This window comes from Eucalyptus grandis, chromosome 8 (genome assembly GCF_016545825.1).
Source record: "Eucalyptus grandis isolate ANBG69807.140 chromosome 8, ASM1654582v1, whole genome shotgun sequence".
NCBI lineage: Eukaryota > Viridiplantae > Streptophyta > Magnoliopsida > Myrtales > Myrtaceae > Eucalyptus > Eucalyptus grandis.
The window spans coordinates 34,444,027-34,516,115 of record NC_052619.1 but is presented as its reverse complement, the minus strand read 5'-3'; the positions used below and the strand labels follow the sequence as shown (position 1 = coordinate 34,516,115).

The following is a 72,089-nucleotide window of genomic DNA, read 5'->3' as shown; positions in this document are numbered from 1 at the left end:
TTTTAAGAATGTTAACTCACCTTTTGAGGAATTTTTGGCAAGTTCGGGATTTTTACGGAAAATTGAATCAGATGATTCGGAAAACGAACGGAAATTCGAATTGGCTAATTTGAAGGGATTTTTGGTGTTTGGTGTGAGTGAGTTGGTGACAGGGAATTTTGTGGGCTTTTTCTGCAACAAATCATACCTCAATCGGAGAAGTTTGTTCAGAAAATCGGATTCCAAGAAAAATGAAATAGAAATTCGGATTTTAAGGAAATTCATAGGATAAAGGGACCGTCTTATCTTGATCTTCTTTTGGACTTCAAATTGTGCAAGATGGTAAAGAAATTGGCCCTAGGATGACCAATTGACAAAATTGTTTGAAGTTGAGCCAAAATTAAGAATTAATTAACTTTGTCCACTTTTGGCCTCCCCCCCTTTCTCCACTTTTGGCCTCTCATTCCCGTACATGATTTCCCTTGTTGCGTGCGTTCTTCCCCCTTTCCCCCCGTCGGTCTCTCTCTCTCTCTCTCTCTCTCTCTCTCTCTCTCTCTCTCTCTCTCTCTCATGTTATTTTCTTTTTCCCCCTAGCCGACATTTCCTCACAGCTGGCCTCCTCCTTGTCTTTCTCTCTTGACTTTTATCTCTTCTTATCCTCTCTTATAATTCTTTTTCTTTAGCCAATGACGACCCCTCTGACCGCTTCTGTTTTGCTTTCAATTTTCCTTGTTCCTTCGGTTTTCTTTCATTTCACTCACTTGCATGTGTGTTCTGCCCCCACCAACACCGATTCCCCTTCTTCTTTCACACCATTTGCTCGCATCCCCACCTCTTTCGATCAGCACTTCAGTGAATTCCTCTCCCGCGTTGATGTCGTGGTCCCCAGCAGCTTCAACAACGGCCCTCATATTTTCAATTGATCGACCTAGTCCATGGCTTCACCGATTCAGCATCAACAAAGCCCCCTTGGATTGACGAAGGCATCCCATCGTTTTCTCGTCCTCTTGCCCATTAGCTCTAGCTTGTTAAGCCGAGGCTGCACCACCACCACGGCCACCGAAACCAGTCCAAACCACTCCCGATCGGCTGCTATTTTTCACTGCACCAAAGTGGAGCAGCCCTTTCAGATCAATTGTGGGCATTGTGAGGCCATTTTTGGGCCCATCCCGGCCCCGATTGGCGATCCCACTTTGAAGTTTATCGAGCTCCTCCACGTGCTTGTCATTTTGATCCGAGCGAATCGTTAAACAGGTGAGTTTAACTCACTAATCCTCACTTAGTAGGCTAATCACGCTTAGTGGTGATTAGTTTAGGCTAAGATGGATTAGGTAGTTAGATTAGATTAGATTAGTAAATTAAATTAATTGTCAATGCATATTAGGTGGTTAATTAGTGCAATTAGCGAGTAAATCGATTCTAGTATTTATTTAACGAGTCTCAAAAATTTTCCGAGCTCGTTCCGGCATATAATTAGGCATTACGGGCCTAAGTATGCATTTATTGCATTTATTAATTAATTTTCGTAATTATTTATTTATTTATTTATTTTCTAAAAGTTAGACTAGAATAGTCGGTGACTGGAATTTTATGCTAATTGTTATGGTGTAATTTGTTTATTTATTTGAGCTTTAATTTGTGCTAATTTTGCCTGATTGTGATTTTAGGATTTTATTCCTAAATTAAATAATTTTGGTAATTGTTTGGAAAATAACTGAGTGTCAGTTTACAACGCCAAAAATATTTTGGTAGACTATATAAAATGGTGGGAATTGTGAAAGTGAAATTATGGTATTTTGGTTAAGGCTGACTGTATACCCACACACGGCTATTTTTCTCGAGCGCGATAAAAATGATGAATTGGATGTATGGTGAAAGTGGTATAGTATATTGGCCAAGGGGCCTTAATCTATCAGCTTTGGGCGAGCATATATAGCATACTAAATTAGCCTGGGGGCCATAATCTATCAGCTTTAGGCGAGCATACATACATTATACTATATTATCAACTTTGGGCAAGCTATATTATATATTTTCAGCTTTAGGTGAGCAGTCCTGATTTGATAGGATTTTATAGATAGTATTGAATGTACCGACCAAGAGAATGTTGTGGTGGCATGTAATCGACTGAGTCGATTGATCGATGATTCGATCTGAGTGAATAACTGTTTGAATTATATTGTCTGACAGGAAAGAACTTAGGCCAAGGTAAGTCCTCTGACTTGTGTTGTGCTTAGGCAACCCCTAGGGCATATATTCTTCCTAATCGAGTCTTAGGGGGTTGAACTTGCTGAGACGTCGTCTCACCCCATTGTGGGATAACATTTTCAGGTTCGCAGATTACGACTCCCCTTGGGTGTCTTGGTCGTCCCGTGAGAATAACTAAGCAGGTCTTTGTTATTCCTGATCCCAGAAGTGATTGGACTTACGAATTGGTTGTGATCACAGTCTGGGCTGAAGAGGTCCCACACTAGGAGGTACCCAATCGATTCAGGGCCTGGTTCCACACCACTCCCCATGGTCTTGGGATAGGTCCCCTTAGAAGTTTTGGTATTCTTGCTGAAGTAATTGATGCTGTCTAGGATGAGGATCCAGCAGACCCACTTGATGGTGTATTGGAGGAACCGTTGTCTCGCTCGGATCTCATGGACTCTGAAGGTTCCGCAATCGAGTCTGAATAGTTGGTCCTAGGACAACTAGTTTTGGGAATCGACCTTTTGGTAGACCTTGCAAATAACGGATAGTAATGTATATAAATTATCTTGATATATAAAAATGTGTGTTGTGGGTTTCAAGGAAATGTGGCCCTGCTTTTCTATCCCATTGAATTGTTGTCTAAAGATTACTTATATGCTTCCATATGCGTATTAAAAAAGAATGGGTCGGTGATGCGTCTTGTGACATTGCTATTTAATCGACCATAGAGGGATGGGCACATACTCGGAGGATCGGGGCATGACACCTTTACTATTTACAATGAATCCGAGTAATTTACTAGATGTTGTTCCGAATACGCATTTAGTGGGATTTAGACAAAACTTGAACTCACAGAGTTGATCGAACAACTTCTTCAGGGTTTCGACATGGCTTTTTTTAGGTTGGGTCTTTGCAATCATATCATCGACATAAATCTCGATCTCCCAATGCATCATATGATGGAATAGTTCTTCCATGACTCGTTGGTAAGTTGCTCTTGCATTATTAAATTTGAAGGGCATGACCTTATAATGTTCCCCACGGGGTGATAAATGCAGTTTTCTCCTCGTCTTCCTCTTTCATATTTATCTGATTGTATCTGGAAAAGCCATCCATAAATAAGAATAGTTCAAATCCAACAATACTATCCACAAGGACATCTATATGTGGTAATGAGAAATCATCCTTCGGGCTAGCCTTGTTTAAATCGCGATAATCAATACAAACCCGGACTCGACCGTCTTTCTTCATCACCGGTACTATGTTAGCCACCCATTCTGGGTATTGTGAGACTTCAATGAATCCCACCTTCAAAAGTTTCATTACTTCTTCCTCTATCTTTTTTGAGAGTTTGGATTTAGTTCTCCGCAACCTCCGCTTCTTAGGTGGCATGTCCGGATTAGTAGGTAAACAATGCTTGACGATTGATGGGTCTAAACTAGGCATGTCAGCATAGGCCTAGGCAAAGACATCTTGATATTCTTCCAACAACTGAATTAGGCACTCAGCCTTGTCCATGGGGAGATTTGCCTCAATTTGCACCTCCTTTGCTTCTTTTATATCACCTAAATTAATAGTGATGGTTTGTTTAGATGTAAGAGCCTTGGCTTTTTCATGTTGTTCCTAGCTATGCTTCACCTCAATGGAATCTTCGATCGAGTCTTCAAGATCATCATTTTCAGCACTTACTACATTGGATTGGACCATTCATATGCCTTTGCATGCCATAAGACTGTTCTCGAAACAGGAAGTGGATGAATAAAAAAGACAATTAGGGTAAATTATATTTTTTCTTTTTTCTTTTTTGAAACTCTTTTGCAAAAGTTTTTTTTTTGAAATATTTTGACACGAGAAAGCATGATGAAGCCAAGACCTCATAATTCTTCTTGGATTTTTTACTTTATCAGTTGGATATCATCACCGGGTTGGTTTGGTGTACCTCATCGTGCCCTCAAAATAGAACTTGTAATTTTATTGAAATTCATCTGTCAATTACATTTATTGAATGTAAAATGCGATATGCAAGCCCTAAGAAGAAAACGAAAAAGAAGAAATCGAAAACAATTCCTAGAAAGCAATAAAGATTCCCACGCAGGAGAATGTGCAAAAGCAATAAATGAGTTGCTCTTGCGAGCTAGGGCCTATTCGTTCTAGCGGTCCTTCGTCAATGGCCGCTATAAGAAGATCATCGAACAGATTTGTGATTCCTTTTAGTGCATCATCAGGGTTCTGTGTCTTTGGAGGTGTCAAATCATTCATGCCACCCCATCCATTTGGGATAATGTCACAAGAGTCAATGTAAAATCTGGGGGGAGCCGAGTACTTCACATAATAGTCAAATTTGCCACTTGGTTGTCTTAAGGTATCGATTACTTTTATTCTATCCTACATCATTCTAGGAGGGCTAGAGAACGTCTCACAAATGTTGGGAGCTAGTGAGTTTTGCCTCCCTTGCTCTTGCTCAGGTGGTAAGTTTTGCCATTCTTATCTTTGTCTTCTAGAACTTTCTTCACATTTTTCATGGTACCCTAATCTAGCAGAGCGGGACCTCCAAGGGACTTCAATAGGGTTTCGAATGCCTTGACCCTTTCTTCCAAGACCACGGCTATGAAAAAAACCATTTCCAACAATCACCCTTCCTACCATAAGGGCAACATTTGAAACCTCGAGAGTGGGTGGCGACGAATCTCGAGAAGCATGTATGGTAGACACTAACTCAAATGAGTGGTAACTTGATTCAAACTTGAAATCTGGCTTGACATAAGGAATAGCCGTCTCATGATAAATTCGATGGTTTTCTTAGCCATAAATAGTGACTAGCTTTCTTTTAACCACGAACTTCACATTTTGATGTAAATTTGATGGCACCGCTCCAGCAATATGTATCCAAGGACGACCTAACAGAAAATTAAATGCAGTAAGGATATCCATCACTTGAAAGGGGATGTTAAAAACGGCCAACCCTATTTGCACATCAAGATGGATTTTCCTAATCACATCATTATTTGTCCCATCAAAAGCTTGCACAGAAGTCTTCATAGCATGTATCTTAGACGGATCTATCTTGAGACAATGAATAGTGGCCAACAGACATACATTCAAAGTGGACCCGTTGTCAATGACGACTTGGAATACATGAGAAGACTTGTGTTTGATGGATATATATAGCACTTTGTTGTGTCCCCTCCCTTCAATAGGGAATTCCTCATCAAAAAAGACAATAAAGTCTTTGAGAAGGATTGATCTCATGAATTCCTCCAACTTGTCTGTCTCAATCGTTTCTAGTACATGAACTTCACTCAGCACCTTCATCAAAGCCTTTTGATGTGTAGGGGATGTTAGCAAGAGTTCGAGCAAAGAGATCTAAGCGGGCATTATTCGTAACTGGTCAACCATATTATATTCACTTGCTTTGATCACAGTTAGAAATTCTTTAACCTCTTTATCAATGACAAGCTTTGCAGGTTGGGCATTAGCTTAAGCATAGGTCTGACTAGACCTTGTAACCAGGTCAACATCTAGATCATAGGACCAAGGCACTGCCTTGTTGTTGACATACTCATAAGGTTGAGATATCTCGATCACTATTCCTTTGTCGGGTGCAAGGATCTCGATAAACAATCCTTCATCTTCTTGCATCTTCTAGTAGAGGGTGGATCAATTTCATCTTTATCAGCATTGAGTGCAACTCACTCCTTCTCTCAATCAATAACAACATGGGAAATAATGGAGACTATGATGTTGTGGTCAGCATACACGATCATACCATCATCCACCATTTTGGTAACTCTTTTTTTCATCTATGATAGGGGAATGACCTCATGATTTGGATAATATCCAGCTCTCACTAGTCCATTATAGGCATCCGCAACATGCATTTTCAAGTTCTTGGTTCAACCGGTGTTAAACTCCAATATAGCATTCACCTTACTTTCATGCTCAGGCAATGGATTTTTTTGGACATTTAGCCGAGTAGTTTAGAATGAAAAAGGCCTTTGTGTCCAAGAGATTTTGGATTCAATGCTTGAGGGTGAAACATTCATTAGTTAAATGCCCTAATTCACCGATGTGATAATCACACTTTTTTGTTGAGTCATAACCACGAGTGTACTCACGATTAGGGCGCTTCGGCTCGCTGGTAAGCAAACCTTTCTTTCGAAGAATTGCCAATACTTGGAATGGAGATCTGGGGAGGAGAGAATTGTCTTCTATTATTCGACTGGATGAATTTTAACAGCCGGAAATTTGTTGTTGCCTTCCATTCACCTAGATAGCCGAGGTGCGATTAGTATTTTCTTGGTTGTAAGTCACATTCACATCTACAATAGCTTCTTTCTCCTTCTTAGTGGAAAACCTTTTGTTAGATGGTTCAGCAAGCCACCCTTCTCTTATCCCCATTTCACTTTGTTCCCCCATTGGAATAAGTTGGTTGAAGTTCTCGACATCTCCAGATCTTCCTAGGAAGGTGTGATGTTCATATTGAACTTATACTGCTTGAGAAATGCATCGGCTACTTTATTCTAAGTGTCAAAAAGGTTTACATTCCTCATGATGTACCAATTTAGTGTGGGTCCAACCAAACCGCATGGAATAATTGGATCATGAGGGGCTTATTTTTGACATGTTGGGTTGTCCGCATGTGGTACATCTGCAAGTGAGCTTTCAGGCAAGAAGTACCATAAAATTTCTCGAACTTTGGCATTTTAAGCTTGATTGGCATCTTAACCTTCTCATAAATCGATAGGTCAAACAAGAGTGAGCTCTGTGATTCCTACAATTGCTTCACTTTCTCCTCAAGCTTTGCAAAGTGTTTGTCTTGCTCTATCTTAGGAGCACTATCAAACTTGACCTTTTCAACGGTGACTGTCAATGGATCATCTTCCAGCTGGGGCATTTCATAATCAATCATTTGGGTGTTGTTTGCCTTCTTCGGGATCACTAACTCAGGGAGAGTGGGTGCAGGAATTGATTTCACTCGGAGGGATTCAATGTGGGTTGTCATAAGTTGCATACAAGTGATTAGTTGTTTGAGCTGATCTTCCACATTAGCAATACGATCACGCATTTCAGTTTAGTTGGCCATTTTAACTTTTGATCATGTAATAATGGGCAAGCGTGGTGGATCTGTTATCACCTAAAATAATAAAAGAGGTAATGTAAGAACCAAGAATAAGATAGGAAAACGGTCCATGACAATGATCTAATCTCCTCATTTTATTCAAAACTTATTAACATTTCAAATATTGAACTAAAAAGCTAATTCCCTAAATATTGAACTAAAAACTGAAATCAAAGTCCCTAAACATTGAACTAAGAACTAAAATCAAATTCCCTAAAAATTAAAATCAAACTCCCCAAACATTGACTTAAGAATTGAAATCAAAATCCAAAACTCTCATTTTATATGATTTTGAGAGCTCAACGCCTTGCAAAGCTTCTTATTTTCAACTTCAATCATTTACACTTTCCGCTTAAGATGCTCAATTCGCGCTTGTTGAGTGGGCTTCTTAGTCACATCAAAGACTACTAGATGCAAGTTGTTGGATGTGGAATGCCAATGTATGGTGAATCTCCTCCTTGCCTTTCAGTCTCTTAGGCACCAAAATCTTCTCAAGATGGCATTCACTCCATGTGGCAATGATCATCTGGATCTCTTTGAAGTAGTCATAGGTCGTACGAGTAAAACAAACTTGGAACAAGTCCATCTTGAGAGGTGGAGGAATTTCTTGAAGAGCTCTGTACTGACGGACCACCCTATATGGGTAATAAAAAGTAACACCCTGGGATTGGTTCATCATACTTATGAGATAAACAAGCCTCATCAACATGGAACCATTCAGTGTGCCATAAGAATGCCTTAGGATTAGGATCTTTCAAAAAAATAATCCAACATGAGTATTGTTTATTGGAGGAAAAACGCTCTAAGACCTCAAATTTTTGTATGGGATGCCTAAAATCATCTATCTTAAATTATTTCATAAGGTATCCAAACCCTATTATGTGGGAGAAAAACCATATTTGCCAAAGCTCAAGAAGGGCACACATGGTCTTTTCTTCATTTTGTTTGAAATGGTTTAATAACAAAAATGTTTTAACTAAAATCATATTGACATAATTTAACCCGTTGCAAACTCAGCTAAAACCACCCATGAAATTGAAGGAGTAATGGCATTTTTTAAAAAATTAGCCCAAAAAATGTTAAAATAAAAATCCCAGCCTTTGGAATCATTGGTTGATTTTTAAAACACTCCACCATAAATGAAAATGGGCATGCATAATAATTAGTTTTGACAACCTTCCTTACCGTTTCAGCTTTGATTCTTAAAAACTATGATAATTCAAAAATAAAATCTATGCCGGCGGCCTAGCAAGTTCCTTTTCAAGAGGCATTCCAATGGCAACATTATATTCCTCCAATGTTGGGGTTAGCTCGTACTCACCAAATATAAAGGTGGAAGCTTGCGGACACCAAAAGTGGGGTAGCGCCTGCATAACACCAGAGTGGATATTGATCTTTAGCAATGGAAGAAGTTAGGCGATCCTGGTTTTCACATATTTTTGGCCCTTTTGATCTAACTGATCCAACCACATTTTAAGCTATTTTTTTTGGAGTGGAAATGAATTATACGTCGGTTTTCCCAATCACATATAAAACGAGACTGATAACAAAACCTACTGCCATGGACTGACAAAATTGCAGCAAAGTAAGTAAATTGCAAAGTGAGAGTTTAGACAACTTACTTTTACCAGGAAGGGATGACAATCACATAAACACACACATAAAGTGTGAGGCTTGATTTCTATCTAACCGTTGTAGTCTCGCGTTCAAAGTGTTAGGTCCTCTTAACTCCGGCTCAGTCGAATGGAATGGCTTATAATCACGCAGTGTCACGGATAAGGACAAATATAGACGACACCATGAAAAACTTTCGAGGAAGAGAAGGTCAACCTCAACACAGCAGTCTCGCCATCCTTTTCAACACCATCCTAAAATCTTGTTGCAGCCCAAGTCCAGTGGCATGGTTATGTGTGCAATAGTGTAGTGCGAAAGCAATAAAACATGCACAACAATTTAAATGCAAACAACACTTCTAATTAGAGAATATAAATCATTCATTCCAACACCTCCCTACAAGACAAGGATTAGCAATGACTACTCTCCCCTTATACCTCCCATCTACAATAACATTTAACAGACGTACTTGGTATTCTTGCTGTCAAACAAAAACAATTTTTGAAAAGAAAAGAGAAATTGACCTAAGTTCATTAAGAGTTTTAACTCAAGTCCCTAATAGAGTCGCCAAACTGCCACAACCTAATCTCAGGTGCACCACCTAGGATTTGGCTAATGGACTACTAAGTCTAGACTTAGCTCGGGCTCTCCAAACCCATACCAATTCGCAACTTAAGTTCAAGTTTTTAGTATGCAAATGAATTTAATCTAGGAGTCACCATTAATCAATTTATGGTAAGTCGATCAAACACATAAGTAAAATAACGGGAGAATTATTTTACTCATATGAACTATAGAATTTGGGTATGGAGACTTAGTTACACTAGATTTCTCTAATGCCCTTTTGGTACCATTCTTTTAATTTTCAAAAACATCTTTGCAGGCAATCTGAATTGGTTTTAGACTAAATCACTATCATACAATGGGGTGATCACATGGATGCTCAACAATTATTAAATACTCAATGAATCAAATAAATTGGACTAAAAGAATTAAACACATAAAGCAAGCAATTATTTTTGGTATTTTATCTTATCTTGAAAATAAAACTTACCTATATAACATGCACTTGAACTACATGGCTTACCTCTATTGACAAGCAATTTCTAATTAAATGAACCTAACGTGCAAACTATTTGACATGCACATAATATTTTTGTATTTTTTTTATTAAAATTAGTAAGTAAAAAAAACCTAATTAAGCTATCTAAAATAAATAATTTTCTAATCTATTTTAGGGATTAATTTGACTTAAACCCTATCCTATCTCATAAAACTATTTTAAAAATGTGAGATTATCTAAGCGTTATCTAGGACCCTATCTATAAAAGTAAATGTTATTTAGAATTTATTCTAATCTATTCCAAAATTATCTAAACATGCAATGCTATTCAAACTAAGCAATGTTATCGAGAAATCTTATATATCCTAACATGCAATCTAATAAAAAAAATGCAATCCTAATTTAGGAAACCATCCTATCTGATACGCAATTTGATTTTTTTTTTTTTGGGTGTTTTCCAAAACAAGTAATTTCCAAATATAAGTATTATATCTAATTCACTCAGGATATTCATCAAATAAAGGGTTAAAATAATGGAAAAAAATAATCCGTTGTCTCACAGATCAAATTAATAATTATAATGATTTTAAAGACAAAATGTCGTCAATAAAAAAAATCAACATAATTAAAAAATGATCTGAAGTCTTACGGATCAAATTAGTAATTATAGTAATTTTTTGCCAATAATATCCTATTGGATAATGCCTAATGTGTCAATGAAATCCCTATTAGCGTTAAATATTTCAGTTTAGACAATAATATTGAGATGAAATTTAGTTCAAGAAAATTACCTTGTTTGGATTTCATTTCCAAAACGGGATTGGTGTGAAGGATTGACGAACAATGGTGGCTCAATACAGTGGGCTCACGACCAATGAACCTACAAGAATAGAAACTTCAAGGATCAGCTCGACTTAAGGACAAGCTCGACAGCAGCTCGGGTCAGGGCTCCGTAGCACGGTTAGCTCGATGGGATAGGACACGTCGGGAACAACAATGGGTGACGATCAGATAAACTCAGCAAGACAACGGGTGGTGCAACGGTAGCGAGTCGTCGCGGCCGGTTCGGACACGGCGGAAGCAACACGTGGATCTCGAGTGGAAGGCAGCACGTCAAGGATGGTGCAACTTCGGTTCACGACAATAGGGATCGTCAGCGCTCAACACCACTACTTCGCTGCTACGTAGGTTCGGCAAGGCTGCAAAATTCGTCTTCTCTTTTGTATACGTGTCTACGTTCGAGCCTTTTAGAGTCCGTAGTGCTCCGTGGAGACCTCAAGTGCGCCCTCGAATGTGCATAATGTTGATTCTAGGGACGTCCTCCAAGTGTCCGACATGCCAAGATATTTTCTCCTCTTGGACGTAGTGGAGTGGTGGGGGTGTGCCCCCTTGTAACCTATAAGAAAAGGATCAAAGAGAACTTCTCTTTCTCTGATCTCTCTCTTGCTTCGCGAACGTGCAGAAGGTGGGACTCCCCTCTATTGTGATTTTTCTCTCGATTCCCCCCTCACGTGTCTCTTTATGCTCTGAAATTCTTATTTTTCCGCCCCCACTCTCTTTGTCTGTAGTGTAGTAACCTTTTTAAAGGTAAGTGGATTAGGGTTGTCGGGGGCTTTATTTCCTTCTATTGCATTGCATGAATATTCTCTTGAAATCTTGCATGTATTATTCACTTGTCTTGCCGACCACCCATCATGATTTCTTTCTTATTCTTGCGTCTTTTCTTTCTGCCCACACCGATGGATATGTGAAGACTAAATCCCACTTTCCTTTTTCATTGATTTCCTTTGTACGAAGATACGAAATCTGCCGATCCTCCTACTTGCATTACGGCCAAGAGAATTGTCTAAAGATTTTGAGAATATTTCACGGGCGCTCAAGATGGTCTCTCTTGTGGCCAAATCTTTATCCGCACGCTTTCATCTTTTTTTCTTGGAAGATCTAGAAAATATATCATTTTCTGTCCTTATGCAGATTGAGTATTCTCCGACCAAATACTTGCCTGCAAATTAGTCAAATATTATGCTAAAAATTCAAGATTGTAATAGAATCTTCTCAAATTCGAATCTTGCAAAGATGAGCTTGCAATATCTCATTCTTATGCTTGCCCTCACTAAGAATATATGAATAGATTGCATGAATACACAAAAACTCCCGAATATTGGAAGAATAATATAAATCTTTTTTGAAATATTCATCAATCTTCCAACTCGTCATTTTCAAATCAATTCTTGGCCATAGAGAATAGCAGGCTTGGGCCAATTTCCTCTCACCGCAGACTTAGTCTGACTCGCAAAATTTTAAGCTTATAACCATCAAGTCAAATCCATCAATTACTAGTCCAATGCAAATGCAATAAAAAAAATGCTCCTAAAACTATATATTATTCAATTCAATTCTACTTCTTTTTTTTTTTGTCTTGGGGTTAAAAATTGATCCCTAATTTTATGTGCAATAAATGAATGGTCAAGTTGGTAAAATTTAGGTGTCAATGGACGTCATACAAACACTAGCAAAACAAAGTACTTTTATAATATGATATGTCAATCATTTCAAATCTCATTTTCAAGAAAAATAAGAATTGATTTTTCTTTTTTTTTTTTTTAACGTTGGAATAGAATTTCCAGAAAACAAATATTTCATATTGCCCGCCAGTGTTTTTTCTTTTTTCTCTTTCCATTTTGGAATTGGGATCTTCGTAATTAAAATTGCTTCCTTCCTTGATAACTCATCGTTACCCCAATTGGATGGTCAAGATTTGATTCCTATCCCGCTCTTGGCCATTTTCTTTTATACCTTTTATGTCCATAGTATCAAAGGTAATTCTTGGAAGATCCTTCCTTTTCCTTCCCCTTCTCTTTTAGCTGTAATTCACGTTGAAACTCCACGACTCCTCTGTGACCCTTTAGTTCGCATTGAAGCTTTGCAAAAGTGGCCGGAATGTCGAAACTCATTTTCGTCCGTAACTCTCTAATTCACGTTGAAAATTTACAAAAGTAGAAAGAAAATCAAAACTGTTTCTCTCCCATAATTATCTAATTCATAGCGAAGTTTGATGAAAGCGACAAAAGAGTCGAAACCCTATCCTTTTTAAAATTATGTCATGCTTTTTCTCTCTTACTAGATCTAGCATTCGTTGGTTAATCTATCTTGTCAATGACATTGAATCTAGTTTTAAGGTTTAGATCTTGTCATAATATTGGATTGGTTGTTGGATGTTTCCCCGTTTGTGCATTTCCATTTTGGCAATAAATTGTGACAAATTCTCACAATTTTTGTTTGTGCATTCCTACCAAACAATGAACAAAGTAGAATCTGTTTGTGCATTTAATTCACATAGTAGTTCATACTAAACAATGATTGAGGTAGAATATGAAAGTATCCACTCTATTACTACGATTCACTAATAATAAAGTTCCCGAATTTCAATCCCATCTTATCTAGTCCTATCTCGAGTTGACCAAACGTAGTGTTAGGGGACAAATTCATGGAGATACCATTATCATTGTCCCTAAGATCCCAATCAATTTATTTTGTCTTTAAAAAAAAGATTTTTATTTTCTTTTCTACACTCTTACATTTTCTCTGATTAAATTCTCATATTTTCAATTTGTCTAATCAAAACCTTTTACTTTCACGGGTATTTTATATTAAGTCCTTTTGATACCAAATCCAACTAATTTCATTTTTTGTGGCCATCGGATGATGCAAATTGTGATTTTGTGGACGTATGTGGAAAAATTTAGCAAATGTAGGTAACACGAGTATGATGTGGATGAATTTGAGCCACTATCGACTCTCACATGGACGTCTACTCTGAAAAAAAAAAAAATTATGCATGTTACGCTACGGCGTCGTCCAAGGGCCACGTCCATTGGACTTGGGCAGACTTGGCGGTCGAAGGATTTGATCAGAAAGTTTGTGAAAATTAAAGGTTTTAATTAGACAAATAGAAAATATAGAAGTTTAATTAAAAGAAGTGTAAATATTGAAATGAAGAATGAATTTTTAACTTCTTTTTTCCCAACCCAGGAAAATATCTACAGAGTCTACAATTCAGATGTCGACCCCGTGGGGCCTAATTCACGCACAGACTCTTATTAAACTCCATCTTCACGCCTGTGTCGTCTCCGTCTCTCTCTTACTTATGAGCTCGATGAAAAGAGCCAATTTTCATACGTAATTACACAAGCGCACATCAGCATTAAACAGAACACGAAACGTTGTCACGTCCCTCCTCCTCTTCTTCTTCTTCTTCACTTCTTGTGTTTTGAAAACAGAGCAAGAGCAGCGCTTCAGCAGACACCATATCATCCATGGATGGAGGAGATATATACAGAGCGGGCAACAGCGTACGTGCGACCAGCTCCACCACGTGGAGGAACCATGCATCAATGGCGGATGTGTTCTCGAGGTCTTCGCGTGATGAGGATGACGAGGAAGCTCTGAGATGGGCTGCTCTCGAGAAACTCCCTACATTCGAGCGTCTCCAGAAAGGGATTCTGACGGCCGGCGGCGGTGCTAACCAAATCGATATCTGGAACCTGGGGTTTTCAGACTGGAAGAGATTGCTTGAGAGGTTAGTGAGGGTCACCGAGGAGGACAACGAGCGCTTCTTGCTGAAGCTCCGGAACCGCGTTGACAGGTACGGTCTCTGTTTGCTCTGTTTTTGGAGCCTCTGTTTGTGGGTTTTCTGAGTAAAAAGGAAAATGTTTACCAAATTTGCCACGTTTTTTGGCATGGAGTCCGTTTGATTCCCGAGAAAAATCTTTACCAAGGAAAATCCTTATCATGCCAGTGAAAATTTTGTCGTCCAGAATGGTGGGAATCGTTCCTTCATGACTCGTGCATGTTTTGCCTTTTTCCCGAGAAAGTTTTTCCGGTACAGTCAAGATGTATATATTTATTTATTTATTTATTTAAGGCTTGAATAATTGTGGTTTTTGGTGAATCTGGTTGCAGAGTTTGAATTGATATTCCTACCATTGAAGTCAGATTTGAGCATTTGAACGTGGGGTCAAAGGCTCGTGAAGGAAGCAGAGCTTTGCCCACCGTCATTAATTTTTCTGCACTAATATTCTAGAGGTAAGCTAGCAACCGCCTAAGTGAATTCTCTCTATTATCTACTATGAAAAACTGTGACAAGAGCTACTGCAGTTTCATTAGGTGAATCAAACTTAGACTTGACTTGGTTATGACATATGCGATTGGGACACACAAGCGAGGCGGATTTGACGATGTTGAGCGAGAGGGGGTTGCTGAAGGTTAGAAGATAAGAAAGTTGGATTCATGTAAGTATTGCATTTTTTGGATTCAACACCAAGTTATATTCAGTATATTTATTCATTCGACCAAAATTCCAATTGAATATATTCATCCAAACATTTGGGGCCCATCTATGATTCTTTCAAAAGGAAGTGCCCGATATATGCCGATATTCATTAACGACAATTGGAGGAATGTATGAGTATATTTCTTGAAGCACAAATTTGACATATTCAATCTATTTAAGAGTTTAAGGTACTTATTAAGAAGCAAACAAGTAAACAAATTAAGAGAGAGAAAGGAGGGGGTGTTATGAGACATTATGCAGTGCCTAGAATACCACATCCAAATGGAATTGCAAAATAAACAAACCAAAATTTAGCTTGAGTGAGTTTGGTGCATGTTTTCGCATGTAAGACTAGGCAAGAAATTTTTGGCCGAAGTAGTGGACCTGTTACCTTACTGGTTGATCTTTATTACCTGCTATCTGTGGAAGACTTTGAATTACGAGTATTTAAATGTCCTACATATGCTTATGTAGGTGATGGAAAGCTTAAGCCGAGGATGAAAAAGTACGTATTTTTAAGTTATGCATATGGTGTGAAAGGCTATTTATCGTATTGCACTAATGCTATAGCACTCGGCTTTCTAGTCAAGATAGCTATGCTTTGATAGAGGAGCCTTGAGGTACTACTTGCAAACCAAAAAAATCATGGTATCAGTAGTGAGTTGGAACTTCAAGTGGAGACTTTGTAGACCTCAGAGACATTAGAGATTGAGACTACAAATGAGACTGTAGTTCCTAAAATCGGTGATACAAAATAAACCACAGACTCAAAAGACAGTATAGTAGCAAATAGACAAAGAAGGTAAATCAAACTATCGATAGGTTATGGTTATACATCTAATGCTTATGAATACAAAGACGTATGAAAAAGTAAGAAAAGAGAAACCAAACAACAAAATCTGAACACGAGCCAGGTAATTCGATAAGAAGGAAAATAAAATATGTGGGGATCATGTCCAAAGTCTGAGCCTGAGCCCGATTTTTCTTCTTGGTAGGCGGAAATTGGGAAGCTTTTTTAAAATTTGTCAACTCTCAAGAGTTTGTAGGGACTTGATTACGAGTCAAACATGGTGTTGTGGCTTTAATCTTAGGTTTTGGAGGTATGACTTAAAATGCAGGAACTTTCGAATTATCTCCCCATTTGTTCACTAAATTTGTTGAGCATGAGAATTAAATTCTAACTAAAAATCTCTAGTGGTTAAACTGGTTGTGCCATTTTAATAGTACACTCCTGCTCTTTGTCAATTTATTCTCATAGTTGCGTGTAGGAGCTGCTGGGGATGAATTATCCGACTCCGAATTTGTCTCAATACCTTTAGATTACAATTTGGGAATAAATTGCAATTCAGGCTAAATAATGCAGTGGGGCATCCATAATTTAATTAGTGTTCATCATAGGACTCTTGAAACATGCAATATGTTACAATTAGTTCTAAAATCAACAGCCTCAAATTCGTTGCTATGATCATTGCTTCAAAAGATTTGCAATTCTTGAAAATTGTCAAATCATCTTAGGCTACATTTGATTGTTTGGATTTTTAATCGGGAATAGACTATATAGAATAGGACATGAAATCTAGATATTTTGCTATTTCCTATCTTGGTGAATCACTATAAAAATTTAGATATATATTCATATCATATCATGTATATTATTTGGTATAAATGGCATATTAGTGTAAATGAATGTAATAGTTGTAAAAACAGAAATGGTAAAAATTTCTCACGACACTCTAACCTAATTCATTTTTATTTGCTTTTTTTTTCCCTCTCTTTTTTAATTGTTTTCTTGTTAATTTATTTTTCCCTTCCATCATTCTCTAATAAATTTATATTAAATAATAAATTTTACTAATATACCTAAAATATGTAATAAATATAAATATATATTAAATTATTATATATTTAATTTATATTAGAAGGCAGAATTAAATTGAATAAATAAATAAAAATAAGATTAAATTAAAAAATAATTTTATTTATTTTTTATTTATTTTGAATTCATGTTATTAGAACTCAAATATTATTCATATTGAAATATGACTTTAATTTTTATTAATACAAGAAGTTTGTTATTTTAGAAAAATAAATTTTTTATTATGGATATTATAAATCTTATCCACCTTTATTTATTCCTCATGAGTTAATTTTATTCAAATTATATCTCTCTTATATCTAAGACTTTATCTTATCTTCAGTAAGCTCAAACATAAGATAAGATAAATTTTATCCTAACTGTCAAACATAACCTTATAACTTTAAGATCTAATAGTCTCAAAAATATTAAATTAGAGTTTGGCGAACAATTTTTTATTATGATCAATTTTCTTTTTGAGGGTTCCAAAATTATTCAAGTAAATTTAAGTTTTTAAAATAGTGATCGTACTTTAGTGAATGACTCATAAGACATGGATCGCATGTTCGATTGAACCCCATATCCATCTTAAGTTCCATGGGCAGAGGTGGGTCCAAGGGTATTTAGTGCCGAATTCATTTATGACAAACTGTATTTTGTTGAACTTTCACATTGATTTTCTTGATTTCTGATTTTACTCGTCATTTTCATGTAAGTCTTTCGTTTTCTTGCCCAAGCACTTCCTAAATCTAAAAGTCTAAGTTTGCCACCGTCTAATAACTTATTTGTCAATGGACCATTTTGCCTTGAAAAACCCATTGAAACCTAATTGAATTCAGACAGGTCGGTAGCCCAAATCGGTTATTTGTCAATGGACCATCTTATCTTTTGAGCCAATTTTTTTTTTTTTTTTTTGTAGTAAAATGTTTGGGTGAAAGGGAGAGGGTTAATATCACTAAAATCCTTAAATTGATACATTCTTGACAAATTGATCCAAAATTAATTTTTTGATCACAAAAAAATCCTAAACTAGTATACATATGACATATTTACTCTAAACAAATTCTTGACCACAAAATTTTCAAATTGATATATTTGTGATAAATTTACCTTCCATTAATTTTCTTTAAATTAGATTAATAAACCTCAAATGGATATATTTGTTAGCTGTTACGTGTCATCCAATTCAATAATTTGATGGTAAAAATTTAACAAAAATTACTTGAGGGAAAATTTGTCACATATATACCAATTTATGATTTTTTTGAGATCAAAAAATTAGTTTGAAAATAAATTTATCATAAATATATAAGTTTGGGATTTTCCGCAATACTATCCTAAAAGTAGATTACTCCATTTCAAGATAAAGGCATGTTGTTGGCTTAGTTTGAGGACTTATACTGGACTTGCATTTAGCTTATTAACGAGAGACTGCTAACAATGAGAATCAAACCTAAGCATAATCGGTACAAAGTGTTCGATCCTTAACAGCTAAGCCGACTGCCTTCAGCTTGAGTTATTTTAATTCGTGGTCGTATCTGTTCAAAAAAAGAAAATTCGTGGTCGTAAGAGTGTTCCCGTTCTTGGTCCAGTTTCAAATGTTGAGGGGGAAAGGCCAGGAACTTCAAAGTCAGATCAAGACTTTATTTCTGGACCTTTGGCGATTCTGGCATGATCCTCGGGTTGCTGTTGTATTTGCAGATGACGTCATGCATGACTGATTGGCACTCTCGTCCATGGAACCTTCCTCACCACGTGTGCTGTCCCTGGCTAATTTGCTTCTTTAGCGAGGCAAATTGGCTTTAATATGGTTATTTTAGAACTCCTGTACTAAGTTGTTAATTTCAATTTTATTACATACTCATCCTATTTTTCAGTCTCATCGATACCATTTTATTCGGTTAAGGCTCAGTTTAATTCACGAAAAACCTTTCCAAAAAAATGAATAATTTTAAAAATATTTTTTAAAGAATGATCGTCTATATCACTTGCAAAATGAATATATTAAAAAAAAATTCATTATTCACAATGATATTTAGGTAACATAATTGTTGATGATGAAAATATTTTTCATTAACTAGCTATTTTAAGCAATAAAAATAATTATTTTTAGGAAAATATTTTCTAAATTATTCATTTTTCGCAAAACAAGAATAGTCTAATCAACCATTCATTTTAATTTTCTTATCACCAATAGAATATAAATATGATCTTTGTTGTGCTTACTCTGGTCCAAATTATTTTCTATAACAAAATAGATGGTTCCACTAGTTGTAAGAATAGTTTGAGCTTCTAGATGTATCAATACACCATTGTAGGTGTCTAAGACCTTTCTGCGCTACTTTGTCAGTGGACACTAATCAAAGGCAGCCTTGAATTGTTGAAAGTGTTGAACACATTAGAGGACGCCAAAATGATATTTGCCACAGGGATCGGATGCGAAGATGTAATTCAAAGACTATTTCAAGTGTTCATGTATCTGCAGATGACGATGCACCACACTTGGCACCATTGTCCAAAGAAGCCCCCTAGCCACTAGCGCCATTAAAGGTCCATTTGATAATGTTTCTATTTTGGAGAATATATATTTTTTAAATAGTCTATTTTTATTTTTATTCTTCGAAACAATTTATTAGTAAAAGAACGTGTTTGGTAACTACACAAAATTTCTATTTTCGAAATAAAAAAAATAAGAATAAGTATGGTACGATTCACAAATATTTTTGTAATATAAATTTTCTTTTAATTTTTTTCTTATTCTTTCTTACCGTTGCCGCCCATTGCTACCCACTGTCGCTTGATGTTGACCATTGTCGCTGCCTACTGCCACCAACCATCGCTGTCAATTGGTTGTGGTGGTGGTGGTCATCGGCAGTGAGCAATGGCAAGTGATAGCGGCTGTCAATAGCGGGTGACGACGGTTGACGATTTACGGGAGCAGTCGGTAGCGGTCGACGATTGGCAGCAACAATTGGTGACTATCGACTAGGGTCGGTCGGCAACGGTCAGCCCACCGGCTAGCAGCGAGGACTAGCAGTCAATGGTGGTTGGGTGGCAACAAGCGTAGCGGGGGTTGGCGGCCGACAAAGAAGAAGAAAAGAAGAAAAAAAAAAAAAGAAAAGAGAAATTACTTATTTTTAGAAATTGTTCCCGATAATAAGAAGTTAATTTTTTTTATTTCTTGTTTCTATTCCAAATCTATTCCCTAACCACTTTTCTATTTCGGGGAATAAAAAAATTAATTAACATTACCAAATGGAGTTATATTTTTGTTCTTTCTAGGGAACAAAAATATAGAATTTGGGAGAAATATAAACGTTTACCAAATGGAGCCTAAAACAACTCAATAACGTCATGTCAATGCCAGCAAAACTAAATACTTCTATAATTTGATATGTCAATCATTTCCAATCTCATTTTTAGGAAAAATAAAAATGAGTTTTTTTTTGTCATTTTGGAATTAAATTTCCAAGAAATGAATATTTCATATTCTCCGCCAATGTGTGTGTGTTTTTTTTTTTTTTTTTTTTTGCCTGTTTCCATTTTGGAATTGGGGTCCTCGTAATTAAAATTGCTTCCTTCTTTGATAACTTATTGTTGCACCAATTGGATGGTCAAGATTTGTTTCTTCTCTTGCTTATAAATTCTACTCAAATCCGTATACTTTCACGAGTAATTTAATCAAGTCCATCTAACACAAAACCCAACTAATTTTAGTTGACGTGTGTGATACAGATAAAATGCGAATCTCCATGTGGATGTGTGTGGAAAAATTTAGCATATGTAGGCAGCATGAGTATAATACGGATGAATTTTGGCCAATATAGACTCTCACATGGACATCCACCCTGAAAATTTTTATGCGTGTTGCGCTAAGACGTTGTCCAAGGGCCACGTCCATTGGACTTGGGTAGACTGGGCGGTCCAAGGATTCGATTAGAAGATTTGTGAAAATTAAAGGATTTAATTGTATAAATAGAAAATCTAGAAGTTCACTTGAAAAAAAAAAGCGTAAATATTGAAATGAAGAATGAATTTTTAGCTTCTTTTTTCCCAACCCAGGAAAATATCTACAGAGTCAAAAATTCCAGAAGCCGCCCCACTGGGGCCCAATACTCGCTCAGTCTCTCAATATAAACTCCATTTTTACGCCGGTGTCTAGAGCGTCTCTCTCTTGCTTACGAGCTCGATGAAAATAGTCAATTTTCATACGTAATTACACAAGCGCACATCAGCATTAAACAGAACACGAAACGCTGTCACCTCCCCCTTCTTCTTCTTCTTCTTCTTCTTCTTCTTCTTCTTCTTCTTCTTCTTCACTTCTTGTGTTTTGAAACAGAGCAAGAGCAGCGCTTTAGCAGACACCATCATCATCCATGGATGGAGGAGATATATACAGAGCGGGCAACAGCCTGCGCGCGACCAGCTCCACTTCGTGGAGGAACCAGGCATCGATGGCGGATGTTTTGTCGAGATCGTCGCGCGATGAGGATGACGAGGAAGCTCTGAGATGGGCTGCTCTCGAGAAACTCCCCACCTTCAAGCGTCTCCAGAAAGGGATTCTGACGGCCAGCGGCGGTGCTAACCAAATCGATATCTGGAACCTGGGCTTTCATGACAGGAAGGGGTTGCTTGAGAGGTTATTGAGGGTCACTGAGGAGGACAACGAGGGCTTCTTGCTGAAGCTCCGGAACCGCATTGACAGGTACGATCTCCGTTTGCTCTGTCTTTGGAACCTCTGTTTGTGGGTTTTCCGAGTAAAAAGGAAAATGTCTACCAAATTTGCCACGTTTCTTGGCATGGAGTCTGTTTGATTCCCGAGAAAAATCTTTACCAAGGGAAATCCTTATCATGCCCCTGAAAATTTTGTCGTCCAAAATGGTGGGAATCGTTCCTTCATGATTCATGCATGTTTTGTCTTTTTCGCGGTAATTTATTATTTAATTTAGGCTTGAATATTTGTGGTTTTTGATGACTCTGGTTGCAGAGTTGGAATTGATGTTCCTACAATTGAAGTCAGATTCGAGCATTTGAATGTGGAGGCAGAGGCTCATGAAGGAAGCAGAGCTTTGCCCACCGTCATTAATTTCTGCACTAGTATTCTGGAGGTAAGCTAGCAACCACCTAAATATGTGGAATATAAAACCCAAAATGGCAGCTCCATTTTTGTTAGGATCCTAATTCATCGATATGGACTTCAATATGTGATTTTTATGGCCTTGGCTCTCTCACCTTGATAGCTATCCATTGAAGTGTGAAGAGAGCCCGAGACCATATAAACCACGCATCAAAGCCCATACCATATATGTGAGATTTGAGCCCCGTCTCTTGCAATTAGGATCATAACGATCAACCATGCTCCATGATGGCGGTGCACAGAAAGGGTTAGCTTTTGTACTAGCCCTTTAGCTTGTCTTGGGCAAACACTACAATCCTTGTGTCACCACCCGTGCCGCTCAATTGCAATTGGGAGAGATGACAAATGGCTTTTGTATCCATTGATATTGACTTTAGGAGAATTAGAGCCTAGAAGCTAGCTATTGAAGTGGGGGATCCCAGCAAAATATAGACCACACATCCAAAGTCCTATACTATTGAGTCAAACAATTTGTAATAAAGATCATTTGACTAAAATGATATTCAATAAATTGATTGGATGTTCTCATTGGTTTCTTCATTTAACCTTTACTTTTCTTTTTGTTTCTTTCTACCCCCGAAGGGCTTCTTGAATTTTCTGCACGTACTTCCTAGTAGAAAGAAGCACTTGACCATCCTTCAAGATGTCAGTGGGATCATCAAACCTGGCAGGTGAGCAAATCAAACCAACTCAAAAATAAGTTCTTCAAGCCTCCAAATTCAATTGAACTGAACTTAATTTTATTTCAACATGAGTGATTTGGTTCCATCTCCAAGCTAGGTGTTGTATTCAATGCATTAGACTTCGTGTAATTAATCAAAGGTCCCAGCTAGAAATGGTCACATTCTAGTTGGAAAGAAGTTTTCAACATGTTGATTGGATTTGTCTTTTTTCCTTTATCACAATGGTGGAAAATTAGCTTTACTTTTATTTTTTGGCAAGTTTCTTCTCATTTGGGTGGACAATTTTGCAGGATGACTTTGCTTCTAGGTCCACCTAGTTCAGGAAAGACCACGCTCTTGTTAGCTTTGGCCGGCAAGCTTGATCCTGAACTAAAGGTTAACGAAAATCAACTTTCATCAAATTTAAGCCCTCCTTTTGTTATACATCAAAATATCATCCAATTATACTGAAAGAGAGAAGATTCTTCCTCAGACGACAGGAAGGGTAACTTACAATGGACATGTCATGAATGAGTTTGTGCTTGAAAGAACTGCGGCTTACATAAGTCAACACGATCTTCACATAGGAGAAATGACTGTTAGAGAAACTCTGGCCTTCTCTGCAAGATGTCAGGGAGTTGGATCACGATACGGTTAGCAAATTTGATACTTTCCTATTTTATGATGTCATATTTGAGTTTGACTTGGACAATTTTTCTTTTTCGAATAAAAAATGCTGATTCCTTTGGCGGCATCTGCAGATCTGTTGTCAGAGTTGTCAAGAAGAGAGAAAGCGGAAAATCTAAAACCAGATCCTGATATCGATATCTTCATGAAGGTAATTAAACAAGGAGAGGTTGGAGTTGTTTTTCATCTTTTCAATTAAAGAAAGGAGATGAATTAAGTAATCCATAAGAAGAAACTGACGATGAAGTAATGATTTTGAGTTGGACTCCAGCAAGCATTTTTTTTTTATTTATGTTTTTTAATTCTTAGACCAACCGGGGTGTCTAGTTTTTCTAATGCAATGGGTCTAATTCCACAGGCAGCAGTAACAAAAGGTCAAGAGGCTAATGTCGTCACTGATTATATCCTTAAGGTAACTATGACAAAAATTACCACAAAATCATGCAGGCACTTGGTAGGTAGCAAAACTTTAATGCACATGTTTTCTCCACAGATTTTAGGGTTGGAAATATGTGCTGATGCGATGGTCGGAGATGAAATGTTGAGGGGTATTTCCGGAGGACAACGGAAGCGTGTGACCACAGGTTAGAACTAGAAGCATATCAAACTTTTAGTAGATGAAAATGTTCAATTCTCTTGACCTATAATTTCTAGGTGAGATGCTGGTGGGGCCTGCCGAGGTATTTTTGATGGATGAGATATCAACTGGGCTCGATAGCTCGATAACATACCAAATTGTCAACTCCCTGAAACAATTTATACACATTCTTGATGGAACGGCGGTTATCTCTCTCCTCCAACCAGCTCCGGAGACTTATGATCTGTTTGACAACATTATTCTCCTATCTGATGGTCAAATTGTGTACCAGGGCCCACGTGAACTCGTCCTAGATTTCTTTGAATCCATGGGATTCAAATGCCCTATGAGGAAGGGTGTTGCTGATTTCTTGCAGGAAGTATGTAAAAATATGAAGATTTTATTTCAACAACTTTTGTGAGATGAAAGATACTCTCTATAGGATGTGTCTTGCAATAACGTTTCTTTTTACCTTTCGATAGGTAACATCAAGAAAAGATCAGCATCAGTATTGGGTACGCAAAGATGAGCCTTACACTTTTGTCACGGTTCGGGAATTTGCAGAGGCATTCCAGTCATTTCATGTGGGAAGAAAGCTCGGGGATGAACTTTCCACTCCATTTGATAAGAGCAAGAACCACCCAGCCGCTTTGACTACCAAAAGATTTGGTGTTGGAATGAAGGATTTGCTTAAAGCTTGCATTTTAAGAGAATACTTGCTTATGAAAAGGAACTCATTTGTCTACATCTTCAAGGTCTCTCAGGTAAATACCTACTTCATGCTCTTTCAGTTCGTTTTAGCCATGAGTTGTCTGATATACTTAAACTGACGTGACTTGTTTATTAGCTCATATTTATGGCGTTTGTTTCGATGACCCTATTCTTACGGACTAAGATGCATCGGGATACTGTAACTGATGGAGGAATTTACATCGGTGCCACGTTCTTCACCGTGATGATGATCATGTTCAATGGAATGGCAGAGCTTTCAATGACTATAGCCAAGCTCCCAATTTTCTACAAGCAAAGAGACCTCCTCTTCTATCCAGCATGGGCATATGCTCTACCATCCTGGATTCTAAAAATCCCTATCACATTTGTGGAGGTTGCAGCTTGGGTGTTCATCACCTACTACGTCACTGGATATGATCCAAATGTTGGAAGGTAAGAACTGTGATTATTCTTCAGTGGTAAGATGGAAACTCTAATCTCGTTGTTTTGATTGAGACATTCTACTGTTTATATTGTGTTGTAGGTTGTTCAAGCAGTATCTTTTGCTTGCGGCCATTAGTCAGATGGCCTCTGGATTGTTTCGATTGACCGCGGCACTTGGGAGAAACTTGATCGTTGCCAATACATTCGGGTCATTTGTTATGCTCGTACTCTTTGCATTGGGCGGAGTTGTTCTTTCCCGAGGTACTACGAATACTAGAGTTCAGCTTCTTTTTCTTAAGTACTAATCTTGATTTCATTGAATTGTAGAGGACGTAAAGAAATGGTGGATATGGGGATATTGGACATCTCCTTTAATGTATGGGCAGAATGCCATAGTCGTCAATGAATTTTTAGGATCGAATTGGAATAAGGTAAAGTCTTGTAAATGCTTAATGCCAATATTATGACCTTTCGTAGATATAAATCTCTAATTGACTAATTCCTCGTGTTATTCCTTATGATAGATTCCCCCAAATTCAAGTACAAACGAACCCCTAGGAATTCAAGTTTTGAAGTCTCGTGGGTTCTTTACTGAAGCATATTGGTATTGGATAGGACTTGGGGCATTGTTTGGGTTCATCATCCTCTTCAACTTTGGGTTTTCGGTGGCTCTCGCTCTTCTTAATCGTAAGTGCTTTTTGCTTTTCTTCTTGTTGAAGTTTCTATCAACAAGAGCTTGCCAACTCAAGCTTCATGTGAATGCAGCCTTTGGCAAATCCCACTCAGTAAAATCAGATAATCCTGAGGGCAACAAGAACGTTGATAGAATAGAAGGATCAATTCAGTTGCAATCTCGAGGCTCTAGTCTGAGAAATGGATCTGGTATGAAGTCCTAGTAGTCAATATCTTTTCATTTTCTATGATTTAGCAGTAGTTAAGACCTGAAAGGGGTGAACAAAAGGCTTTGGTCCATTAGGGGTTCATGTTACTTCTTTGCCTATCTTTTCTATTGGGTCTTGTAGGGAGGTCATCAAGCCCAAGCCTGAGACAGCTGTTGCCGCCAATACGAAAAGAGGAATGGTGCTCCCATTTGAGCCGCACTCAATTACTTTCGATGAAATAACTTATTCAGTTGATATGCCACGGGTAATTATCTGAAGTTATGAAAAATTTGAAGATAATACTTCATTGATATATCATCATAATAAATCATAAGTATTAAAGCTCAAATGTTCATCCAAAGTATGATTAAGTGTTTGCTGTTATCTTGTTAGGAAATGACGAATCAAGGTGCTCCTGAGGATAGATTGCTGCTCTTGAAAGGTGCAAGTGGTTCTTTTAGGCCAGGCGTTCTTACTGCTCTAATGGGCGTTAGCGGTGCTGGTAAAACTACTCTAATGGATGTGTTGGCTGGGAGAAAAACCGGAGGATACATCAAGGGCAACATAACAATTTCTGGGTATCCAAAGAATCAAGATACATTTGCTCGGATTTCTGGATATTGTGAACAAAACGATATCCATTCACCTCATGTTACTGTCTATGAGTCCTTAATTTACTCGGCATGGCTGCGTTTGCCTCCTGGCGTGGACGACCAAACCAGAAAGGTTTGCTTCTAATACCACAATATATTTCTACCAGGATTGCCTTCTTAACTTAAAACAAATTGTGGAAGTGCTTGCTGCTTTGTTGGCTCTGTAGTTTAATTGAGGATCAATTTAATTCAAATCACTTATAAGGGACAAAAATGTTGTAGCTGTTTGTTGAGGAAGTTATGGAACTTGTGGAGCTAAATCCGCTGAGACAGGCCTTGGTTGGTTTGCCTGGTGTGGATGGTCTATCCATCGAGCAACGCAAAAGGCTGACCATTGCAGTTGAACTAGTCGCAAACCCCTCCATCATTTTCATGGACGAACCTACCTCAGGGCTTGATGCAAGAGCTGCTGCTATTGTCATGAGAACAGTTAGGAATACAGTGGACACAGGGAGAACAGTCGTATGCACAATTCACCAACCAAGCATTGATATATTTGAAGCTTTCGATGAGGTGAGTTATGTCAGTCAACGCATTCAAAATACGAAAAGTATGTTTGTAGCACATTTAAACTTAGAAGATATTGCATTTTCACTTGCTCTGCAGCTTTTCTTAATGAAGCGAGGGGGACAGGAGATATATGTCGGCCCTCTGGGTCGTCATTCTTCTCATCTAATAGAGTATTTTGAGGTACAGAATGTTTCACTCATATAATATGGCTTCAATTGTACTTTTCTTTCCCTACATGAATCACCATGGTATCTTCAAAATGAAGGGAATCCAAGGAGTTAGTAAAATCAAAGATGGCTATAATCCAGCAACTTGGATGCTCGAAGTTACAAGCCCAGCACAAGAACTGGCTTTAGGTGTCGATTTTTCTGATCTATACAAGAACTCAGATTTGTACAGGTGGGTTCATCGTATATATTAAGGTCCATCTTTAAGTCTTGCCATTAACCTGTAAGATGTCGATGGGAAAACACTTTTTTTTTGTGATTTTCAGGAGAAACAAGGCTTTGATTGAAGAGTTGAGCATACCTCCTCCAAATTCTAAGGACCTCTATTTCCCGACTAAGTATTCTCAGTCAACTTTCACCCAATTGATGGCTTGCTTATGGAAGCAACATTGGTCTTACTGGCGAATCCGCCGTACACGGCTGTTCGGTTCCTCTTCACCATCTTCATTGCCTTAACGTTTGGGACTATGTTTTGGGACCTCGGCTCTAAAACGTAAGTTCTGCCTAGAGTGTCAATATCTGCCTCATTCATTCTCGAAGTTGTGTGTTTCTGAATGTTAAGTTCGCAGGACCCGGAGTCAAGATTTGATGAATGCGATGGGATCTATGTATGCGGCTGTTATCTTCCTTGGGGTCCAAAATGCAGCTTCTGTGCAACCAGTTGTTGCAGTGGAGAGAACGGTTTTCTATAGAGAGCGAGCTGCAGGGATGTACTCGGCCCTACCATATCATTAGCACAGGTAAAATTGCTTCCAAATGATTTCTGGTACACTTATTCTAAATGGTGTTATGTATGAATCAATACTAGAAAGATGCTTATGAGATTCATCTTTATTTTCTAGGTTCTAATTGAAGTCCCTTATATCCTCGTGCAAGCTATATCATATGGTATCATAGTTTATGCAATGATTGGATTCAAATGGACCGTTGCAAAATTTTTCTGGTATCTATTCTTCATGTTCTTCACATTGTTGTATTTCACATACTATGGTATGATGGCCGTGGGCATGACCCCAAACCACCACATCGCTTCCATCATCTCTTTTGCATTCTATGCCCTATGGAACCTCTTTTCCGGTTTCGTCGTGCCAAGGACTGTAAGTTCTATAGCAACCTATTGATTTTCATGTTTATGCTAATTTTGTTTTCAACATCAAGTGTGATGCCTTATTTGTGAACATCCTCATGACTACTTTTTAAACAGAGGATACCTATCTGGTGGAGATGGTACTAGTGGGTGTGCCCCGTTTCTTGGACTTTATATGGATTGGTGGTCTCTCAATTCGGCGATTTGACAAATACGCTTGAAGACACTGGGGACACAGTGGAAGATTACATGAGAGATTACTTCGGTTATCGACACGATTTTTTGGGCGCAATTGCCGCGGCGATGATAGGATTCACAATGCTTTTCGCATTCGTTTTCGCCATTTCCATCAAGATACTGAATTTCAGAGGCGGTAGACTTCAGTATCACCTCGATCGGCAAAACAAATGTGTTTCTCTATTAGAAAATGATATCTAATTACTATAGCAAGTATATGTATTTTTTTGCTTTTCTAGCAACTCTCTACATCTTTTTCGGTCATATGGATCTTTCCTGGGAGACCGATTAAATTGGGAATCATGCTGCAGCAAACAAACCTTCTTATGCAATATTGTCTTCCATCTGTGTACATGGTCTACAGATGCTTCAAGCATATGTATTGTTGGGCCTCCACTTAGGCCCAAGAAATTTTGTATGTTCATTTAGGGTGCGCATGGCAACGTTTTTATTCGAGGGAACTATTTCTTTTCAGAAATAATTCTTTTAGGAGTAAAATAATGTATTTGGTAACTATACAAAATTTTATATTATTGAAATAGAAAAAAATAGAAATGCGTTTGGTACAATTTATAAATTTTTGTATTTATTCGTTTTTACTTCTTACTCATGGATCACTGACCGCCGCTTGTCGCCGCATGACCTATCACGCTTTGATCCTTGAGTGCATGCCCATCCCTCGGCTGTCGATAAAATTTTGCGACTTCCTAGGATGAATCGCAAACCCTTTCATTTTATTGCACATGTAGAAGCGAGAATAATAAATCTCTGATAGTAACCATCTCGGGATGGAAAAGTAGGATAATAGATTTACAAATAAAACATGTTTTTATAAACACACTAAGTTATGTACAAAAGTCTATAACAAAAACTTCAAAAGACTAGTTATCAAAAAGAGGTTGTCCTATTTGACCTACACCTTGGATCCTCTCAACTTGGTTCTAGATCCTCCACTCTACGACCTGAAAAGAAATGAGCTCATGACGAGGTGAGATATAAATCTCAAGTTCACGCTCTAAACCCCGGGAAGTTCACGTTCTAAACCCCGATTAAGAGGGTAATACGCTTAGAGGTGTCCTAACCACACAATCACACATATCCACCCTACAGGTCAATACAGTTCATATCACAGACAACATGAAAGCATGAGCAGCAATCAAACTCAATTAATTGGAATGCCACACTTGAAATTCAAACAAGCACAGAGTCCTAATTATAAGGCCAAATTGTTATAACACATCACATATCGTGCCACACAATTTTGTCCCATAATCCGACACATTCAACTCAATTAATCATGCGTTCTAGTTTTTATCTCGGCATATAGCACGGCCTACTCTCTGTTCGGCGGTCTTCTGGCGTTGCTAGGCATCATTTCACCCCATTGAGCACGGCTATCTCTATCAAACGGCTTTCACGAAGGAGCAAGGGTCCAAAATCTACTACGACCGGCTTCCCGTTGTTTAGGGGTGTCCTATGTAGGGGTAACATCCAATTTAACAGCTTGGGACGGTTTTTTTAACCAACACATGACCATTCAATCTCAGCCTTAGACACCGTGCATTGCACTCAAATACCTCAATTAAAATAGTGAATCTTGCATATTTTCTTCGTATTAGAAATACACGGTAAAATAGTCGTGTGTGGGTATACGGTTAGATCGAACCAAAAAAATTGATATTCCATAATTTAAAATCTCATTGTTTTATATAGTATATAAAACTATTTTTAGTGTTAAAACCCGACACCCGTGATTTTCTAAATAAATATCAAAATCCATAAATTTTGGAATAATTAACCAAAATTCCAATCAGCACTCAATTTGCACAAATTAATACTCAATTGCATAAACTGAACACACCATTGCAATCAGCATGAAATTTTGATCACTAGCTATCTCAGTCGAATTTCCGGAAAATAATAAATAATTAAATAATTATCAAAATTAATTAAATAATTCAATTTAAATACCAAAAATACTAACTTAGGCTAGAAAAGCCTAATTAAATACCAAAATGAGTCCGGAAAATTCCTAAACCAATCTAGATAAATAATACAACTTATCTAGTCTTTAATTATGCTACTCTAACCACCTAACATGCATAATTAACTAATTAAATCACTAATCTAATCTAACTAACCTCATAATCCCTAATTAACTTAAAATTAAACACCCATTAAACGTCATTAGCATCATAAGTAGAGTTTAGTGCATAAACTCACGGTTTAGCGCAAAAACCGATTCACCGCAACGGCGACGCGATGGTAGCGCGATGGTAGCTGAAACTTGGGCTTGCGGCGGAGCCAACAAAGGCTTGGGAGGGCTCGAAAATGGCCCAACAAATCTCAGCCTAAGCTGAGATTCGTTCTTGAATCGAGCAAGAACAAAATTGGGCTGAAGCAGGCTGCACGCGGCTGAAGACAGGCTGAGATGCGCGAGCTGAGCTGACAGGCTTTTGGGCGCGGGGAACGTCGCTGGAACGGAGCTGCTGTAAGGGCTACGGATAGTGAAATGAAGATGGAAGAAGGAGAGGAGTTGCTTCGATAGGGCTTGCTAGTCAACACCGGGGAGAATTCTGCCAGAGTTTGACTCGGTGAGACTTCTCGTGGGCGGGGCAGCGGATGAAGAGAAACAGTGGTGGGATGAACGCTGGCAGTGGGGCAGTGCAAAAGAGAAATGGAGGGTCGCTGGAGAGGGACGATCAATGGGGGAGCAGATGCTGGGATGAGCTGGCACGATAGAGAGAGGGAAATTCGGTGGAAGAGCTGCTGCAGGGGGAAAATTTGATCGTGGGTTGAATAGAGCTGCCGCTGGCAATTCGGCAGAGGCTGAGGGGAGTTCGGTGAGGGGAAACAGAGAGCGTGGGCTGCAGAGGAATGTGCAGAGAATGAAAATAAAACAGAAGTTGCGGAGGGGGAAGTCGATGAAGATGGCGTGCAAGGGAGAAAGACCGAAGGAGGGAAGCAGCTGGCAAGGCTTGCTAGAGAAGCTGCGGGTGAGGGAGAGTCAAAGAAAAATATCCCCTTAATTAATTGCTTGGTCCCCCTATTACTTTCTTGTATTTTTAATCCCTCAAATAAACAATTTGGTACCAAATGTTGCACCCCCATGCCTAGCTCTAAATTTACTCAATTTGGACTTCAATTTCATCCCCAATCTCTCCAATTTGAGGTCCAATTTTGATGAAGAAGAAGTCCATACAATTTCTGCAAGTCCCCTTCGCCAAATAGCTCGATAAGGAGGCCAAAAATCCCTACAATTTGGCCCATCTCAATTTTCGTTATTTTCTGAATCGTTTGAATTGATTTTTCGTAAAAATCCCGTACTCACTGAAAATTCTTCAGATGATGAATCGACGTTCCTTCAATAAATCGTGACATGACAAAACTTTCAATTTCTGAAATCGGGTTCAAATTTGCAGTTAATTTCAATCTGGCGCGATTTTAGCGTGGCCTAACCTATCGGATAGCTTTTAGGAATTTCTAGTGCAATTGACCCATGGTCAATTATTTTCGAGCCACATTGTATATCTTCGACACATTGGCGACTCTCAGTTGTCGTAAAAATCTCGATGTTTCAAATACGGGCACAGGGTACAGAAATGACAGAGGAATCGGTCTAATGTCATTCGATAGAAATTTTGTAATTAGGTGGAATCACCCACACACTAATCACATATCTTAGTTAAATCAACCTATCTATGATCTCTGATCGATTTTCACGGTGCTGTAATGACCCTTGCAGATGAGCACGATCGAGCAGTCAATTCTTTGTTGAATTCTCAAGTTTATTGTGTTAAAATCCCTTAATGGCTTCCCTAGATAGTCTAGTTATCTCATGAGTGATTAGCTTAGAGAATAACATTATAGGTGCGTCAATGAAAAGTCCAATTCATTAAATTGAAAACAGAACTTGAAATTCAGGATGTCACATGACCGTCGCCTACCACCGCAGGACTGTCGACCGTCACCACTGATTGCTGCCGTGGGACCGTCGTTCATAGCCCATCGATTGCCGCCCCCTCCTGCAGCCACCCATTTGCCTGGCGATCGGTGATGACGGTCGGTGGTCCTGCGGCAGTAGGCAGCGAACATGCGGTGGCGGGCGGTGGTTGATGGCAGCGATAGGCTGTCGACGGTTGGGTGACGGCGATGGCGGTCAAGCGGCGATGACGGCAATTGGTGGCGGTTGTTGGCTGGTGGGTTGTGGTCGGTGACAACTGTCCCTAGCAGTCAGGCGCCGAAGGTTAGCGTTAGTGACAATCAGTGACGGTTGGTTGCCGATGGTTGGTCGGCCGACGGTGGCGCGGGCGTCGGAGGTGGCCGGCGGTTGGTAGAAAAAAAAAAAATAGAAAAGAAAAACAAAAGAAGCTACTTTTTTTATAGAAAAGAAAAAGAAAAATAGAAAAGAAAAAAAAAAGACTTATTTCTAGAAATTGTTCCGAGGAACAAGAAGCTACTTTTTTATTTATTTCTTATTTATGTTCCAAATCTATTCTCTAGCCACTTTTCTATTCCGGGGAATAGAAAAATTAAGTTTGGCGTCACCAAATCGGAAGAAATAGAAACGTTACCATGCGGGCCCTTAATAGTGGGCATGGCGAGACTTTTAGCCCAATGCTTGACCTAACATATCCAAATCTTCCTATTGACCAGATCTACTCACAGCACTCAAAACAAAATTTTACTAATTCTTTAATTGACACGTGTCACTCTTATTATTTTCAAACCACACACATCCCTCTTTTTCAATATGATATGATTTCTTCAATTTTTTTTTTCTTTTCACTAATAGAATATATGTCCTCTTTACCATAGTTTTTTTTTTTAGTAACACCTTTGTTTGAATTCATCAGCATGCGCAAAAATTTCGTGTTTTTGTGTTACGAGACAATTGAGTTCTACATAAGAGAAAATCGATAGCAATACATGTATATACAAGAAAGAGATCTAAAATGTGTGACATATTATGTAGTATTAATAGTGGGGTGATCGATTTTAGGATGGCCGTTTCCCACCCTAGAATCCAAAACTGGGAACTATCCTACAGATTCGTGGACCCACTTGAGTTCCAGTCAAGTACAGTACCCGAATAGGTCCACTAGTTTATTTATTAAGAACAAATCCATATTTATCTGTATTGACACCACAATAACCAAAGGAAACATATTCAAACAAACTACGTTTCACAACTTCTCATGCGTGATTTTTCTCTCTTCATATATATTAACCAAAGGACAATGGATTTTTCTCTCTTCATATACATTTTGGGTTGTTGGAAGTGCACTCGAACCCTCCATCAGTTTCGGTTATGAAAATTGGGGCTTTAGATTTCACAAGGTATTTGGCAGGTACCTCACGATTGTCGTACCAGCAAAGCTATAATAACTTTTGAGAAGCTGTTTCACACAGTTTTGGGGTATTTCAATTATAAAATATGTATTACCAAACATAAAAGTTACAACACTTCATAAAATAGTTACGACATAACATAGTTATAGTTTAGCTACAGTTAGACCAAACGAGCTTCTAGAGAGACATGAGAAAGATTAATAAAAAAGTTTGAATCTACAATAGAATCATGGTATAAAACGAGAGTTAAGTGGACTCAATTGAATTGCCCATTTGTCTATCTATTAGCATATAACATATTATTATCGTTATATGTTTTTTTTTTATTAATGCAAGAGTATGAGCATAGAATTTTGGATACCTAGAGTTTGGGAGAAGGATAGTAGAAGTGTCGAAAGTTGTGTATGGCGTTTACTTTAGTGCCAAGGTGGAGAAAAAAAAAGATTAGTTAAGTGCCCCTAGCAAGAAATTTTGGCCAAAAAATTACATGACTTTTATAATTAAAAATTTAATGTGACTTGGCATTTTTAAAAAATTAGTCCATGTGGACTTTTTTGGCTACTATTCAATGAAAAAGAAGAGAAAATATTGGCATTTTTTTTTTCATCTCTCTCCTCCATTACCCTCTTTAAGCTTGCTTTATGCAACAATGGTATTAGCCGTCTCCCTCACTTGAATGCCTCCAATCCCTCATGCTTGAAAAACCTGTCCGGTCACTGAAATGATTGCACAAATGATCTTGAAATGGCCTCTAGATCAAATGTTGTAAAAGAAGTTAAGTCAAAATACAACTAGAAAGAAAATATTTTTATTATTGATTGATTTTGAATCTAAATACGAAAGATTCAAAAAATGAGATTCTTAATCATTTTTTTGTAAAATTTACAATACCAAAGTCAAAAATTGAAGCTAAAATAAGATGATTTTTGAGTTTTTACATTTTTAAAATTTTTTGGTCAAAGTAGTTGACTAGTAACTTATCATTAAAATGTTAATTTTATGATCAAAACTTTAATTTTCATTTTTTTTTGGGAAAACTATCGTGGCTAAAGTGAAATTATGACCAATTGGAAACTTTTTCAGCAAAAAGCCAAATTTTGACCTAGGGTTGACTTTTAATTAAATGGTTGATCAAAAAGTCAATTTTTTTGACTTTTTGACTTTTTAAGGAAAATGACTAGAAAATTATTTACAAATGAAGCCAATGAAAAAAAAAATTGAGAAATGACATTTTTGATCAAGAAAAGAGTTTTGTCGTAGTTGAAAGCCCTAATTTTGAGATTTTACCTTTTGTGACGCATCGATTAAAAATCAGGTATCAACACTTGTCATGCAGACCATAAGCCTATCCCTTAAGTGATTGACATGTGTCCTCATGGGGCTTACTTTTTAGCGTCCCCTCCGTCACTCTCTCTTTACTCTCTTGTCCTCTTCACTCTCGAGCTTTTTGTGCAAAAGCTTCCTCATTCCTATCCACTTTTCATCGAGTGTATCGTAGGTAAAACGATCAGCCATAAACCCCCAATTACTGGATCTAATTCGTCACGGAAAGTAAGAAATTCCGGACCAACAATAACACAAAAGTGATGACATTGACGACAAAAACAAGTCCAAGGGACTCCTAAAGTGCACCAAAAAATTGTCCCAGGATGAGTCTGAGTTAGTCTTGAAGTATGCAATCATGAAGGTGGAGGTCGTGAACATAGATGATGAAGAGGAGTTCAACACAGAGACCAAGATATCTCTTTTCCTTATCCAGAAAGGAATACTTTTGAGTTTACGTCTCAAAGTTCAAATGAAACATTTTAGAAACTTGCTCATGTCCAATTAATTAGTCTTATCCAAAAAGATATTTGACCACATAAAAAATGATACCAATTAAGGTTTGACTTTCCTTCTTTATGGTTGCACAAAAGGAATTCACTTTTGGCCACACAACAACTTTTTGTGAAAGAGCCGCACAAGAGAATAATATAGGACAATGCTAGGCTGACCACACTGTTATTCTCCATGAATAACATTGCCTTTTCAACAACATATGATTTTTGAGGGGGATATTAGTAACCTGCTAGCAAATTTAGAAAGAATTTGGACAATATTCTTATTTTAGATAGACAATGAAACTAACAAAAAAGAACTATACTTGATGCTTGTGAACTTTTTTTTAATAGCTTTGTATAACTATGTAAATGTAAAACTTAATTCTTTCATAGTATACTTGCGACCTAGAAAGCACTAATACTTTTCAGGAGCCTTCATGTCGTATCGGACGCTATGATATCTGTCATGCCCGATCCTCCGAGCACGTGCCCATCCCTCTACAGTTAATTAATAGCGACGTCCTAGGATGCATCGCCGACCCTTTCGTTTTAATACGCATGCGGAAACAGATAAAACAATTCACAGACAATAACATAATGGGATAAGAAATTAGGACCCATTTTTTCACAAAATACCTTTTTATAAACACACAAATCTATACACAAAAGTTCACAAAAGGGATTGGCTCCCAACGAAAGAGAATTGTCCTACGACTAGCTAGTTGGATATGATCGCCGATTCTTCAGGATTCACCTCCTAAACTCCGGGGCTTCTGTTCCTCCACCAACACCATCGAAGGATCTGAAAATGGTTATACAATAACTAGTGAGACAATGTCTAAGCAAGTTCAACCTCCTAAGACTCGACTAGGAAGAAAATACGTCCCAAGGGCTGCCTAAGCACAAACATAGGTCGAATAACTTACCTTAGCCTCAGTCTCTTCCTGCAAGTTAGTATAATTGACATTTTCAACCAATCATTTCAACATAACAAGACAGATCGAACCATCAATCAATCGACTTAGTCGATTACATGTCATCACGACATTCCCATGATCAGTCCATTTAATACTATTTATAACGTCTTATCAAATCAGGACTGTTTACCCTAACCTGAAGATAGATAGTATAGCTCACCCTAAGCTAATAATTTATTACTCGCCCAAAGCTGATAATTTATTGCTCGCCCAAAACTAATAATTTATTACTCGCCCAAAGCTGATTAAAATACCATTTTTATCATACCTGATAAAATTTTATTGTGTGTGGGTACACGGTCGGCCTTAACCAAAATATAACATTTTAACCCTTGAAAATCCAACTAGTTTCAATAGCCCATAAACAAATTTTTGGCGCTGTAAACCGATGCTCGCTGATTTTTAATTAATTACTGAAATTAATTAATTCTGGAATAAATACTCACAATCATCAATAACCCTCAATTTGCACAAATTAAAGCTCAATTAAATAAACAGATCACACCACTGCAATCAACATAAAATTCAGGTCACCGGCTATCACGGTTTAATTTTCAAAAAATAAATAATTAAATAAATAATTACGGAAAATAATTAAACAATGCCAATAAATACCAAAAATGCATACTTAGGCCCGTAAAGCCTAATTATATGCCAGAATGGGCCCGGAAAAATTCCGAGACTCGTTAAATAAATATTAGAGTCTATTTACTCGCTAATTACACGAAACTAACCACCTAACATGCATCGGTAATTAACTAATTCACTAAACCGTTCTAATTATCCACTAAACCAATCTTAGTCTAAACTAAACAATCCTTAAGCTTCACTAACCTACTAAGCGAGGATTAGTGAGTTAAACTCACTTGATTGACGTACTGCTCGGTTCAAAACGACAGGGACGCGGAGGAGCTCAACAAAGTCCAAAGGAGGATAGGCAACCGGGGTCGGGAACACCTCCAAAATGGGTTGAACAGTGGCTCAAATACCCACTCTTCCTACTCTCTGTTATGTGCTTATCTTGGCTGAGGAAGGCTGAACGATGCTGGTTGAAATGGCAACGAGCTAAGATGGCCGAACTAGGTCTAGGAGGTGGCGGTAGGAGCTCCGGCAACGGCGACGGTGAGGCGAGCTCAAATAGCTCCGGAAATCTCTTGGGCGCATGGTTGAAGCAGGAGGGTGGCCCGGAACGGCGGAGACACGAGTAGGGCTGGCGTGAGGCGTGACTGGCATGACGGTGGGCGAGCGGTGGTCCAACGGGGCGGGCTGTTCTGGCACCTTCAGCTGGTCTTCTCTTCGGTTTCTGGGTGTTGAACAACAATAAGAAAGGAGGAGGAAGCAGTCGACGGGAGAGAGAGGGAAAGAGGGAACAATGGGGGACACACTTGGTCTCCACACTTCTTTTGTTCCCTTGATCGGTCCCCACACCCAGCTGGCCTTCTAGCTTACTTCCAAGACCAATTTACCCCTTTGAGAAGCCTTTAGGTTACGAATTTGCATAGGTCTTCCTCCAATTGGACACCAAATGCTTCTCAAATCAATATCAATCGGCCTCTATAAATTCAACCAATACCTCAACGATCTAATTGGTATTTTTCCTCACCAATTGAACCATCTTGCATCCCAGTTGCGTGATCAAAAACGGTCTCTGACATTTCCTAGACAAAAGTGACCCTACGACGACTTTTTCCTAAAAAGTCTTGGTTTGCAGAAAAATATTCGGAGACTGAGTCGACATTTCTAAAATAATTTGTGACATGACAGAACTTTCAATTTCTAAAATCGGATTCAAATTCGCGGTTAATTTTACTCTGGTGCATTTTTAGCGTAACCTAGGCTACTAGGTAGCTTTCATAATTTTTTAGTGCAAATGACCCGTGGTCAATTTTTTTCGAGTCACAATGAACCTCTTCGACACATTGGCGACTCTTGGTTATCATGAAAATCTTGATGATTCAAATATGGATATAGGGTACGAAAACAATATAAAAATCAATCTAATGCTGGTCGACAAGAATTTCTCAATTTGGTGGCATCACCCACGTTTAACCATACATCTCAGTCGAAATGACTTTCTAATTTCCAATCAACTTATATCTATGCCATAATGATCTCTGCAGATGAATACGGTCGAGTAATCGATTCTTGGTCGAATCCTCAAGTCTATTGCATTAAAATTCCTTAATGACTTCTTTGGTTAGTCTAGTTATCTTAAGAGTGATTAGCTCTGAGAACAACACTATAGGTGCGTCGATGAAAAGCCTGATTAATTTAATTGAAAGCAGAACTATAAAATCCAAGATGTCACAATATTTGTTCAACACTCTCCAACACTCTTCGACACTCGATTAATATGTGTTAAAAAATCCAACACTTGGTCAACTCTCTTGATACTCTCCGATACCTGAGTCGGGAATTTTGACATGCGAGTTCGGAATTCCGACATGTGATTATGATACGCACGTTTCATGTCGTGTGTCGTGTGTCGATATTGGTGTTACTTAGCTTGTGACAATATTTTCACACATTATTGATATATGGTAATCCATATGTGTATTTCACTAATTTAGTGAGATACCAAAACATTGTCAAACCAGTGAAAAAATTTTGTACGCTACAATGAGTCTTGTTGTGGCATTTGTTGAAAGTAGACATGATATATACTTATCTAATCAAGATATGTTAAATGGAAATTTGGCTAGCACAATGAAAAAGTTGGGCTATACAAAATTAAAAAAGGGAAGTGAGGCAAAAAATTTAACCAAGCAAAATTTAGTATACTATAAATTTTGGTAATTATGTTCATTTTACTGAATGATGAATATATTTATTTCACGATTGCAAGTGTTAAAAATGTTATACATAGTGAAGTTGTCAATAGAAATCTTAAATTTATTTGTCTTATAATAAAAATGTTTGAACTAGTCATTTTACATGGAATTTAAAATATTTCATGTTTATAATGCTTTCAATAAGGCTCTTTTCAATTTAATTTAAAGAATCCCACTAGATTTCTCAAGAAACATGACAAATAAGTTATCCGATTCCCTTGAAAAATTTTGTGGATGGGGGAGCACCGTTACTCTCCAAGGAGTAACAGTGCCGTCACCCCATCATTATATATTTGAAGAAAGCGGCCGGCGGAGCTCTTTCATTGAACTCACGGAGGAGCTGTGAACACAGTGGATTTTGTATTGTGAGTCATACATTTGAATAGAGTCATTTTTTTTTTTTTGTAAACACTAGGGGTTTAGGTATATCTAAGACTGGAAAATACTTGAGTATGTGAGCAATTGTAAATTTATAATTCTCTAATTAATTAGTAAATTATTTGTAGTTGGCTCTCATCGTGGAGTAAATTTCGACACTTGAACTAGACAAGAAAAATCTATGATATTCTTTATTGTTTTTCAATTTTTTTTTTTTTTTGTGATTTCATGTTGACTTAATTGTAAGATCTGAGAGCTTCTACATTAATTTTGCAACAAAATGTTTCAAAGTTAATGAAAGAATCGTTTGGATTTGATTTGGGGCTTCTTTCTACTTGTCCGATTGTTGTTTGAAAATTTCGTTATTGCAATTATGTTTACTGAAAGTAGAAATTGAGGAGTGCAATAGGAGAAACAACTTTGGTCTGTGGAGTGTCAAGATGAGTAAATTATTAACAACCCAAAATTTTCCCAAGGCATTGGACGACAGTGCTAAGTTGCTAGAAAAGATGAAAGATGTTAATAAGGATGAGTTGATGGAGAAAGCAAAGAGTATAATCATGTTGAATCTATCAAGTTAAAATTTAATAGAAGTGATTGAGGAAAATGATATTGTTGTGTTGTAGGCAAAACTTCAGGCTCTTTATACAACGGAGGGTTTTAATTAATCGCATATACATATTGAAGAGAATATTTTAGTTTCATTATGCTGGAAGGAAATTCCATCGAAGCCCACCTAGATGAGTTTAATAACTCAAGATGGATCTGAAAAACATTGGTAAGATCCTAGTTGATGAAAACATGGCATTATGTTGTTGGCATCCCTACTGGAGTCATAGGAGCACTTTATTGATTCATTGTTACAGGTACATGCTATGGTTACTCTAGAAGAGGTAAAATCTACATTGTTCTCTAAGGTGTAACAAAGAAAGTTGTGAGATTATGGTATGGCATAAGACGTAGTGTAGGGACTAGTGAATCGAGGTAGAGATCAAAGGGGTCTATTAGCAGGGGTGTCGCGACCTTCCCGAATTTTTTGAAGAGTGAATTATTCGAAAGGGCTAATGGATTACTAAGTCCGAAGACTTGGCACGGACCCTCCCAAGTCCTATCAATCGCGACTTGATATTAAGAAATTAATCTATTCAAACATGCAATTATACTCAATTTGGAGCTGCCACTAACCAATTAGGGTTGGTTAGAAACCCAAGTAAAGTATGAGAGAATACTTTACTATTGCGAACTAGAGATTCAATAGGTCTGGGGACATCGTTACGCTAGATTAGTCTAACGCCCTTTCGGTACCTTTTTATTTTAATTTTAAAAAATATTTTGCAGGCAATGTTGATTAATTTAAACTTAAACTACTAACATGCAAATGGTGGTCATGCGGGTGCACAATCAATAAAATAACATTCAAATAAAAAAATGCTAATAAAAATGCATGTCCTAAACATGATTTCTAAATGACATGACACCTAATTTTTCTTTTTTCTTTTAAAAACGTCTCCATCCTAGCATCTCTAGGTGTCTCTAGGCTCTAAACTAAAGGGCGAGTGGTTTTCTGCTAATGACATGCGAGATGCAATTCATATGGTATGACTTAAACTTATCACTATATATATGCAATCTAATTTATATAATCCTAAATATGCATGTGCTACGTGATATGGGATGAATGACATGGTATTTCTACATGCATGCTCTTTTATGATTTTCTTTATGATGATTCATTTTTTAATGCATATATGCAACCTATGCTAAATAATGATGATATGAGATTAATTATGAATTAACATATTAACTAACCAAGGAAATGATCTTTTCTTTTTCTTTTTTAATGACATAATGTTTTTTATTGAAAAAAAAGTAACTTAATGGTGCAATGATCATCTTTTAGCATTTTCCTTTTTTTTTAAAAAACAATTAATTCTAATTCATATGGCATGCATAACATTTTTTGTTCCTCTTTTGGTTTTACTAAATGAAAATCGACTTAATCTAAAAATATCTAGGTGTGTTGCTTTAATATGAAATGTGTATGGACCTAAATACCTAAATTCTAGATATGATATAATTTTACTGATAAACAAATTCTAATTAAATAAACCTACATGCTCTAATGCAAGATTTTGATTTGTTTGATTTTCTGATTTTTTTTTTAAAAAGATAAGTAATTATTAAATCTAAACTATCAACAAAATAAATAATTAAAATAATTGAAAAAATAACATGTTGTCTCACAGAGTCAAATTAACGATTATACTAACTAATTATCACGACAAAGAGTTCAAAATAATTATCGGATCAAATTAAATTATAAGATTTAAAATAATTAAAAATCAAAAATTAATATAATTAAAAAAATAATCCGATGTCTCTTGGATCAAATTAATAATTACAAAAATCTTGGACAAAGCCTTAAGGATAATGTCTAAACAATACAAATAATTAACATTAATATACCATGTTCTAACTTAAATAATAATAACAAAACTTAAAATATAAACAAATAAATGAATAAAAAATAAATAAACCACCTAAGGCTCAAGAGAGGACAGTGGCGTCGACGGGGAAGCGGATCGCAAGCGGAGGCGGTGCGGTGGCGCGGCGAGGTTAGGAGCGGTGGGCTTCGGAGCTCCGGCGAGGGCTGGGCAGCAACGGGTCGCGGCGGCGTCGGGCTCCGAGCGGCGGTGCTACAAAAGCAACAGAGGCGGCTTCGGATTTGGGTGCTCGCGGCGTCGATGTTGCTGGGCGGAAGTGCAGGCGCGCGACTGACAGTGGGCTCAAACGGAGGGAGACGAGCGGCGACGGGGGGTGCAGAGATGGTGGCGCGGCGAGGTCAGGAGCGGTGGGCTTTGGAGCTCCGGTGTCGCGCTGGGCAGCAGCAGGTCGCGATGGCCGGCGCGGGTTCTCGGGCTGCTGCAGCTTCGCGGGGGATCGTCGGGTGGTGTGCGCGAGTTGCTACGGGTCACAGGTTGCTGCGCGGCGAGGCTTGCGGGTGCTGGTGCGCGGAGGCGCGGCGATGACCGGCTGAATCGCGAACCGGCGGGTTGCAGGCGAAGCGAAGGGAGCTGCTGCAGGCGTCGGTGGCGGGGCTGGAAGTCGCGGCGTGACCGGCGGAGCAGCGGTGGCGGAGGCGAGCAGAGCAGCGAGGTGGTGAAACGCGGCGGTGGCTGGCGTTGCGGTGTCAGCGCTGTGACTAGCGCGGGCACAGGACCAACGCGAACATGGGGCAGCGTCGGGAGGAAGAGGACACTGTAGCCTTGTTTTGCTTCCTTTTTTTTTTCTCTTTTGTCTTTTTCTCTCTTTCCCTCACACGTCTCACTCACCTGTCTCTCTCTCTCTCTCTCTCTGTTTTCTCTGAACTCACGTCTTCTGCATTTCAGCCAAAAGGGAAGAAAACTTTCTGACTTTTTCCTCCAGGCTTTTCCCTTTCTATTGGAAGCTCTTCCTCGCTTTCTCTTTTTTTTCACTTTTCAATTTTTTGACGAAAAGAAGCCCCTCTCGTGCTCGATTCTGAAGCCTCGCATTTTATAGTGAAAGCTCTCAAAGTTGTTGAAGATTTCCCAATATTCACTCAACTTCTTCAACAAAAATGTGGCTCCAAAATTACATGGCTGTTGCATTTTTGAATTCAAATTTTTTTTCAAAATTTCCCTCTATAATCAAGATTATATTTTATTTCTAAAAATGAATTTAAATTAGGTGTCAACAAGGGGTAAAAGAAGATGGAAGTCACGCCATAAATAATCCACAGGTCAAATGAAGTGCTTTGAGTGTCACAATGAAGGTCATATGAGAAGAGATTGACTGAAATTGAGAAACAAAGATGATAGGCAAAATTTCACAAGCAGTGTGGTGAACATAGGCTATTTTGTGTGTGACTACTAGCTTGTTAGGTGATTAATAAGTGCTGGATTTAGGTGTTCTTATGATATGATTTATCAAATTGCAGATGGTGGTGGAGTTTTGATCGGGAATAACGCAACATGCAAAGTTTTGGGAATATGCACAGATTGGATTTGAATGCACGATGGACTAGTACGTACACTGAAAGACATGGGGACATGTATTGGAGCGAAAAAAAGAACCTATTTTTTTGGAGGGGGGACCACACGATAACATTAGGTGTAAGCACATTGAAGGTGAGCTGCTAAAGATCTTCGTGTGCCTTGATAATGATGAAGGGGAAGTAAATTCTCTCTATCATCTACTATGAAAAACCATGACAAGAGCTACTACAATTTCATTAGGTGAGTTAGACAAAGACTTGACTCGGTTATAACATATACGGTTGGGGCACATAAGTGAGGCAGATTCGATGATGTTGAGCAAGAGGGCATTGCTGAAGGGTTAGAATATAGGAAAGTTGAATTTGTGTAAGCACTACATTTTTGGGAAGCGACACTAGATTAAGTTCAGCACAACTATTCATTTGATTAAGCAACCGATTGAATGCATTCATCCAAACAATTGGGAACCATCTTCGGTTCCTTCAAAAGGAGATGCTCGATATATGCCAATGTTCATTAATGACCATTTAAGGAAGGTATGGGTATACTTCGGGAAGTACAAATCTAATGTATTAAATTGATTCAAGAAGTTTAAGGTAGTGATTAAGAAGCGGACGAATAAACAAACCAAGTGTCATAGAATCAATGATGACATGGAGTTTTGTAGTAAAGATTTTATTGAGCTCTACCATAGAGAGGTAGAGAAGGGGGGGGGGATATGAGACATTTCACAATGCCTAGAACACCACAGCCAAATGGAATTGCAGAATGAACAAACAAAAATTTAACTTGAGCAAGCTCAATGCATGTTTTTGCATACAAGTCTAGGCAAGGAATTTTGGGCTATAGTATTGGAATCATTGCCTTGTTAATCAATCTCTATCGTTTGCATTTGGAAGACTTTGGATTACAAGTATTCGAATGTTCTATGTATGCTTATGTAGGTGATGGTAAGTTTGAGCCGAGGACGAAAAAGTTCATATTTCTAGGTTATGCATGTAATGTGAAAGTCTATTAGCTATGATGCATTGATCTTAGATCACTCTATTTTCTAGCTAACAAAGATGTGATCTTTGACAAGAAAGCTATGCTTTGATATAGGAGTCTTGAGATACCAATGGCAGAGCAAACAAATCATAGTGTTGGTAGTGAGTTGGAGGTTCAAGTGGAGACTCTAGAGACCTCAGAGAGGTTGGGACTATAGATGAGGCTATAGCTCCTAAAATCAGTGATACAAAATAAATAGTAGACTCAACAGACATTATAGAAGCAAATAGACAAAGAAGGCAAATCAAGCCATCGATAAGTTATAGTTATATAGATAATGCTTATGAATATAAAGACGAAAGAGTAAGAGTAGAGAAATCAAACAACAAAATGTAATCACTATCCATGAAGTTCCGTAAAAAGGAAAATAAAATATATTTCGATGTCCTAAGGCTGAGCCTGAGCCTGATTTTTCTTCCAAGTGGGTGGAAATTGGAAAGCCTTTTTAAATTTGTCAACTCTCAAGAGTTTGCAGAGACTTGATAACGAGTCGGTAAATATGGACGGTGTCGTGGCTTTAATCCTCGGCTTTGGAGGTGGAGGTATGGCTTATATGCGGGAACTTTTGAATAATCTCCCCATTGGTTCTCTAAAATGTTTGTCTATGAGAATTAAATTCTAATTAAAAATCTCTAGTAATTAAACTGGTTGTGCCACCTGAGCAATACACTCTTGCTTTTTGTCGATTTATTCTCACCGTTGCATGTAGGAGCCGCTTGGTATGAATCATCCGGTTCCAAATTCGTCTCGATATCTTTCGCTTACATCGCATCACGGTTTTCGGAGTAAATCGCAATTTAGTGGGTGCTCATCATAGTACTCTTGAAACGTGCAGTATGTTACCACTAATTATCAAAATCATCCATCTCGAATTAGTTGCCATTATCATTTCTCCAAAAGATTTGCATTTTTCAAATTTCAAACGAGAAAATCAGTTGTAAAATGCACTATAACGAAAATTGTCAAATTATTTTAAGTTACGTTTAGTTGTCTAAATTTTTAATTATGATTAGACTAGATATATTCATAGATTTTGTTATATCTTATCTATTATTTGGTGAATTATGTGATAAATTCAGATATATTTATATCATATCGTGTACATTGTTTGGTATAAATGGCATATCAATATAAATGAATCAAAAATTTGCGAAAAGGGAAATGGTAAAAATTTCTACTTCATTTTTATTCATATTTTTATTCTTTCCTCTCTTATTTATTTTTTTTTTCTTTTTCCCTTCCATCATTCTCTAATAAAATTTTATTAAATAATAAATTTTACTAATATAGCTAAAATACTAAAATACCTAAAATTTGTATTTATTTATTTTTATTTATATATTGAATTTATATCATAATAAAAAATTAAATCGAGAATATAAATAAAAATAAGATTAAATTATAAATAAGTTGTTATTATTTTTTTGTTATTTGGAATTTATTATATTAGAACTCAAATATTATTTATATTGAAATATAATTTTAACTTTATTAATTTGAGAAGTTTGTTATTTAAGAAAAATAACTTTTTTATTATGAATATTATGTTGAATCTCAAGTCCATCTCAAGCTCCATGGGCAGAGGTGGGTCCAAGGGTATTTAGTGCCAAATTCATTTATAACGAGCTATATTTTGTGAAGTTTCACTTTGATTTTCTTGATTTCTCCCCAAGATTGTACAAGTCATTTCATGTCAGTCTTTTATTTTTTTGCCCAAGGACTCCCTAAATCTAAAAGTATAAGTTTGCCACTGTCTAATAAGTTACTCGTCAATGGACCATAAACCCATCCTGTGTTGAAAACCCCATTGACAGCCTAATTGAATTTGGATGGGTTGTCAGCCCCATTAAACCGAATCAATTTATCATCTCTTTGCATGTCTTGTACCTCAAAAATGATAATTATCTTTTGAGTCACTTTATTTTTTTTTAGCAAAAAGTTTAGGAAAGAGAGAGGGATTGATGCACCCGTAACAAATTTACCCAAAATTAATTTTTGACTACCGAAAACCCCAAATTAGTATAAATGAGACAAATTTACTCAAAAAAAAAATTTATTACAAAAAACCAAAAATTGAAACATTTGTAATAAATTTACCTAATGTTAGTTTTTGTTAAATTTGAATAATACAATGAAAAACAAAAATTAATACTAGGTAAAACTCCAAATTGATACACTTATCAATTGTTACATGTCATTTAATTCAGTCATTTGATGGTAAACTTTAATGAAAATTTGTCGTAAGTATATTAATTTGAAGTTTTTAGTGGTCAAAAAAATTAGCTTGAGATAAATTTATCACATGTATTAATTTGGAATTTTCCGTGGCATTAACCCAAAGGAAGATTACTCCTTTTCAAGATAAGGGGATAAGGGCATGTTGCTGGCTTACTTTGAGGACATATATTGGACTTGCATTTCACTTATTAATGGGAGACCATTAGCGGCGAGAATCAAACCTAAGCATGATCAAGACAAAGTGTCCAATCCTTGCCGGCTAAGCCAACTACCTTAAGCTTGTCTTCAACCGGGGGAACTGGGTCAACCTGTGGTTGAAGACAGTGTCGTAAGGTGCGTCAACCCAACTGTGAGTATTTAACCTACCCTCACTCACTCCAGACGTGGGAGGCCACTATACTAGTAGCCAAAACCGAAGTCTTGACGTGGTGTCTACCTTCACTACCATGAGACTCTTTAATTCCCTGTCTATCTTTATCTTCCCGATAGAGAGGGAATATGAGGACAACACGGGGTCTTTCACTCTAGGGTGATTCTCCTGCCTATTTCCTCCGTTGCATTTCACTTATTAATGGGAGACCATTAGCGGCGAGAATCAAACCTAAGCATGATCAGTACAAAGTGCCCGATCCTTGCCGGCTAAGCCAACTGCCTTCAACTTGTCTTCAGTTATTTAAATCCTGGGTCGTACGGGTGTTCCAGTTCCTGTCCAAATGCATTTCGCATGTTTTTTTTTTTTTTTGGGGGGGGGGTGGTAGGGCTTGTGCCAGCAAAGTCAGAGGAAGACTTTTCTTCTGGTCCTTTATTCTGCCTCCCTTCTGGAGATGCGCAGCGACTGAACACCATTCACAGGCGCGGCGTGATCCTCCCATCGCTCTTGGATTTGCAAATGACGACATGCTTGACGTTTGGCACTATTGTCCATGCAACCTTCCTCACCACGCGTGCTATCCCTAGCTAATTTGCTTACGTGGCAAATTGGCTTCTCTAGGATTGCTTTATGGAAATAAAATGGGTTATTTCAGAACTCCTATAATCAGTTGTTAATTTCGATTTTATTACATAGCATCCAATTTTTAGTCATATTGTACATGCTCAAGTTAATGATGGCATTTTATTCATCCGATAAGCTAGCGAAAAATTAATGATTTGAAAATTATTTTCCTAAAGATAATTGCATATATCCTTTACAAAATAAATAAGAAAAAAATATACTTTCATCGTTCACGAGAATATTTCAACATAAATTATTGTCGATAATAAAAATATTTTTTTATTAATTGTCTATCTAAACAATACAAGTGACTTTTTTTAGGAAATCATTTTTTCAAATCATTAATTTTCCGTAAAATAAACGTAGCCTGAATAATTGTTGATTTTAATTTTCTTTATGTGATCTTTATTGTGCTGCCTTTGGTCCAAATTATTTTCTATAACAGCATAAATGGTTCCACTAGTCGTAATAATTGCTCGAGATTTTCGATGTGTCTATACCACATTGTAAAGCACGTTTGATAATGCTTTTGTTCCCGAGAACAATTTATGATCATAAATAATTCATTTTTATTCTATTCCTGAGAACAATTTCTAAGCATTTTAAGTTGTTTAGTAACTGTCCAAAATTTCGATTCCTAGAATCGAATTGCGTTTGGTACCATGTTTAAAATTTCTATTCCAAATCATTTTCTTTTAATTTTTAAATAATTTTATTACTTTTTTCTTTTTTCCCTTTCTTTCTCATATTCTTCTTCTTCAAGTGGCCGGTTGCTGGCAGGCCAGAAGAGGGCTGGCTTGCCGGTGATTGGCCAAACGAGGGCTAGCAACCTCACCGGAGCGTTACCGGCCCTCGGTGAGGTCGGACCTCCTCGATCGAGCCTCGCTAGTGGCTAGGTGGGCCTCGCTAGGGCTGGGCGAGTCTCGCTGGACCTCGCCCTTGCCTAAAGAGCCTTTAGTGAGCTCGCTAACAACTAGCGACGGTGGACGGCAACCGCGGCGGGCAGCAACCGCGGCGGTGGCGGTAGATGAAGAAGAAGAAAAGGGAAGAAGAACAAGAAAAAAAAAAAAAATATGAGCTTGATTTTGGAATTATTGCTAGGAACAAGAATAAACTTTTTTTATTCTTAATTATGTTCCAAATCTACTTTCGGGAACAAAAAATTAGAAATTTGTTCTCGGGAATAAATTTTTTACCAAACACGATTCTATTCCAAAACTACTCTCGGGAACAAAAGAATATAAATTTTTACTATTTGGCCGGTTATGAAACAGACCCTAAGTGTTTAAAACCATTTTGTAATACTTGGTTGTTGGACACTAGTCGAAAGTAACCAGGAAATATGAAATTAGGGTTTGACGAACCATGTTTATTATTGCCAATTTTCTTTGTGAGGGTTCAAAACTATCCAAGTAATTTGAAGTTCTTAAATCATACTTTAGTAAACGAGTTATCGGATTTGGGTCACATTTAGGTAAAACCCCAGATCCATTTTAAGATCTATGGGCAGAGGCGGGCCCAAGGATATTTAGTGCTAAATTTATTATGACGAACTGTATTTTGTGAAGTTTCATGTTGATTTTCTTGATTTCTCCCCCAAGATTTTACCAGTCATTTTCACGTACGTTGATCCCTAAGTTTTTCTTTTTCTTGCCGACTCCCTAAATCTAAAAGTCTAAGTTTCCCACTGTCCAATAAGGTTATTTGTCAATGGACCTTATTTTGAGTTGAAAACCCCCATTAAAACCCTAATAGAATTAGGATGCGTTGACAGTCTGATTAAACCTAACCAATTTACCATCTCTTTGCATGCCTTGTAACTCATAAACCGTAATTATCTTTTGAGTCGTTTGTTTTATTCTGTAACAAAAAGTTTAGGCGGAAGCGAGAATTACTCCATTTCAAGATAAGCGCACGTCGCAGGCCTACCTTAAGCACTTGTGGTGGACTCGCATTTCGCTTATTAATGGGAGACCGCAAGCGGCGAGAACGGAACTTAAGCATGACCAGTACAAAGTATCCGATCCTTACCAGCTAAGCGAACCCCCGTCCCTGGTCATACGAGTGTTCCGGTTCTTGTCCAAAGTGCGTTTCACATGTTGAGGGGGTAAGCCTTGGAACAGCAAAGTCAGATCAAGACTTTTCTTCTGGTCTTTTTATTCTGCTTCCTTCTGGGAGATGCAGTTGCACAACGACTGAAACACCATACGCATGCATGGCATGAATTTCTGAGTGCTTCTTGTATTTGCAGATGACGACATGCATAACGTTTGGCACCGTTGTCCGCAGAACCTGCCTGACCCCGTGTGCTATCTCTGGCTACTTTGCTCGTGTAACAAGGCAAATTGGCTTCCCAGTATTTCCGTTATGGAAAATTAAGGCGGTTATATTAGAACTCTTATACTAGTTGTTAATTTCGATTTCATTACATAGGCATCCTATGCTTCAGTCATGCTGTACATGCTCAAGTCGATGACACCATTTTAATCATTCAAAATTCTGGTTGTTTTGCAAAAAATTAATGATTTAAAAAATATTATTTTAAAAATGATCGTTTTTATCGCTTACAAAATGAGTGATTTTGTCATTTTCCACGAAATTTTTTGATATAAATTGTTGTCAATAATGAAAATATTTTTCATTAACTAATTATTTTAAGCGATATAAGTAATCTTTTTTAGGAAAATATTTTCTAAATAATTCTTTTTCCGCAAAACAAACGTAGCATAAGTGTTGGTTTTAATTTTGTTATCACCAACGGGATATAATATGATCTTTGTTTAGTTTCAATAATAGCATGAATGGTTCCACTAGTTATAAGAATTAATTATTAAATTATCTATAGAATTTGAGCTCGTATACGGAACATAGATTGGTTTGTTAAACTGTGGGAAAAAAATCCAATGAGTCTCTTACATATGTTGAGATTTATCATTACTGGGTTGGAAAAAAATCCAAGGTTCACTGCACAAAAGAAAACCAAGAATAGGGGCCTTCTGTTACGATTTTAAAAATAAGGAAAGTTGTTGCTGCATTATCTTGGTTTGACGAAAGAAGGACTCTTTCCTTCATGCCGTTGGACGCTATGAGAGGACTTCTTTGTCCTTTCGTGCTTAACGTAAGGCAGAGACGCACGACGTTCTTGGTTATCGATAATAGGAGGCTGTGCCTTGAATTTTACATTCAATTCAATTGAGTCGTTTATTCGTATACACATGCTAAATAGCATCGACATGCGACACGCGACACAACGCGACACAACATGCGACACATCGTTTATAAAAAAAACAGAGAATTTTAACACGTTGGAAGACATTATATATTAAATGTATATTTTAATATATACATAATAAATTATCATTTTTATGAATATTTCAATCAAATTAATTTGATTTAAATTCATAAATAAATAAATAATAAAAAATTCTAGAATGAATTTACATTAAAAATCTTAATCTACCATTTAGTACTATCATTCTTTGTTTCAATTTGACAAATTTAACTCAGTTCGATAATCCATAAAAAAGGAAAACAAGCAACCCACATTCTAGATTCACGTGTCAGACCTATTGGAAGAAAAGAGAAAACAACTTGGGGTGTGAATTTTGTATCATGGGAAGTGAAAGTCAAAAGAGAAGAGAAGACTAAGTTTTTATTCTTTCTCCATTTATTATGTTGATTATTTTTTCATATATATATAACACACAAACACGCATACACACATTTGACCCATCATTTATTGAAATTTTTTAAAATTGATCTCATGGATCGAAATAAGCTCACATATCGGAATTCCAACTTTATCGGATGTCTCCGAAGAGACATCGGAATTCCAACTTGAGTGTCAGAGAGTGCTGGGAAAATTGACCAGGTGTTAGATTTTTCGACACGTGTTGACTAAGTATCAGAAAGTGTCTAAGAATGTGGGACACGTGTCGAAATGTCCAACACGACACGAAGAATCTTAGAGAGTGTCGGTACTTCCTAGTACACAAGCAAGGCATGGTCCTTCAATCGCTCTTCGATTCGCAGATGACAACATGCATGACGTTTGGCACTATTGCCCATGGAACCTTCCTCAGCACACGTGCTATCCCTAGCTAATTTGCTTATGTAGCAAGGCGAATTGGCGTTATACCAAGTTGCTAATGTCGATTTTCGTTATATTGTATGTGCTCTACCAACAGAACAATCTCACCACTCCATTGCTTGCTTCTCATGATCAAAACTGTTCACGAATCTCCAGTCACTTGTGCTTCCCGAAAAGTGTGGCACCCCTAGCCAACTGCACCTATGGCAGCACCGTCTTTCGTCTACTAAGCTCCTCGTGATCTTAGCAAGCCAACAGAGGGCCCCCTTGGTGGAAACGTGATCGCAGACCTCTTCTTAAGATTCACCCATTGATCTAGGAACATTATCCCCATTCAGCGAGCAATTTGGTTCCTTCCTATGCCCCCATTGCCATCCTTGAAGCTAGATGAGAGCCGCACGTTGTCCAAGCCCCCTAGCCCCAACGATCACTCTCCGCCCTCATAGGACCGGGAAGACCACAGGTTTTTCCCCGAATTACCCACTTACTAGAGGGATCCCCACTTTGATACCATTTGTCAGGGGTCGATAGATCCCTCGGCTGCGGATCAACCCATGCGGCGCCTGACGAGCGGAACTTGCTAGGCCAGCCTTTCTTCTATAGTTGTTCCACCAAATAATACGGCAAATACCCCTTTTATACGAGATCGTACCACGTCCAGCTTTGCGCAGGCATCTAGTCCATCGAGCGAGACGGCAGCCCTCGTTAGGCTCAATAAATGATTTCAACCTACCCTGGTCTCATCAAGAGAGTGACATCAGCTCCCAACCAGTTTGTGCACGGAATGCTAACCTCGCATTCAGAGCCCCTAAGTGATATAATTCTTCAATCCTGAAAAATCCTAGCACCAACCATCCTGACGCCACTCCTAGGGACTAGTTGTGTTCGTCCCCTCTGCCTCCTCACTCTTCACTCAATAACCCAAGCTTTACTCCCAAGGGTCCACGGGTACGGGAGAATTCACCGACCGTGACACAATCATGTTACTTCTTTGCCTATCTTTTCTATTGTAGGGAGGTCATTTGAGTGTACACCACGATTTGAGACAACCATTGCCACCATTAGGAAAAGAAGAATGGTGCTTCCATTTGAGCAGCATTCAATTACTTTTGACAACATAACTTATTCGGTTGATATAACACAGGTAACTATGTTAAGTTATGCAAAGTTTGAAGATAATACTTTATCAATACATCATCATAGTAGATCATAAGTGTTAAAACTGAAATGTTGATCTGAAGTATAACTAAGTGGTTGTTATTTTCTAGGCAGGAAATGAAGAATTGAGGTGCTCTCGAGGATAAATTGGTGCTTTCGAAATGTGTGAGTGGTGATTTTAGACCAGGTGTTCTTACAACTCTAATGGGCATTAGCGGTACCGGTAAAAACTATGCTGATGGATGTGTTGGCTGGGAGAAAAACTGAAGGATACAACAAGGGCAACATAACAATTTATGGGTATCCAGAGAATCAAGATACATTTGCTTGGATTTCCGGATATTGTGAATAAAATGACATCCATTCACCTCATGTTACTATCTACGAGTCCTTAATTTACTCGACATGACTGCGTTTGCCTCCTATCGTGGATGACCAAACCAAAAAGGTTTTTTTTTTTTTTTTTTGGTAGGAAATAATAATATATAGAGCTTTGAACCAATAATTACAAAATCCGGCGCCACAAAACTTACACTCAGCAAGACAACAAGTCAGTGTGAGTGAAAGAGAACCTAAAGCAAGAGAAGCACCGCAACAGCGGGGAACAAAGCACAAAATAGCCAAAATAGGTAAAGGAACATAGGAGAAAGGAGAAAGCCACATAGGGCCAAAAACTCCTAAACTAACCAAACCAACAAAGAAGAACAGAAAGAACAAACAAAGACCACAAAACAGGTCCAACGCCGAAGATGACCAGCAGACGTGTTGCCATTCAGCACTTGACTCTTTCCAAAAGCAGTCTACAAACCACTCCACGGATGTCTAAGGCTACGCTTAATAAGGAGAGAAAATGCAATGGTCTAACCCCAACTACGCTGGAGTCTTCTGTTCCTATGATTATTATTGACGTTTCTGAACGTTAAAGCTTTATCCTTGACTACTTTGACGAGATGATTTTTGACAGCAGCAACTGTGACAGGGTGGTTTCTGAACAGGACGTCATTCCTGTATCTCCAGATAATGTGGCAAAGAGCACCAAAAGAAAAAGGGCAATGGAGTGATAAAAGTCCTTACCAGAGAGAAACTTCATAGCCCATTGAAGGTTCTCCGACCAGGTCCTATTCTGCTAGGGGAGATTGCATTTGGCCGCCTAAAAGAAAGCCATGCTGGCCATAATACAACACCCGAAGTAGAGATGGTCGATGGAGTCCAGCGTTAGCTTGCAAAAATCACAAACCTCATTCCCAATTCTGCCATGCGACATAAGCAAGGTTTGGGTGGGAAGACGATTCTTGATAATGAGCCAGAGATTAAATTGATATCTTGGGGTGATAGCCTTGTTCCAGATGAAGGATGCCCAGCTGACCTTATCCTTCCTTCTTCTAAAGAGTATGCCATGCCGAGGCTACCAAGAAAAGACCAGAAGTGTTATCAGTCCAAGTAAAACGATTCGGTGCCTTTGAGAGGATAGGGAGAGGCTGCTCCCAGGATTCAACCATCGCCCTAAAGGATTGTCCTGCCAGTGAGAAAAAATCAGCCACCGTTGCATGTCGGGATAAACCCGAACTCATCATCATCGGATCCGAGCAAATAAGATGAAGTTGACCTCTTATGTGCCAGTGATCAAACTAAAGGGAAGTTGATTGGCCGTCTCCAATCTTCCAATGAAAAGAGAGCTGGAATTTGGTTCTTAGGTATAGGATTCTCTTCCAAGCCCAAGAACAAAGGGATGGCACCCCAACCACCCAAAAACTCTTCCTTTTAGGAAGGTTAAGTGGATCCACCTGCACCATAATGACTCTTTGTCCGTGAATAGAATCCAAATATGTTTGAGCATCGTAGCCTTGTTGCAATCCCTCAGCCTGCGAATTCCAAGACCCCCTTCCTCCTTTGGGAGGCATACGTCGTCCCAGGAAACTTTCACTCCACCCTTCCCAAGTGTCGGTCCCCTTCATAGAAACTGTCTGAGGATTTGCTCAATATGATCTAACACTGCAAAAGGAATGGTGCAAACACTCGCCCAATAAGCTTGGATTGCATGGAGAATTGACCTTATTAACTGCAATCTAGCAGCAAAGGATAGAAATCTATGATTCTAGTATTGGACTCTGGTTGTTATGCGATCAACTAGCGACACACAATCCGCTTTGCCGAGCCTCGATGAGATGATAGGAACCCTTAGGTACTGTACTGGTAGCTTACCTTCGACAAATCAAAAGGTACGAAGAATCTCATTCCTTGTCACCACTAATTCTCCAGCAAAAAATATTTCACTTTTGTTGTTGTTTGGCTTTAGTTCACTCCATGCTGAGAAGATATCCATACCTTCCTTAAGGAGAGAGATCGAAGGAATGTCCGCTCGGCAAAAAAGAAAGACATCATCTATAAAGAAGAGATGAGACAATCTTGTAGCCTTACATCTCAAGAAAAATTTGAAATTAAGTAGTGCTGCACGAGTGCTGAGAATTCCCGAGAAGACCTCCATAACCAACGTGAAGAGGTAAGGAGACATGGGATCGCCCTGACGAAGTCCACGGCCACTAAGGAAGAAACCATGGAGTTCCCCATTGAGGGAGATAGAAAACTTCGGAGTGCGTACACACACCATAATGAGTCGAGTGAGGTGGTCCGGAAATCCAAATGCACATAGAACCAATTCAAGAAAGTCCCAGTCAACCGTATTATAAGCTTTCTGAAAATCCACTTTCACTACACATTTAGGGATATATGGCTGACGATGAAAACCAGCAAATAATTCCTATGCAAGAAGTATATTATCTCGGATTCGTCGGCCTTTGACGAAGGCATTCTGAGAAGGACTGATAGCATTGTGAAGAACTACAACGACTCGATTAGCTAACACCTTGGTAATATATTTGTAAATTGTGTTGCAACAGGCTATAGGTCTGTAATCATTCACCGAGGTCGCATTAGGCACTTTAGGGATCAACACTAGGATTGTGTTATTAATCTCTCTGAGAAGGCGCCCTGTGACGAAAAAATCCTTTACTGCTTCAATAACTAGTGGCCCTACCAGCTCCCAATTGCTCTTAAAGAACTCAGCTCCATACCCATCTGACCCAGGAGCCTTTCCATGGGCTAGGGAGAAGAAGGTATCATGAATTTCACTATCTGAGAAGGGTTGAGAGAGAAATCTAACCTGATCTTTGTTGAGAGGGCATCGAATAACTTGATGCAGATCCGATAGAGCAAGGTTGAATGAATGGAAACGCGGCGCGAATAGCTCCTGAAAGTGAGAGACAAGAGTGTCCTGCACAAGGCTTGGTTCAGAGACCAACTGACTATTTCTGTCAAGAATTGAGAGAATCCTGTTCCTCAGTTGTCTTGTCTTAACGGAGTGATGAAAGTACTTTGTATTTCTATCACCATTCTCGAGCCATCTGATCCTTGATTTTTGTCTGAAGAAGAACTCCTCTTGACTCCTCAACTCCATATAGGTCCTCCGATGAGATCTTTCCAACTCTGCAAAGAGTTCACTGGTCGGGTCCTACTGCAGGCCAACCTAAGCTAATCTCAAAGCATTCCTGGAGTCTGCAACCCTCTCGGAAATGTTGGAGAATGACTCCCTATTGAGTTGCTTAAGACGGCCTTTGAGGGTCTTCAGTTTGCTCACCAATCTGTACATCGGGACCCTTGCTATCAGTTCACTCCACACTTGTGAAACAATATCCTGAAAGGAAGGATGCTCCATCCAAAATTCAAAGAATTTTAAAGGCTTCCTTTGTAAAGCTGGTTGAACAACCTTAACCACCATTGGCGAGTGGTCCAAAATTCCCGGTGGCAAAAACGATGCTTCTGAGTATGAGAATTGAAAACTCCATTCAGCATTAACTAACACCGGTCAATCTTTCTAGCCTTGCGATTAGCCCTGGAAGAGGTGGACTAAGTGAATCGAAATCCAACATACCTCAAGTCCTCAAGCTCCGCCTGAATCACGCACTGATTAAACTCATCAAATGAGGGTAGCCATCTATTCAAACTCCCGATCCGATCCGATGGGTCTCTAATGGCATTGAAGTCACTAGCCACCATCCATGCCATGCCCCGTACACAAGAACTAATCCGAATCAAGTCCGCCCACAAAGGTCTTCTAGAAATAAATGAGTGTTCAGCATAAATCACCGAAGTGCAACAATACAATCCCGACGTGAGAAGTTTCACTCTGCCGTGGATCGCCTGACTATTGGAAGAGATCACTTGAAATTCAACTAGTGACGGGCCCAACCAACCCAAATCCTACCCCTATGAGAATATTCATAATTGGTAGTCCACATCCAACCTGACAGAAGCCCAGTAGATATGGAACGAAAAAGATACTCAGGCACCTTAGTCTCCACTAAACCAAGCAGACAAAGGCCGTTATAGTTAACCGGGTTTCTAACCTCGGCTTGCTTCAACGGGTTCATAAGACCTCTAATGTTCCAAACACCAAAATACATACATACATACATACATATATATATAAAATATAATAAAGCTACAACAAGAGCTACCGAGGAAGGTAGGGTGCCTACCTCTGTTTCGGATGCTTCCGGCGATGATTTGCCAGTGCTCCTTGCTTCACCGCCGGGATTGGATTCGGAATTAAAGCCTGCAATCTATCTTGGATAGTCTCTAGTTTCGTCGGACCAACCTTCGGGGGGAGGGCTGGATTGGCCTGGAGACTCGATATCATCCTCCTCAAAGCACGAAAAGGTGGCCGCAACCTTCGACTCCTCACCTTGGTCGCTGATCAGTGTAGGGCTTTTCCCTAGCCTGGAATCATCTTCTAAGGAGGCGAGCGGTAGGACCACTTCCAGATGGCGTTTTGGAGGTGCGCTCGATCCCCTTTGAGGCTTACAAACAGCCTTCTCCGGAGGAGGAGCTTGAAACGGAGCAGGGGTTTTGAACCGTCTGGTTGGTCCCTCCTCGCTAGAATTGCCCTGGCGGGAGGATGTTCCCTCTTTCAAAGGCTGGTGCTTCTTCTATTTTCCTTTTACTTGCTTCCACGGCTGTTTCGGATCAGCTTGAACTTCTGCAACAACCGGTTCAGGGATGGGATCGGCAGCAGGGGCTGAAGGAGTCGACAACAGGGGCCGAAGGAGTGGAGACAGTTGGGCCCTGATGCTGATTCGTATATGCAGCAGCCGGGGTGGGGTTGTGGCCTGCAACAGGGATCGCTGGAGCTGGATTGACCAAACCAAAAAGGTTTGCATCTACTACCACAATATATTTCTACCAGGATTGCCTTCTTAACTCAAAACAAATTATGGAAGTGCTTGCTGCTTTGTTGGTTATGTAGTCTAATTGAGGATCAATCTAATTTAAATAATTTCTAATGGACAAAAATGCTGTAGCTGTTTGTTGAGGAAGTCATGGAGCTTGTGGAGCTAACTCCGCTGAGACAAGCCTTGGTCGGTTTGCCTGGTGTGGATGGTCTATCCACCGAGCAATGCAAAAGGCTAACCATTGCGGTTGAACTAGTCGCAAACCCCACCATCATTTTCATGGACGAACTAACCTCAGGGCTTGATGCAAGAGCTGCTGCTATTGTCATGAGAACAGTTAGGAATACAATGGACACCGGGACAATGGTCGTATGCACAATTCATCAACCGAGCATTGATATATTTGAAACTTTCAATGAGGTGAGTTATGTCAACAAATTCAAAATACGAAATCTGTTTTGAGCGCACTCAAACTTAGAAGCGATTGCATTTTTACTTGTTCTGCAGCTTTTCTTAATGAAACGAGGGGGCAGGAGATGTATGTCGGTCCTCTGGTTCTTCATTCTTCTCATCTTATTGAGTATTTTGAGGTCCAAACTGTTTCACTTATATAGTCCGGCTTATTTGTACTTTTCTTTTGCTACTTGAATCACCATGGTATCTTCAAAATGAAGGGAATCCAAGGAGTTAGTAAAATCAAAGATGGCTATAATCCAGCAACTTGGATGCTTGAACTTACAAGCGTAGCACAAGAACTCGCTTTGGGTGTTGATTTTTCTGATCTACACAAAAAAATCAGATTTGTATAGGTGGGTTCATCGCATATATTGAGGTCCATCTTTTAGTCGTGCCATTAACTCTTAAAATGTCATTGCGAAAACAAATTTTGGTGATTTTTAGGAGAAAGAGTACTTTGATTGAAGAGTTGAGCATACCTCCCCCAAATTCTAAGGACCTCTATTTCCGGACTAAGTATTCTCAATCGACTTTAAGTATTCTCAATCGACTTTCACCCAGTTGATCTTCACTGCCTTAATGGAATGTTCTTGGACCTCAACTCTAAACATAATGGGTCTCAATACTGCCCTCATTCGGAACGGGTTTCTGAATGTTAGGTTTGCAGGACCCCTCAAGATTTAACACAATGGAATCTGTTCGGTTCCAAAATCTTCTTTTCACCATCTTCACAGGGATGTATGTTCATTGCCTTAATGTTTAGGAGTATGTTCTTGGACCTCAACTCTAAACATAAGTCCTGCTTAGAATGTCAATATCTGCCCTCATTCATTCTCGAAGTTACGGGTTTCTGAATGTTAGGTTTGCAGGACCGGCAGTCAAGATTTAATCAATGCAATGGAATCTATGTATACAGCTGTTGTCTTCCTTGGGGTCCAAAATGCAGCTTCTTTGTAACCAGCTGTGGCGGTTTTCTATAGAGAGCAAGCTGCAGGGATGTACTCGGCCTTGCCATACGCATTAGCATAGGTAAAAATGCTTCAAAATGATTCCGAGTACGCTTATTCTAAATAGTGCTGTGCATGAATCAATATTGGAAAGTTGCTTTTGTGATCAACTTTTATTTGGTAGGTTCTGAGTGAAGTCTATTACGTTCTCGGGGAAGCTATATCATATGGTATCATAGTTTACGCAATGATTAAAATCAAATGGACCGATGTGAATTTTTCTGGTATTTGTTCTTAATGTGCTTCACATTATTGTATTTCACATACTATGGTATGATGGCCGTGGGCATGACCCCAAACCACCATATTGCTTCTATCGTCTCCTCTGCATTCTACGCCATATAGAACCTCTTTTTGGGGTTCGTCATGCCAAGGACTGCAAGTTTTATAGCAACCCGTCGATTTTTTCACGTTTCTGTTGATTATGTTTTCAACATCTTGTGTAATGCGCCTTTGTGGACATCCTCATGACCTCCTATTTAATAGAGGATACCTATCTAGTGGAGATGGTACTATAGGGCATGCCTAGTTTCTTGGACTTTATAGGGATGGGTGGTCCCTCACTTTTGCTATTTAAAGAATAGGCTCGAGGATAATGGGAGCCTATGAAGCACGGACACGTAGCCTGTGCTTCCGTGCTTCATTAAGCTCAAATCCATTTACCATGCATCGTCGATCAAATGCAAATGTAATTAATGGGTTGATCTATATGAAATTATTTTATTTTGTCAGACTGAGGTGGATTCCTAATTTTTTATGCAATGAATTACGAAATCGGATACCAAAATTTATATGTCAACAAATATTATAACGGAGATAACTTTGCAATTATCCCCAAGATCCCAATCAATTTATCCTGTCTTTTTTATAAAAAAACGATTTTGCCTTTTGTTCTCTATACTCATATTTTCTCTAAATTAAGTTCTCATAATTTTATCTTGTTTATTCAAATACTAGTTTTAAAACTTTCACTAGTATTTTAATCAAGTTTCTTGACACTAAATCCAATTAATTTCAGTTGATGTGGCCAATTATGTGACACAAAGTGTGATGCAAATAAAATGCATGGGGAAAATTTAGCAAATGTCGGCAGCATGAGTATAATGCGGATTAAATTTTAGCCAACATGGACTCTCACATGGACGTTCACGTCTCGCTCCTCTTAATGCGCGTTTGTCTAATGGTCCATTGGTCGAAACTGATTTCACGTCTCGCTCCTCTGTCTCTCTACTACTTAGGACCACGATGCTCAGAAACTTATGAGCCTATTCGTACGTAATTACACAAGCCCACGTCGGCATTAAACAGAACACAACGTTGTCACCTAGCGCTTCTTGTCTTCTTCTACTTCTTGTGTTTTGAAAACAGAGCAAGAGCAACGCTTTAACAGACACCCTCATCATCCATGGAAGGAGGAGATATATACAGAGCGAGCAACAGCCTGCGCGCGACCAGCTCCACCATGCAGAAGCACCATGCGACGACGATGGACGTGTTCTCGAGGTCTTCGTGCGACGAGGACGACGAAGAATCTCTCAGATGGGCTGCTCTCGAGAAACTCCCCACCTTCGAGCGCCTCCGGAAAGGGATTCTGACAGCCGGCGGCGGTGCTAATGAGATCGACATCCGGAACCTCGGTTTTCATGAGAGGAAGAGATTGATTGAGAGGTTAGTGAGGGTCACTGAGGAGGACAACGAGAGCTTCTTGCTGAAGCTCAGGAACCGCATTGATAGGTACTGTCTCTGTTTGCTCTGTTTCTGAAACCTCTGTTTACCAACTCTGCCACGCCTCGGCATAGAGTCCGTTTGGTTCCGAGACATATCTTTACCCAGGAAAATCCTTATCATGTCAGACCACCTCTTGTCAGTGAAAATTTTCTCGTCCAGGATGGTGGGAATTGTGCCTTCATGGCTTATACATGTTTTGTCTTTTTCCCGAGAAGGTTTTCCCAGTACTTTCAGGGTGTAATTTTTAACGAGAAGAAGCTATAAAAACCCCGAATCTTTGTGCAGGTGGTACATTTATCCTAAAATATTTTTTATAATATAAAAAATCATAAACTTTATCCATTATGATATATTTATCGTAAATTTTTTCATGTGATATCAAAAATCTCAAACTTTTTCTTATTATTCAAAACTTTTTTTGTAACACAAAAAAGTCCAAACTTTTGCTTGTGTAATACATTTACTCAAATCTTTTTTTTTTTTTTTTTTATACCAAAAACTCCAAATTTTTGAGGTAAATGTGTCACACAAATATAAATGTGTGGTCTTTTGGTGTCATTGTAGTTTCACAAAACATAAATTTAAGGTAAATGTATGACACTATATAAATTTGAGATAAATGTATCACCATGGATACAAGTTTTGGGTTTTTTGTATCACAAAATAAGTTTGAGATGACCATCTGCCGCGGTGGCTCTGCTAGATAAGGCCATGCTGATCCTTTTCTCAAAGGTGAAGGGTTCGAAACCTAGCAAGGGCACTTGTCGCCTTAACCGCTGTCACGGGGTGGTGGTTCCCTCGTGCGGTCCCAGGGTTTGCCCAACCGCGCTCCCGGCGTATGGGGTTTCCCTAGGTCATAAAAAAATAAAAAATAAAAAATAAGTTTGAGATAAATATATCACCATAAGTAAAGTTGGGGGTTTTCTTTTTTGTGGCTTTTACCCATTTTTTATTTATATATTTTAGGTTTGAGTAATTGTGGTTTTGGTGAATCTGGTTGCAGAGTTGGAATTGAACTTCCTACAATTGAAGTCAGATTTGAGCATTTGAACGTGGAGGTAGAGGCTCATGAAGGAAGCAGAGCGTTGCCCACCGTCATTAATTTCTGCACTAGTATCCTAGAGGTAAGCTAGCAACCATCTAAAAGTGTGGAACTTAAAAGCCAAAAGGGCGGCTCTATTTTTGTAAGGATCCAAATTCAAGTATACAAGTTGGATCCTTGTCAATATGGACTTCGATATGTGATTTATATGGCATCAGCTCTCTAGCTATTGAAGTGTGGAGAGAGCCCGAGGTCATATATGTGAGATTTGAGTCCCATCCCTTGAAATTAGGATCACCACAATCAACCATGCTCCCAACCTTGGCGCACAAATAGGGCTGCTTTTCTACAAACTGTTTAAGTCACGAGGAAACACTGCAATATTGATGTCACCACTCGATTGCAATTGGGAGAGATGGTAGATGGCTGTTGTATCAATCAATATTGACTTTAGGACAACCATAGCCCAAAAGCTAGCTATCAAGGTGGGGGAACCCAATAAAATATAAACCACATGTCCAAGTATCATACTTTTAAGTACCATAACTTGCAATCAAGATCATATTGGTTTTTTGACTAATTTGATAATTAGTAAATTGGTTGGATGTTCGCTTCTTTCCTCTCCCAACCACCTCTCTTCCACCTTCCCTGCCTCCCTCCCTCTCTCTCAGCCTTTCTTCATCTCTTCCTATTCTAGAGGGGAGGGATTTGACCTAAATCTCTCTATTTCCTCCAAGTTGTTTTTCCTTTTATTTCTTTTGTTACTCTCCCGATTTTATATTTAAGAGCTTATCTCTTTGATCTAATTCTAGATTTTGGAATTTTAATGAATAAGTATTCCACCTCTAGTTTCAATGGTGTTTATAGCAACTTCGATGTTTATGCTCGTTCAACACGTTTAACTTCAAACCTTTGGCGCTTCGCATTGGCTATAGGGCTTGCTTTCATAGGCATCAAATCTAAATTTCTTCAACATGTTAATGTTGTCTTTGTATGGTAATTGTGTTGAGGACACCAAACCAAAGCACCCACCGCTGAAAGGAAAACTTGCAACTACGGATGGATATCCCGACATGTGCTTATCATTGATCATGCTATGTGACTTGGTGATTAGCCGTCAATCTTTTCGCTTGAATGCAGTCATAGATCTATTTTTGAAGGACGAGACTGTGATTATTTTTGTCAAGCATGCTCTAATAATGCACCTTGATTTCTAGTTTTGGGTTTGTTTTAGAACTCCCTAAGCGTGTCTTAATATTGTGACTTTTGGGATTTCCCATCAGGTATCATTTTCTTAATGAATGGAAATTTCTTTTGACAAGAAAAAAAATGATTGGATATTGTGATTGGTTTCTTTGTTTAACCATTTCCTTCTTCTTATTTTCCTTTTCTACAAGGGCTTCTTGAATTTTATGCACATACTTCCTAGAAAGAAGTACTTGACTATCCTTCAAGATGTCAGTGGGATCATCAAACCTGGCAGGTGAGCAAATTAAACCACCTCAAAAATTAGTTCTTCAAGCCTCCAAATTGAATTGAATTGAACTTTATTTTAGCACGTGTGATTAGGTTCCATCTCCAAGCTTGGCGCTATGTTCTATAAATGCATTACATGTCATGTAATTAATCAAAGGTCCCAACTAGAAATGGTCACATTCTTGTTGGAAAGAAGTTTAAAAATGTCAATTGGATTACCAATTCAAATTTGATTTGGAATTAATATATTTCCGTTCTTTCAATGAAAACAAAATCGAATTGAACTGAATATGGATTCATCTTTTCCCTTCGATTAAAACTGTACAAAATTAGCTTTACTTTTCTTTTCTGGCAAGTTTATTCTCATCTGGATGGACAATGTTGCAGGATGACTTTGCTTCTTGGTCCACCTAATTCAGGAAAGACCACACTCTTGTTAGCTTTGGCCAGCAAGCTTGATCCTAAACTAGAGGTAAATGCAAGTCATCTTTTATCAAATTTAAGCCCTTCTTTTGTGGATTTTCAAATTTTATAAGATACATCAAAATATCATCCATTTATATTGAAAGAGTGAAGATTGTTCCTTAGACAACAGGAAGAGTAACTTACAATGGACATGTCATGAATGAGTTTGTGCCCCAAAGAACTGCGGCTTACATAAGTCAACACAATCTTCACATAGGAGAAATGACGGTTAGAGAAACTTTGGCCTTCTCTACAAGATGTCAGGGAGTAGGATCACGATATGGTTAGCAAATTTGATTTGATACTTTTATATTTTATAAAGTCATATTTGAGTTTGACTTAGACAATTTTTCCTTTTCAAATAAGAAATGTTGATTCTTTTGCCGGCATTGGCAGATATGTTGTCAAAGTTGTCAAGAAGAGAGAAAGCGGCAAATATAAAACCAGATCCTGATATCGATATCTTCATGAAGGTAATTAAACAAGGAGAGCTTAGAGTTGTTTTTCGTTTTCCAATTAAAGAAAGGAAATGAATTAAGTAATCCATAAGAAGAAACTGATGAGGAAGTAATGGTTTTGAGTCGGACTCCAGCAAGTAGTTACTTTGTTTTTGAATTCTTAGAACAATGGGGGTGTTTGGTTTTTCTAATGCAATGGGTATAATCCCATAGGCAGCAGCGACAGAAGGTCAGGAGGCTAATGTCGTCACTGATTATATACTCAAGGTAACTATGACAAGAATCACCGCAAAATCATGCAAGCACTTGACAAGTAGCGGAACTTTAATGCACATGTTTTCTCCACAGATTTTAGGGCTGGAAAAATGTGCTGATACAATGGTCGGAGATGAAATGTTGAGGGGTATTTCTGGAGGAGAACAAAAGCGTGTGACCATAGGTTAGAACTAGAAGCATATCAAACTTTTAGTCAATGAAAATTTTAAATTCTCTTACTTGTAATTTCTAGGTGAGATGCTGGTTGGACCTGCCAAGGTATTTTTCATGGATGAGATATCAACTGGGCTCGATAGCTCAACGACATACCAAATTGTCAACTCCCTGAAACAATTTATTCACATTCTTGATGGAAGGGCAGTTATCTCTCTCCTCCAACCAGCTCCAGAAACTTACGATTTGTTTGACGACATTATTATCCTATCTGATGGTCAGATGGTGTATCAAGGCCCACGTGAACTTGTCCTAGATTTCTTCGAATCCATGGGATTCAAATGCCCTAGGAGGAAGGGTGTTGCTGATTTCTTGCAGGAGGTATGTAAAAATATGAAGATTTTATTTCAACAACTTGCAGGAAGTGTCTTGCAATAACGTACTTTTCTACCTTTCGATAGGTAACATCAAGAAAAGATCAGCATCAGTATTGGGTACGCAAAGATGAGCCTTACACTTTTGTCACGGTTCAGGAATTTGCGGAGGCATTCCAGTCATTTCATGTGGGAAGAAAACTCGGGGATGAACTTTCCACTCCATTTGATAAGAGCAAGAACCACCCAGCCGCTTTGACTACCAAAAGATTTGGTGTTGGAATGAAAGATTTGCTTAAAGCTTGCATTTTAAGAGAGTACTTGCTAATGAAAAGGAACTCCTTTGTCTACATCTTCAAGGTCACTCAGGTAAATACCTACTTCATGCTCTTTCTGTTCGTTTTAGTCATGAATTGTCTGATATACTTAAACTGACATGATTTGTTTATTAGCTCATAATTATGGCGTTTATTTCGATGACCCTATTCTTACGGACTAAGATGCATCGGGATACCGTAACTGATGGAGGAGTTTACATTGGTGCCTTGTTCTTCACCATGATCACGATCATGTTCAATGGAATGGCAGAGCTTTCAATGACTATAGCCAAGCTCCCAATTTTCTACAAGCAAAGAGACCTCCTCTTCTATCCAGCATGGGCATACGCTCTACCAACCTGGATTCTAAAAATCCCTATCACATTTGTGGAGGTTTCAGTTTGGGTCTTCATCACCTACTACGTCATTGGATATGATCCAAATGTTGGAAGGTAAGAACTGTGATTATTCTTTGGTGGTAAGATGGAAACTCTAATCCCATTGCTTTGATTGAGACATTCTACTGTTTATATTGTGTTATAGGTTGTTCAAGCAGTATCTTTTGCTTGTGGCCGTTAATCAGATGGCCTCTGGATTGTTTCGATTGATCGCGGCACTTGGGAGAAACTTGATCGTTGCCAACACATTCGGGTCATTTGTGCTGTTCGCACTCTTTGCATTGGGCGGAGTTGTTCTTTCCCGAGGTATTACGAATACTAGAGTTCGGCTTCTTTTTCTTAAGTACTAATCTTGATTTCTTTGAATCGTAGAGGAGGTAAAGAAATGGTGGATATGGGCATATTGGATATCTCCTTTAATGTATGGGCAGAACGCCATAGTCGTCAATGAACTTTTAGGATCGAATTGGAATAAGGTAAAGTCTTGTAAATGCTTAATGCCAATATTATGACCTTTCATAGATATAAATATCTAATTGATTAATTCGTCGTGTTATTCCTTATAATAGATTCCCCCAAATTCAAGAACAAATGAACCCCTAGGAATTCAAGTTTTGAAGTCTCGTGGGTTCTTTACTGAAGCATATTGGTATTGGATAGGAGTTGGGGCATTGTTTGGGTTCATCATCCTCTTCAACTTTGGGTTTTCGGTGGCTCTTGCTCTTCTTAATCGTAAGTGCTTTTTGCTTTTCTTCTTGTTGAAGTTTCTATCAACAAGAGCTTGCCTACTCAAGCTTCATGTGAATGCAGCTTTTGGCAAATCCCACACAGTAAAATCAGATGATCCTGAGGGCAACAAGAACGTTAATAGAATAGAAGGATCAATTCAGTTGCAATCTCAAGGCTCTAGTCTGATAAATGGATCTGGTATGAAGTCCTAGTAGTTAGTATCTTTTCATTTTCTATGATTTAGAGTAGTTAAGACCTCAAAGGGGTGAACAAAAGGCTTTGGTCCATTAGGGGCTCATGTTACTTCTTTGCCTATCTTTTCTATTGGGTCTTGTAGGGAGGTCATCCGAGCCAACACCCCCATGGCCTGAGACAGCTGTTGCCGCCAATAGGAAAAGGGGAATGGTACTCCCATTTGAGCAGCACTCAATTACATTCGATGAAATAACTTATTCAGTTGATATGCCACGGGTAATTGTGTTAAGTTATGAAAAATTTGAAGATAATACTTCATCGATATATCATCACAGTATGTCTTAAGTGTTAAAGCTCAAATGTTCATCCAAATTATGATTAAGTGTTTGTTGTTATCTTATTAGGAAATGAAGAATCAAGGTGCTCTTGAGGATAAATTGGTGCTCTTGGAAGGTGTAAGTGGTGCTTTTAGGCCAGGTGTTCTTACAGCTCTAATGGGCGTTAGCGGTGCTGGTAAAACTACTCTGATGGATGTGTTGGCTGGGAGAAAAACCGGAGGATACATCAAGGGCAACATAACAATTTCTGGGTATCCAAAGAATCAAGATACATTTGCTCGGATTTCTGGATATTGTGAACAAAACGACATCCATTCACCTCATATTACTGTGTACGAGTCCTTAATTTACTCGGCATGGCTGCGTTTGCCTCTTGGTGTGGACGACCAAACCAGAAAGGTTTGCTTCTAATGCCACAATATATTTCTACCAGGATTGCCTTCTTAACTTAAAATAAATTGTAGAAGTGCTTGCTGCTTTGTTGGCTATGTAGTTTAATTGATGATCAATTTAATTCAAATCACATAATGGGCAAAAATGTTGTAGCTGTTTGTTGAGGAAGTTATGGAGCTTGTGGAGCTAAATCCGCTGAGACAGGCCTTGGTTGGTTTGCCTGGTGTGGATGGTCTATCCATCGAGCAACGCAAAAGGCTGACCATTGCAGTTGAACTAGTCGCAAACCCCTCCATCATTTTCATGGACGAACCTACCTCAGGGCTTGATGCAAGAGCTGCTGCTATTGTCATGAGAACAGTTAGGAATACAGTGGACACAGGGAGAACAGTCGTATGCACAATTCACCAACCAAGCATTGATATATTTGAAGCTTTCGATGAGGTGAATTATGTCAACACATTACAAATACGAAAAGTCTGTTTGTAGCACACTTAAACTTAGAAGATATTGCATTTTCACTTGCTCTGCAGCTTTTCTTAATGAAACGAGGGGGACAGGAGATATATGTCGGCCCTCTGGGTCGTCATTCTTCTCATCTAATAGAGTATTTTGAGGTACAGAATGGTTCGCTCATATAATATGGCTTCAATTGCACTTTTCTTTCCCTACATGAATCACCATGGTATCTTCAAAATGAAGGGAATCCAAGGAGTTGGTAAAATCAAAGATGGCTATAATCCAGCAACTTGGATGCTCGAAGTTACAAGCCCAACACAAGAACTCGCTTTAGGTGTCGATTTTTCTGATCTATACAAGAACTCAGATTTGTACAGGTGGGTTCATCGCATATATCGAGGTCCGTCTTTTGGTCTTGCCATTAACCTGTAAGATGTCGATGGGAAAACACATTTTTGTGATTTTCAGGAGAAACAATGCTTTGATTGAAGAGTTGAGCATACCTCCTCCAAATTTTAAGGACCTCTATTTCCCGACTAAGTATTCTCAGTCAACTTTCACCCAATTAATGGCTTGCTTATGGAAGCAACGCTGGTCTTACTGGCGGAATCCGCCGTACACGGCTGTTCGGTTCCTCTTCACCATCGTCACTGCCTTAATGTTTGGGACTATGTTTTGGGACCTCGGCTCTAAAACGTAAGTTCTGCCTAGAGTGTCAATATCTGCCTCATTCATTCTCGAAGTTGTGTGTTTCTGAATGTTACGTTCGCAGGACCCGGAGTCAAGATTTGATCAATGCGATGGGATCTATGTACGGTGCTCTCTTCCTTGGGGTCCAAAATGCAGCTTCTGTGCAACCAGTTGTAGCAGTGGAGAGAACGGTTTTCTATAGAGAGCGAGCTGCAGGCATGTACTCGGCCCTACCATATGCATTAGCACAGGTAAAATTGCTTCCAAATGATTTCAGGTACACTTTTCTAAATGGTGTTACGTATGAATCAATACTAGAAAGTGGCTTATGCGATTAATCTTTATTTTCTAGGTTCTGATTGAAGTCCCTTATGTCCTCGTGCAAGCTATATCATATGGTATCATAGTTTATGCAATGATTGGATTCAAATGGACCGTTGCAAAATTTTTCTGGTATCTGTTCTTCATGTGCTTCACATTGCTGTATTTCACATACTATGGTATGATGGCCGTGGGCATGACCCCGAACCACCACGTCGCTTCCATCGTCTCTTTTGCATTCTATGCCATATGGAACCTCTTCTCAGGTTTCATCGTGCCAAGGACTGTAAGTTCTATAGCAACTTATTGATTTTCATGTTTCTGCTAATTTTGTTTTCAACATCAAGTGTGATGCCTTATTTGTGAACATCCTCTGAACTACTTTTTAAACAGAGGATACCTATTTGGTGGAGATGGTACTATTGGTTGTGCCCGGTTTCTTGGACTTTATATGGATTGGTGATCTCTCAGTTCGGCGATTTGACGAATAGGCTTGAGGACACTAGGGGCACGGTGGAAGAATACATGAGAGATTACTTTGGTTATCGACACGATTTTCTGGGCGTAATTGCCGTGGTGATGGTAGGATTTACAATGCTTTTCGAGTTCGTTTTCGCCATTTCCATCAAGATACTCAATTTCCAGAGGCGGTAGACTTTAGCATCACCTCGATCGGCAAAACAAACGTGTTTCTCTATTAGAAAATGATATCTAATTACTATAGCAAGTAGATGTACATTTTTACTTTTCTAGCAACTCTCTACATCTTTTCGAGGGGTAAGTACACTATCAATACCAAAAGTTGTGTATGGCGCTCACTTTGATGCCAAAAGTTTCCGTCAGATTACTTAATTGTCAAATTAGCGGAAAAACGATCACTTTGGTACCACCAACGAGAGATTCCAACCAAAATGATTACGTGGCTTTTATATTTAAAAAATAAAATTGACGTGGCAAAAATTGATGAAGACTGTCCACGTGGAATGGCATAAAATGACGCCGTTTTCCTTTCTCCGTAGGAAACGACGTCATTTTATGCCATTCCACGTGGACTCACTTACAATACGACGCCACATTGGTCTATGGCCAAATAGGTGTCGCTGAAGAGGGAGTAAAATAAGGTTCATACAGGTAGCGTATGAACTACGATTCATGCTCAATGTCGGCCGTAGCTTGCTCACCCACCGTCGCTCGCCCACCGCCGTAGTTGCATTGTCTTACGCTGGCTATGTCCCCAACTCTCACTCACTTAGGTTTGTCATGTTCTCCACGTGGATCAATTGAGTGAAAAATTTAGGGTTCTAACGGGCAAGTTAGGGCATGGAGGGCAAATTGAGGGCTCGGCTCAAAGGGAAAGTGGTGGGGAAAGTGGTGGGGATCTCACTTTTGTAGGGATTGAATAGAAAATTTTAGGGTTCCGTTGTTCGCTTTCTTTTATGGGGATCAAAACAGAAAAATAGGGTGTGAGAAAATGGAGGCTTGACTCAGAGGGAAATTGTGACATCCTAAAATTCTAGTTCTGTTTTCAATTGAATTAGTTGGGCTTTTCATTGACGCACCTATAGTTTTATTCTCTGAGTTGATCACTCACGAGATAACAAGATTATCAAGTGAAGCCGTTAAGGGATTTTAATGCAGTATACTTGAGAATTCGACTAGGAATCGACTACTTGACCGTGATAGTCTGCAAGGGTCATTACGGCACAATTAAAAA

General features: G+C 38.5%; 2 protein-coding genes and 1 pseudogene across 2 annotated transcripts; all 3 read left to right on the top strand.

The window, feature by feature from the left end:
- Positions 1-21,476: 21,476 nt before the first annotated feature.
- Positions 21,477-29,448, top strand: LOC104417037 (ABC transporter G family member 40). Its single transcript, XM_039300512.1, is given in 25 exon segments — positions 21,477-21,863; positions 22,146-22,266; positions 22,878-22,966; positions 23,269-23,353; positions 23,451-23,795; positions 24,003-24,056; positions 24,138-24,228; positions 24,299-24,600; positions 24,704-24,985; positions 25,069-25,385; positions 25,477-25,637; positions 25,704-25,807; positions 25,901-26,063; positions 26,142-26,265; positions 26,399-26,522; positions 26,651-26,983; positions 27,133-27,423; positions 27,517-27,600; positions 27,686-27,819; positions 27,914-28,047; positions 28,050-28,140; positions 28,217-28,374; positions 28,377-28,387; positions 28,490-28,744; positions 28,852-29,448. Coding segments are annotated over 25 exon segments (4,503 nt in total). The 5' UTR covers positions 21,477-21,534; the 3' UTR covers positions 29,173-29,448.
- Positions 29,449-43,154: 13,706 nt separating this feature from the next.
- LOC108954410 lies at positions 43,155-61,109 on the top strand (annotated as a pseudogene).
- An 859-nt stretch (positions 61,110-61,968) lies between these two features.
- Positions 61,969-71,029, top strand: LOC104414181 (ABC transporter G family member 40). The gene is made up of 24 exons (XM_039300506.1): positions 61,969-62,297; positions 63,295-63,415; positions 64,731-64,816; positions 65,197-65,281; positions 65,398-65,557; positions 65,671-65,747; positions 65,946-65,999; positions 66,081-66,171; positions 66,241-66,542; positions 66,623-66,904; positions 66,988-67,304; positions 67,396-67,556; positions 67,623-67,726; positions 67,820-67,982; positions 68,061-68,159; positions 68,317-68,450; positions 68,579-68,911; positions 69,059-69,349; positions 69,439-69,522; positions 69,608-69,741; positions 69,833-70,060; positions 70,137-70,305; positions 70,407-70,661; positions 70,769-71,029. Exons 1-24 carry the CDS (start codon positions 61,969-61,971, stop codon positions 71,027-71,029), a joined length of 4,320 nt encoding a protein of 1,439 aa, XP_039156440.1.
- The last annotated feature ends 1,060 nt before the right edge of the window (positions 71,030-72,089 follow it).

Coding starts and splice junctions, on each gene's coding strand:
- LOC104414181 (XM_039300506.1), top strand. CDS start 61,969: ATGGAAGGAGGAGATATATACAGAGCGAGCAACAGCCTGCGCGCGACC. Junction 64,817..65,196: donor GGGATCATCAAACCTGGCAG/GTGAGCAAATTA, acceptor ACAATGTTGCAG/GATGACTTTGCTTCTTGGTC. Junction 67,305..67,395: donor TATGATCCAAATGTTGGAAG/GTAAGAACTGTG, acceptor ATTGTGTTATAG/GTTGTTCAAGCAGTATCTTT.